Raw genomic sequence first — 70,559 nt, 5'->3', positions numbered from 1 at the left:
TGGCCTCTCACTGAGGAAGTCCAGCAGCCAGTTACACAGCGAGGTGTTGAGCCCCAGCTGGTCAAGTTTGCAGATTAGTTGTTGTGGGATGATTGTGTTGAATGCTGAGCTAAAGTCGAGTTGGCATGTCCGCCACTATAACCTCCCAGGTCAGCAGACCTTTGAGAAACTGCTCGAGCTTGCTGGCCCAAGAGCAATTGGAGTCCTGTGACCCTCCTGGCATCTGGAGAGCCGTAACATGTTGTTGTCCTCTATTGAGCTTGTTTATGGCTGGAATGTTCTGTCAGGGCTGGTAGCACAGGTAGCCAGGTGCAGGAGCTCATGCGCAGAGGAATTGACAGGACTCGGTGTGGATAACAAAAGGTGCTCTTTATTGAGGCAAAAATTCTGAATAAGATCAAAAAGGGGAAAGGCAGAGAATTGGGCGTCAGGGCAGGCAGGCAGGGTCGAAACAGGCAGGATCAGGAATGCGCACTAGTAACACGAACAACAAGACTACGGGGGAAAGACAACAATCCAGCAAGAGACAAGGGAAAGAGTGGCACAATATATAGGGGGGGAAACAGGTGTACAACATGAGATTATTTACTGTTTTACTTGAATGAGAAAAACACCGCGAATCCCGAGTATCCAGGCGCAGCCAAAAGTAATCGATCCCAGATAGCTGATCAGGCAACTCAGAAGATGACTGATAAAACAATTACCAATCAACCCTCAACACAAATAGATCAAATAAAACATGGACAAATCACTATTCAAAATATTAACAGATTATCAACAATAACATTTGCACTTGTCACATGTGCACTTACTATAGGTCTATGTCTCTTTTCCGGTGAGTTATTTTGCCCTATGTTCCTGTCTGAGTGATCGTAAACGGTTCTCTCCTTTGGAACAATCCCAAGTGATGTTTTACAGGTGAAACTATAAACCTAGTACTGTGATTGTTTTACTGCAAACATGAAAAAACATCTTCCCAATTAAACACAAGCATAATTAATGAAAATATATTGAGATTACAATGCTGAATATTCTCTATCAATTTAGGTACATGCTATGATTCAGATTCTAAAACATTGTGGGTGGACTTTGGTTGTCCTTCTTGTCAATGATAATGACTGAACTCCATGTTGCTCGTTCCTTCCATTTTTATATATGAAGACAACATTTGGGTTAGCTGTAGCTCAGTGGTCGTCCTGTAAACACAAGGTGCCCGGTTCGATACACACTCTCCCTATAATTATATGTCGAAGTGTCTTTGAGCAAGACACTGCTTCACTGCAGCCCACTGCTTCACTTCAGCCCACTGCTCCTTAATAACTAAAGATGGGTCAAATGCAGAGAAGAATTTTCCATGGGGATCAATAAAGGATATATTATTATTATTAAAATCTTTTGAAATTTTCAATCCTACTTGTTCTTATTCATTTTGGTTATTTTTCTCCAACAATAAAAATAACAGCATCAAATGGTTAATATAATATATAAAAATCTGTTCAGCTACCCCTGTCAGTGTGCAGCTAAAGCCTGGCCAGAAAGAAGTGGTAACCTCAGTGCTTTTTTGACTGCATCCCTTGTTCTATAGACAAAATCAGCAGTGGTTGGTATTCATTTTAAAATATTTGAGGTTACCTTTTAATTGTTTATCTTCTTTTTTTCCGGATTATATGGAGTGCACAAGTTGTCCAGAGGTCTTGTTGTCCAATGTGCAGTGTGACCACTGTGTTCCTAGGAAAACAAAGTTTCTCTCCTAGCATTCGCCTCTGGATATCTGCCTGACAACAACCTAATTGTTGGGAACATTTATCTGTACTGGTAACCTGGAAAAGGGTTGGGGTTAGCGTACTACCCATCATCGCAGTACACCCATGGTACGCGGCAACAATTCAGAAATTATTTTCTAGCTATTGCTCTCACTTCAATCCTGTTTTTGTGTTCATTGCTGTTTATCGGCCGTCCCAGTCCGTGGACATGCCAACTGAGACATGCAGCATTTGGGATCAGCTTTGTGTCTCATGTATTCTGGTAAAACACATTGTAGTTCTGTATGTGTTCAAGGCCTCCTAGCCAGGAGGAGGAACCAGTCTGAAGTGGTTTGGTGCTGTGCAGCAAAGAGGATCAGTTCTAGTTCTGACTTCTATTCAGGCAGCAATCAGCACTGCTTGGATTGTCTCTGGCTCACCAGCTTTCCATAAAAACACTCAATACCACAACATATTGACTTATTGGCTATCCTCAGCTTTGCGTTAGCATTTCTGGCAAGGAATTTTCCAGATAACTTTAATGAGGACAAACTCATCACCTTTAGCATGCTGATCTTCTGTGCTGTGTGGATTGAACGCTGCACTATTCAAATCGAGCTGGGTTACTGTAATCTATTTTACAACACCTGGAACTTTATGTTTAGACCTTTAAGTTCAGTTATTGTAAGTAAAGATTCCCTACAAATCCAAACATACAATCAAATCAAATTCAAGATGAGGTCCAATAGTACAAATTAATGAAGAAATGAAAAATAAAAGCAATAAACAGACATAAATCACACAACCGATGTTATCATAATATTCCATGTCTGTAGAGATAATTTGATACAAGTTTGGCCTCCCTCCCACATGACTGCCTGTGCCCTGATGGGTGGTGTCAAACGATGACCAAAACTACGAAAGTGGATGACACAGACTTGCATATAAAAATGAATACTAATTCATGTAGCTCAGGAAGTGAGAAGGGCAAATATGGGGGCATTTCTCGTCATGTTTCTGTTGTATGCCTACCTGATCTTGATTTTGTTCTCTTCCTCCTTTTTGGTATTAGAGTCTTCCTCTATTTTCTCATCTTGTAAATTAAGGAGAAAGTTTTATCTTAATGGCATGCACAAGCCTGGTGATGTGGTTTTGGGTGGGCTGTTTGAGGTCCACTACACCTCAGTCTTCCCTAAACTGTCGTTCACCTCGGAGCCAAATCAGCTCAGCTGCCAAGGGTAAGTTTAACATTCGTGTAGCAACATGTGACAACATGTGTTGATGACTATAAATAACTATTTTCTTTTTAGTTGTTAACCATGACATGTTATGTATTAGCTTTGACACTGCAGGGTTCAGGCATGCCATGACCATGGCCTTTGCCATTGACGAGATCAATACAAAAAACAATCTGCTACCTAATGTGACTCTGGGATACAGTCTTTATGACAACTGTGCTACACTTGTAATTGGATTCAGTGCTGCATTGTTGCTGGCCAGTGGTCAAGAGGAGCAGTTTCTGCTTCAGAAGGAATGTTTGGGGACCACCCCAGTGTTGGGGATTGTTGGTGATTCCTTCTCAACATTTTCTATCGCCACTGCTGATGTGTTGGGTTTATTCAATCTACCCATTGTAAGTTCACCTTCTTCAGTCTTGCTGTCGCCGAGCTTTCGATGTGCCATATTTGTATGTATTTCAGAATTGTTCAATGATAGAACAGAATATATAGATTAATTCTAAGCTCCAGCTTTACCAACACTCCTATATTTAGTAGGAAAGGGATATTCTACATTTAGATTTGAAAAAAGGGGCAATTGTTAAATAAATGAAATTGTTTGAATTTGTCTGATAATTAACATGAGAAGTAAAACCTGAATGTACACTCTGTTTCTTTATAGGTGAGTTACTATGCCACATGCTCCTGCCTGAGTGATAGGCAGAGGTATCCATCCTTCTTCAGAACAATCCCAAGTGATGCTTTCCAGGTGAAACTCATGTCTAGAAATAACCAATGCAAAATATGTCAGATGTAGTATCATGAAGATCAAATGCACATGTTATCTTGTAAATTAAAGTACTGTATTTATGTGTCCATCGTTAAGAAAAGTATATAGATTGAGGAAAAAGAGTAGGATTATATTAACTAACTGTAATTGTATTGTGCGACATGAGTTGCTTTGTTTCCTCTGAATGATAATTCAAAACTCTGCACTAATACCCCTGCTTTCTATTCTATAAGGTGCGTGCTATGATTGAGATTCTTAAACGCTTTGGCTGGACTTGGGCTGGTCTGCTGGTCAGTGATGATGACTATGGACTCCATGTTTCACAAACTTTTCAATCAGACTTGGCTCAGTCTGGTGGAGGTTGTCTAGCTTACTCAGAGATTTTACCCTGGGGTGAAAATCCTGCTGAACTAAAGAGGATTGTGGAAATAATGAAGAGATCAACAGCTCGTGTGGTCATTGTGTTTGCGCATCAGATCCACATGATTCAACTCATGGAAGAGGTATCTTATCTTTTCAACTTGGTCTCACTCCCAACTCATCAAATACTGCCACCTGGTCAGGGGGCCTCTACACCTGATACTGGTGCATGGAGGGAACTTTTAGCATCTGTACTCAATGAACCAAGCTTTCAACTAAATACAATGTAAACATATCTGCTGCAATATTAGACACTTAAAGCAACTGATGTAGTAGAAAGTGAGTAATAGTCGACTGGGTCAAAGAAATACAGAATATATACCCAGAAGACCACTGACTATGTGAAACCAAATGTCAACGTTGATTTGCGTTCACACCAAAAGTGTTGCAAACTTTCGTAAAAGCTTTTGGTTCATACAAAGTATTATTGTTTCATGTCAGTCCTTTGACTCATTAGTCACTTGTTTGTCAGGTGAGTCACGAGTCATGTGAGTCGCTAGTCAAGTAACTCCTCGGGTCCTCGCTAGTCACATGAGTTGTTAATGACTTGGTAGTCAGGTGAGTTGTTAGTCAGTCAAGTCAGTCAAGTTAATGTTAATCACAAACTTTTCCTAACCTAACTGAGTGGTTTTGTTGCCTAAACCTAACTTCCAGTGAAGAGAGAAGTTTGTTTTGAAAAGAGCCTCTGCATGTTACCAGTGGAAACTGACACTTTGTCCCTGACAAAACGACAGCATAGGGGTACCGAGAGTGTCATAGTTTGAAGCTTTGGGCCAATGACCAAGTATTTGATGAGGAGGGGGTGAGAACATGTTGATCTCTTTTCTAATTCAGTGCTACAAAGTAGATTCTATTTGTTTGTATTAAAATAAATCAATTTGATTCAATGAAATACACAGGTGGTGAGGGAGAATGTGACAGGCCTTCAGTGGATTGCCAGTGAAGCCTGGTCAGTAGCTGCTGTGCTCCAGACCTCCCGCCTTATGCCATACTTGAGTGGCACACTTGGTATTGCCATCCGCCGAGGAGAAATACTAGGGCTCAGGGATTTTCTTTTGAGAATACGTCCTGACCTACATATAAATAGTACTAGTAATACATATGGACATAGCATGGTAAGATTGTAACTTTACAATCTGATCTTTATTTACAATAATAATATTGTCATTTCTGTTAAGACTTTGTTAAAAATACATTTCAGGTCATGCAGTTTTGGGAATACACATTTGATTGTAGATTTGCACCACCTCCAGCAGGTTGGGTGGAAGCTGGGGGAGAAATATGCACTGGACAGGAAGATCTAGAGAGTGTGGGAACTGAGTTGTTGGATGTTTCTGATCTCAGGCCTGAGTACAATATTTACAAGGCGGTGTATGCTCTGGCACATGCCCTTGATGACATGCTGCAGTGCGAGCCAGGAAGAGGGCCTTTCAGCGGACACAGCTGTGCCACTTTGCAAATACTGGAGCCATGGCAGGTGTGATATCAGTTTACACTCACACTGTTTAGTTTTTGAAAACCGATGCTGTATTTGTAGGTGTATTTGTAATATATTCTGTGGAAAGAAGACATTACCTACGATTTCCATTAGGATGCCAGTTGGACCCTCCTGATTGTCTTTGAGTAGAATAATTAAATAAGTTGCAAGACAAGATCAAATGTCCTTTCTTGATCAAAAAGCTTATATTGCACTATTTTTTAAAGCTTTTGTGACTAATTCCATATTCTATCACACAGAACATTTGAATATTTACAATTAACCACAATTGATTTGAATTTGAGTCAACCCTTTTTCTATTTGAATTACCTCATGTATAGCTGCTGCATTACTTGCAAAAGGTTAACTTCACCACATCATTTGGTGATGAAGTTTCCTTTGATGAAAATGGTGATGCCTTACCAATATATGATGTCATGAACTGGCTGTTGCTCCCTGATGGAAGAACTAAAGTTCAGACTGTGGGGCTTGTTAAGCAGTTGGGCTCCAAAGGTGAAGAACTCACACTTGATGAAGAGAAAATCTTCTGGAACTTTGACAACAAACAGGTTACACGTTTATATATATATTTTTATTATAGTACTGTATGACATAATAACTAAATCAAACAGTTTAGAATAACTGTGATACAACTCATATACATTTCTTCAGTCACCCCTGTCAGTGTGCAGTGAGAGCTGCCCCCCAGGTACCCGCATGGCCAGAAGAAAGGGACAGCCTGTTTGCTGTTTCGACTGTGTACCATGCTCTGAGGGAAAGTTCAGCAATGACACAGGCAGGTATCATTATAAACCCATATGTTAAATTATTGCGTTTACAGGTTGGAGAAAGCAATGTCCTTGATGCTCTGTTCTCGTGTTTTCATATAGACTCCATGGAGTGCACCAGTTGTCCAGAGGACTTCTGGTCCAATGTCCAGCGTGACCACTGCATTCCTAAGAAAACAGAGTTTCTCTCCTACCATGAGCCTCTGGGTATCTGCCTGACAACAACATCATTGTTGGGAACATTTATCTGTGCTGTTGTCCTGGGAATTTTCACCTATCATCGCAGTACACCCATGGTACGCGCTAACAATTCAGAACTAAGTTTCTTGCTCTTGCTGTCACTTAAATCCTGTTTTCTGTGTTCACTGCTGTTTATCGGCCGTCCCAGTCTGTGGACATGCCAACTGAGACATGCAGCATTTGGGATCAGCTTTGTGCTTTGTGTCTCATGTATTCTGGTAAAAACCATAGTGGTTCTGGCTGTGTTCAATGCCTCCAAGCCAGGAGGAGGAACCAGTCTGAAGTGGTTTGGTGCTGTGCAGCAAAGAGGAACAGTTCTGGTTCTGACTTCTATTCAGGCAGCAATCTGCACTGCTTGGATTGTTTCTGCCTCACCAGCTCCCTATAAAAACACTCAATACCACAACGACAAGATAGTTTATGAGTGTGTTGTTGGGTCCACTGTTGGTTTTGCAGTGTTACTAGGCTATGTTGGTTTACTGGCTATCCTCAGCTTCCTGTTAGCATTTCTAGCAAGGAATCTTCCAGACAACTTCAATGAGGCCAAACTCATCACATTCAGCATGCTGATCTTCTGTGCTGTGTGGGTGGCATTTGTCCCTGCTTATGTCAACTCTCCAGGAAAATATGCAGATGCTGTGGAAGTATTTGCCATTCTGGCCTCCAGTTTTGGTCTCTTGTTGTCATTGTTTGGTCCCAAATGTTACATAATCCTGCTGAGACCAGAGAGGAACACAAAGAAAGCCATAATGGGCCGCACCAAGACATAAAGCAGCACTTATAACAGGCCTGCTGTTGTTTCACATTCCTTTAAGATGTATCTGCTCACAATTGATCTACATAAAACAAAGGCTGTAATTAAAAGTAGCCGTTGTTTTAGCATTATACATGTATTCATCCTACATGGAAGGTAAAAGCAGTAGGAAATGGAAAGGAATAAAGCTATCCATGAAGAACTGAGTAAATGATTGTCTATTTTCTGGTTATTTAGGCTTTCTTGGGATTTAATACAAACAATAATTTAACTGTGGATCATTATACTATTGTCATGTTGACATAATATATGACATACTTTCATTCCAAATGGCATGGCACCAGTATTTCACTTCCTTATCTCTTACCTTATCTTATTTTACTCTTTCTGAGATAGGAGATAATCCCTAATTGCAAGCTCCGAAGCCCATCATGTATCAACGCCTCAAACTCTCGTCCAGGCTTGTACATGACTATGAAGAACCCACACTAAGACTGAATCCACCAGGGAAAGTGCTGCCACATCCTACATATAAAACAAAATAATAGTGTTGGGATGCCCAACTTCCTGCCACGCAAATTCAATTTACAGAAATGCCTCTAACAAGGTCCCATAACGTGACCGTACTCATGGTGGAATGTGTTTGCATGGCTCATGGAGGATGTAAATCATAGCCATCAAAAGCCAACACAATAGCAGTTACCGGTAGTTCTTAAAACACCTTGCAGGATTTGCCTAAAATGCTGCACTATTTAAATACAGCACCCTGACTCACTGTAATTTATATTACAGCACCTGGAACTTTATGTTTAGACCTTTTTGTTCAATTAATGCAAGTCAAAATTCCCTGCACATCAAAACTTTAAACGAAGATATTGTTAAAAAATAAATTTAAGATAAGTTCCAAGAGCACAAAATAGTTAAAAAAACGAAAGCGATGAACAGAAATGAATCACATAAAGTATATTATGATGATATTCCATGTCTGTAGAAATAATTTTATACAAGTTTGTCCTGCCTCCCACATGACTCCCTGTGGCCTGATGGATGGTGTGAAACGATGAAACCAAAACCACCGAAGGGGACGACATAGACCTGCATATAAAAGTAAATAATTATTCATGAAGCTCAGAAAGTGAGAAGGGCAAGTATGGGGAAATTTCTAGTCACAATTCTGTTGTTGTATGTCTATGTAAACATAGCTTAGACATAGAGTCCATTGGACCTGGCTGGGTCTGATGCCATGGCCCTGCTGATGCTCCGCCCCCTCCTCCTCTCTACCTCCATCTGCCTGATGGATCATGGAGGTCTGGATCGGGGTCCATGCCTACCACCAACTATTTATACACTCTGTCATACTCACTGAATGTGTTGTAACTCGGTAATTAATCCTTCTGTACACATGACATATATTGCATCTGTCCATCCTGGACAGGGATCCTCCTCTGTTGCTCTCCTGTAGGTGTCTTCCCTTTTTTCGCTGTGAAAGGGTTTTTCCTATTTCTTGGGAATTTTTCCTGATCCGATGTGAGAGCCTGGGACAGGGATGTCGTATGTGTACAGATTGTATAGCCCATTCAGGCAAATTTGTAATTTGTGATCATGGGCTATACAAAATAAACTTAATTGAATTGAATGATTAAGTCTCAGTGTCTTTGGCGCTTGGACTCTACGGGGAGATTAGTAATTGAGGGCCGACTGCCCCGATCAGCAACGAGATAGATGCCCGTCCTTTTTTACACACGGATAACGTCACCTGACTCCATTCAGAATCCGCAATTTAAATTGGACCTGGCTGGAATGAGGGAGTACAAGCATCTCCTCCCTGGCCATGTCAAACAGAAACACACAACGTTTATATCTGATTCTTCAGAGATAATATAAAAATTCTGACAATTGTGTGTGTGTGTTGTTTCTCCTGGGCCTCTCACTACACGTGAGCTCTCCCGCTCCTAGATAACCCTAAATAAATCACCTGTCTGACCCAAAACTGAACTCAGTTCTTTGTTCTTATAATAATGAGCTTCCTGCAGGCCAAAAGCAGATGAGAGCTTAGTTAAAAGAAAACAAATAAAGAATATAAGAACACATACAAATATAATAAACACATTCAATTGTGAAATAGATGAAATTGTTTGCATGTGTCTGATAATTAACATGAGAAGTAAAACCTGAATGTACACTCTGTTTCTGTATAGGTGAGTTACTATGCCACATGCTCCTGCCTGAGTGATAGGCAAAGGTATCCATCCTTCTTCAGAACAATCCCAAGTGATGCTTTCCAGGTGAAACTCATGTCTAGAAATATCCAATGCAAAATATATTTCCGATGTAGTGTAATGAAGATCAAATACACATTTTGTCTTGTAAATTAAAGTAATGTATTTTTTTGTCCATCGTTGAGGAAACTGTGGATTTAGGAAAAATGAGTATAATTATATCAAGTAACTGTTATTGTATTGTGCGACATGAATTGCTTCATTTCCTCTGAATGATAATTCAAAACTTTGCACTCATACCTGCTCTAGTCTATAAGGTGCTATGATTAAGATTCTTAAACACTTTGGCTGGACTTGTGCTGGTCTGCTGTCCAGTGATGACTATGGACTCCATGTTTCCCAAACCTTCCAATTATACTTGGCTTAGTCGGGTGAAGGTCGTCTAGCTTACTCAGAGATTTTACTCTCGGGTGAAAACCCTGCTGAACTAAAGGGGATTGTCGAACCAATGAAGAGATCAACAGCTCGTCTGGTCATTGTGTTTGCGCACTGGTTCTCACTCCAAACTTGTCAAATACTGCCACCTGGTCAGGGGCCCTCGACACCTGATACTGGTGCATGGAGGCAACCTTTGGCATCTATATGCAATTGTGACAGGATTCATGCTGTCACCCGTAGGTTTCCCCCCCAAAAGCACCAAAAGGATTAGCCAACTTCAATGAGGCCACACTCATCACTTTCAGCATGCTGATCTTCTGTGCTGTGTGGGTGGCATTTGTCCCTGCTTATGTCAACTCTCCAGGAAGATATGCAGTAGCTGTGGAAGTATTTGCCATTCTGGTCTCTCATGTTACATAATCCTGCTGAAACCAGAGAGGAACACAAAATAAGCCATAATAAGGGTGAGGTGAATGTAATAAATAATCCTATGCACTCTGTATTTATTCAACAAACACAATAGAAGCAATACATACACATGTTATTATCTTGTATTATTAATCTTATTTTTGGTCTAGTCTAACTAAAACCCTCCTCGCATTCTAATAAGTAAAAATGGATTCAAACAAAGACTACCAAATATCCAATCAGAATGGCCAATGGGTAAATGGATATTTGCGTGTATAGATGCAGCTGGGTCAAATGTATTACTCTAAAAAGGAACATAATCCTGGATCAATTACATTACCACCTTAATTGTATGCTGAATTGCCCATGTGGAAAACTAGACAAAAACTGAAAACATTTGAAACTGGATTTTTGAGAACAACGCCGCTATCAGTTCTGGAAATGATGACTATACAATAGCCAAATATGAATCAGAAGCAAAATGTTGTTTTTGTATTCACTGTTCTAGTTAAAGCCAGAATGGTAAATAAGATCTGACTTTAAAGTGCCAACATTTTAATTACACATGCTAGCTGTATAGTTTTCATCAGTAGTTTATGCCAGAGGCTATCAAAGTTTGCTTATTGCTGGTCTTTCAATATAAATCAAAACATATTTTCTCCTTTATTTTTTTGAAAAAGAGTGAACATAGTCTTCTTTTTAGTTTTTGGGAAATTCCACTTTTCTTACTTTTTTGTCAAACAAAAGCAACGTTTTAATAGATGCTATTTTATAATACAATTTAGTTAACAGGGAATGGAGCTAGGTTAGGTCATCCTTCTTGGAAAAGTAGGCATGCTTTCATAAGTAATCACCCTTCCAGTGGTCCTGCCTGTAATCATAGAAATACAAATTTGACAGACTGATGTCAAAATATATCTTTCCCACATTTTTCTGCAGAATTGGTTATATTTATGACATGCCAAGTTAGTATTGATGCCAGATAGATACCGTAACCCTCCTTTAAACTGACACAGTCCAAGGGAGGATGTAGTATTTCACGAACTTACTTGGTATGCTGTCACCATCTAGTGGACATATACGTCCACATACATGGGATATACCCAGTGCTGATTTGAGCATTTGGTGTATTTAATTTGGTTTGCTTGTCACACACAAATGTGGAATTATACTCCCTGTAAAGTAGCTCTTTCCACACTGTAAATGATATGATATGATATATACCTTTATGTTCTATGTTATGTTTATAAATGTATTAAACTGTGAACCTTGTATTTTACAACAATGCAAATGTTTTACTGAAAGGTGAAAGAGTCTCTTTAGTATCTGCAACCCGATATATCTGTCAAAGTCAATTGAAATTCAAATACAAAATATATTGTGGCTATCGTGCAAATTTCAATAAATTTGATAAATGGCTCATTTAAGAATATTACTCCAATGGTGTGCAAATTAGGCCCTGCCCTTACTTTTGCGTATGCTTGATGGGTGGCGCGTAGGATTAAACAATACTGAAAGTGAATAAAAGGGCTTGTGATGGATCATTAAAGTGGTAAACAGGAGGACAATCATGAGGGCATTCATGGATATCAACCTGCTGTTGTTCGTGCAATTCCTGTTGTTGTATTCCTACTTTTCTTGTTCTATGCCTTCTAATCTCGATTCCACTTCCTGCCGGTTAAAGGGACAGTTTCATTTAAATGGGATGCACAAGGCCGGAGATGTGGTTTTAGGTGGTCTATTTGAGATCAACTTCTTTTCTGTATTTCCTGACCTGTCTTTTACCTCAGAGCCCCAACAGCCTACCTGCCACAGGTAAGTCTGTCAGGGAAACATTGAAAAGAAAGTGGTGGAGGTCAATCATAATGGTGCATGTTTTATAATACGATTTTACAAAAATTAAAAAGCCATTGTTTATTCATGCCATTTTGGATACATCACTTTTTTGCATAGCCTTTTTAGTTTTGTAATGGTATGTTGTGTTTTTCAATTGTGGTATGTTTGTGTTAGTTTTGATGTTCTAGGATTCAGGCAGGCCCAGACCATGGCCTTTGCTATTGATGAGATCAACAGAAACACCAACCTGATCCCTAATGTGACTTTGGGATACAGTCTTTATGATAACTGCGTCAAACTAGGAATTGGATTCCGTGCAGCATTGTTATTAGTCAGTGGGCGAGAAGAGCAGTTCATATTAAACGATACCTGCGTAGGAACCACTCCGGTCATAGGAATCGTGGGTGATTCTTCCTCTACTCGTTCTATTGCCATCTCCACAGTCCTTGGTTTGTACAGAGTACCTATGGTAAGTTTTCCACTGTAATTTTTAGGGATCATTTTGATTTAGTTTCAAATTTAATGTCAATCGTAAACATGGACTAAACCACCGAAGTCGAAAGGGCCGGTGAAGGCGTTGAATGTTTTTAGGCTGCACAATCTGTCTTTCACAGGTGAGTTATTTTGCCACATGTTCATGCCTGAGTGACCGGGAAAAGTTTCCATCCTTCTTTAGGACGATCCCAAGTGACGCTTTCCAGGTGAATAAAAAAATAATTTGCCCTAAAACATTCCCCAGAAATAACATCCCTGTACTGCAATGAAAAACATATTTCTTTTGTCTCACATTCCTTGTGCCATTGAAGCTGTTTTGTCTGAGCTAACAATGCTGAAATGCAATAACAGAACATGGTCCATTGAGGAACCTGTCTATCAGGTTCCCCACTGAAGATTATTCCAGCCTATGCACTAATCCCTCCACTCTATATTTACTCAGGTGCGTGCTATGATTCAGATTCTCAGGCACTTTGGATGGACTTGGACAGGTCTGCTGGTCAGTGATGATGATTATGGACTTCATGCTGCCCGTTCCTTTCAATCTGACTTGGCTCTGTCTGGTGGAGGGTGTCTGGCCTACCTCGAGGTTTTGCCCTGGGGCAATGACCCAGCAGAACTAAGGAGAATTGTGGATGTGATGAGGACATCTACAGCTCGTGTGGTCATTGTGTTTGGACATGAGAGTACCATGATGAACCTCATGGAAGAGGTTGGGCCAGTAGTTTAATCATAAGTTAATATAATTATATTAATGTTTTATTTATCAAACAGAGAGATTTTAGTTCTATAAAAAAAAAAAATTTGAATTGAATAAATCACACATCTTATTGTCCAAGGTGTTGTTAGCACGGTATTAGACTGACATTACTAACTGAGACAAATTACATTGACCTTTAGTTATAATGACATGTAACACTCATAATTATGTGTATAACAGTATGAATTTACACATTTTTATATAATGCAATGCACAGGTAGTGAGGCAAAATGTGACAGGCCTGCAGTGGATGGCCAGCGAAGCCTGGATTGCAGCTACTGTGCTTCAGACCCCCCGACTCATGCCGTACATAGGTGGCACTCTGGGCATTGCCATCCGCCGAGGAGAAATACCAGGTTTCAAGGACTTCCTGTTAAAAATACGACCTGACGTACAACACAACAACAGCTATGGAAATAGCATGGTAAGTTTAACCTTGCAATCTGGTATTTGTAATACTAATACATACTATTGTCATCATTTATGACACTCTGTTTTGAATACATTTCAGGTAAATCAGTTCTGGGAATACACATTTAAGTGCAGATTTGCACCACCTCATGAAGGTTGGGTGGAAGCTGGGGGATCACTATGCACTGGACAGGAAGATCTAGAGATTGCGGAGACGGAGTTCTTGGACATTTCAAACCTTAGGCCAGAGTACAACGTGTACAAGGCTGTGTATGCCCTGGCGTACGCTCTTGATAACATGCTGCAGTGTGAGGCAGGGAGAGGCCCTTTCAGGGAGCACAGCTGTGGAACTTTGCAAAGACTTGAGCCATGGCAGGTAGGATATCAGTTTACACTCCATCTGTTTGTGTGACTAAATCCTGTGCTTCAGCAGTTATTGTGGAGTAGCGTAAGTGTATATAATTAAATACAAAGTTATGATTTTACTAATCCTAAAGCAAATAGATGAAAGGATTTCCCCTAATGCTGGGTAACAGCTCTGGATAGCAAAATCAAGTCAGAGGCAACAACTCTTGTCACTAGGTATATAGTATTATCATGTGAACTCTCTTTAAAGTAAATGTTATGTTGGAATTGTTAAGTGTAAGCACTGATCTGTTCACCATGGCTATTTTTGTATCTGTCCTTTAATATTTTCCTCTCTCTTATTTTGATACTGATAGCTTGTGCATTATTTGGAAATGGTTAATTTCACCACACCATTTGGTGATCAAGTATCATTTGATGTGAATGGTGATGCAATACCAATTTATGATGTCATGAACTGGCTGTCGCTCCCTGACGGAAGAACTAAAATTCAGAATGTGGGTCAGGTTAAAGAGTCAGCCAAAGGTGAAGAACTGACACTTGATGAAGACCAAATCTTCTGGAACTTTGAATCCAAAGAGGTTATGCCTGATTATTTAGACAACTATTTTTTTATCTGATGGATGACTCATTATAGCAGTGTAAATTAGTGTAGAGTAATATATTTATTTTTCTACATATAGCCACCCAGGTCAGTGTGCAGTGAGAGCTGTCCTCCAGGAACCCGAATGGCCAGAAAGAAGGGGGAATCTGAGTGCTGTTTTGACTGCATCCCTTGTTCTGAAGGAAAGATCAGCAATAAGACAGGTTGGTATTCAGTTTTAAACATTGCAATTTGGAGATATGATTTAAGCATGTATCTGTAAAAGTTCCCTGTCTTCTTAGACTCCCTGGAGTGCAGCAGTTGTCCAGAGGATTTCTGGTCCAGCCCTCAGCGTGACCACTGTGTTCCGAAGAAAACAGAGTTCCTTTCTTATCAAGAGCCTCTGGGTATCTGCTTGACAACCACCTCATTGCTTGGCACATTACTATGTACTGTAATCCTCGGGATCTATATCTATTATCACAGTACCCCTATAGTGCGTGCTAACAATTCAGAACTTAGTTTCCAGCTCTTGCTGTCACTTAAATCCTGTTTTCTGTGTTCACTGCTGTTTATCGGCCGTCCCAGTCTGTGGACATGCCAACTGAGACATGCAGCATTTGGGATCAGCTTTGTGCTTTGTGTCTCATGTATTCTGGTAAAAACCATAGTGGTTATGGCTGTGTTCAATGCCTCCAAGCCAGGAGGAGGAACCAGTCTGAAGTGGTTTGGTGCTGTGCAGCAAAGAGGAACAGTTCTGGTTCTGACTTCTATTCAGGCAGCAATCTGCACTGCTTGGATTGTTTCTGCCTCACCAGCTCCCTATAAAAACACTCAATACCACAACGACAAGATAGTTTATGAGTGTGTTGTTGGGTCCACGGTTGGTTTTGCAGTGTTACTAGGCTATATTGGCTTACTGGCTATCCTCAGCTTCCTGTTAGCATTTCTGGCAAGGAATCTTCCAGACAACTTCAATGAGGCCAAACTCATCACATTCAGCATGCTGATCTTCTGTGCTGTGTGGGTGGCCTTTATCCCTGCTTATGTCAACTCTCCAGGAAAATATGCAGATGCTGTGGAAGTATTTGCCATTCTGGCCTCCAGTTTTGGTCTCTTGTTGGCATTGTTTGGACCCAAATGTTACATAATCCTGCTGAGACCAGAGAGGAACACCAAGAAAGCAATAATGGGACGGGGGATCCAGTCATAAAACATGCATTATAGTTATAATTAATGCATTTTCTCTATACAATACAAAATACTTTTGGGAATTATTACCTTGAGCAGTTATTGTGAAAGCTGGGCAGATGACTTGGCTCATTGATGTAATAATTAATGTTTCCCACAGGATTTAGTGAGAATATGAGGAGGACCTCTGACCCTCTGGGGGGTCCAGGGGCATAAACAACAAATATGTTTGTCCTGTTTAAAGATAAATGCATCAATCTGGTGCACTTTAAAAACAAAATTAGGAGGCGAGATCTAAGAAGAATGCTCTTGTAAACAACGTGGTGCCTTTGTTCTAGCAGAGGTGAAATGTAACTAAGTGCATTTTCTGTAGGCTACTCTAGTACTGAAGAGTACCACTTTCCACTTAAGGTTACTTCATACTAGTCCAATACATCTTAAACATAATTTGTATCCAAAATTTAGTAATTTAAAGCCTAATTAGGAGGGCTGTTAATTGATTTTTTAAAAATTACTAATTAATCGCACATTTTGAAATTCATTAATCGCGATTAATCGCGATTAAAAGTTTTTTTTCTTCTTTTTAAAGACAAAACTTCACACAGAGCTGTGTTTTCAAAGAGGCTCCTACCTATAAAGTGCCAGTGAGGTATTTAATATTGTGGATGATAAATTGTTTCTTCAGTGAAACACCCAGATTAGTAAAAAAAAAGAAGTATATTGAGACCCCATTGGTCCTGTCATCTTTAACACTGAACAGCAACAGAACCAGTGGCCTTGGTAAACTGACTGACATTCAAATATGGCACGTTAACCCTCTGGAGGCTGGGGGCATGTTCTCCATTTTACAAAAAAAATTAAATTCACCTTTTAAAGGCGTTTGCATATGACACACCCCCACGTGTTATACATCAAACATTCCAGAACAATCTCAGCTCTCTAGAATGAGGCACAATTGTCCTCACGCCGTGTTCCCTGGCTTCTGACTGACAGGTTGCTAATGAGCTTCACCTGTGTGGTGGGGAGGTCCTTGTGGTTTACCGAGTGTTCATTGGTTGTTTTTTTCGCAAAATGTTGACAGACAAACGGATTGACAAATCACAGTGAAGGTTTCGTGTGACGAGATCTTTCCGCGCCGCGTCACCCGACACGTCGACCCTCCGTTCCTCTGTGTATCGGGGGAGACGGGAGGAAGGAGCGGAGGAGGAAACCCGACTGATTCATCCACGAGTTTAAACTGATTTCTGCTCCTTATTTTCGCGAAGAAATAATTGTTTTAAAAACGCAAACAGTGTCAAACAGTGTCAAACCGCACTGCCGCGGTTTGAAATTCAGGGGAGTGAAAAAACTTCAACGAGCACCGGAAGTAAACAAAGTTGCGTTAATTGCGTTAAAATATTTTAGTGCGTTAACGCGGCCAAATTAATCGCATAGATTAACGCGTTAACGCTGACAGCCCTACTAATTAGTAAGTATAATAAAGTAGTTGTACACCAATAATTAAAAGCCAATGATAAAGGCCTACTGTAAATGTATGTTGGTTCCTTGAGTACAGTATATCATGATGTTAATACTTTTGTACTTTTACTGTATTTTTACACTTTGCTGTAATTACTAATTTAATCGTAACATTTTGTACATATGAATAGTGATGGCATAAATAATGTCACTTAGTTATGTAAAAATATGTCACAATAACCATGTTTCTAGACAGGTCTGATGGGTTGCCGACATCGCTTTAGGCTTTGCACTAAAGAAAACAATTAAATCACAGCGTAGTTCACAGAAACATCTGCAAGTTCAGGGACATCACAACCACTGCCGAATTAGAAGGTGACGTGGAAACAACAACACTGCTTCCCTGTTGTCACATATGGCAACATGTCACCTTCCCTGTGAGTTACATAAACAACTTTATTGACAAAAAAAATATTGTTACAGTTTGCAGTAGATTTAGAGACTGAAAAATATATATATATATAAATATATATCGATCAGCAAACTGCTTGGTGATTAAGTTTGTCTGGTATACCTTAAATTCATTATTTACATTGTTTAACCTGTTTTAGGTTTCTGCTCGAAGTAACATACCCAGACTAAAAAGGGTGTAGCTCTGCAACCACAAAAGCTATTTGAATAATATTGGTGTTAAAATAATGGCAACACATGTGAGCTTTTGTTCAGATATGTAAATATTAGTATATATGTTCCTGGTTAAGAGTAAATAAAGATGAAACACAGCAACAACAAAAAAGTTTCAGGTTCGCCTAGAAAAAAAGCACTTTCAGGATAAATAACTTTTGAAAGGATGCACAGCAAAGGCCTAAAATCATCCACATCATAGCACAACTTTTTTTTCAAAAAAAATGTAGGCAAGGTCTCTAAATTGTGCATTTGGGCACATTCGAGCACCATCTGTGGCATATGACTTTTCTCATGTACCAAATCAAATATTGCACTTGTATATTACTTATGGTGTTCAATACATCCAAATACATCAGTCTGTGGCTTTACAACAGTAAATTAAAGATAAAAGAACGATAAAACAAAGTGGTGCTGTGCACATGTGTCATTTGCGTAAAGCCGTTTTTTTTATCTGTCACTCATGAGCTGTTGCACACGCAGATATCTCCGCTTGGGGAAGGGCGTGTTTCAAAAAACTACACGTCTTTGGAATCCTTAGAGCCAATAGAATCGATTGGTACCAAGAAAGACAAGATTGACAGCATTGTGAGCCAATAGGATACAGAAAGGCATCGCCATTTTTGAAATGTGAAATCAGATTTGCTGAAATTGAACTTCCTGTCAGCTGACTATAATGTATTCTCCAAAGGCCCACCTTGTTTTTAAAGGGACATACACATATACGGAACATATGTCAGCTTGAATCTATGGGCGAAAATCGTTTGTTCTTCTTCTAAACAACAAAAGTAAGTTGCATTTGCCGGCTGTAAAGCTATGAAGCGTTTAATGTGGCTGTGTTCTTTGGGTCATATCTCCGTGTTGCTTTGGTGCAGAAGGACTCTATAAAGATATTTAGAATCTGTGTGAAGTCCTCTTGCTTTCTAACATCTCATATTTTACGATAGCAGGGAGATATGTGTCGCTAGTGTTGAAAACGTTCTGAGTGGGCTGACTCCTGACAAAATTATGATTAGGATATTTTAATAATTATTTTAGTTTGTGTTTTAGGTGTGCTGAAATGGCTTCCTGATACTTGTAGCCCAAGTTGTGTTCTTTATTTTGATGTGCAAGATCAATATATTTGCTCACGTTTATTATAATGTTTTAGACAGTTGAACCACAATGTCCAAAAAATGCCCCAAATGGGGCTCTTGGTGCTTAAATGTGTGTTACATTAAAAACAATATACATCATGCTACCATGCAGCATCTATTTTTAAAGAAGAACCTGCTAATGTAAATAAACCGTTTAAATCCAAACTTGCATCAAATATCCAACATCTAAAGTTAAATAAAATCTTGGAAATGGAGTGTTGTGACTTATATATGTCTACATTTAAAAAACTCAGCAAACTCATTATCTCATGTATTTCAAAATATCAAAAGAAACAGTAATCCTTTATTATCTGGTATAAAGGAATTGCAGGCAACTTATATAAATTATTTATTTTGGTGGGAATTATACATGACAAAATACAAGATCAATGATGACTGAAATATGTTCACATTGTAGATAGATAGATAGATAGATAGACAGATAGATAATATATTAACTTCTAAATATTCAAAGCCTCTAACTTCCAGAGTCAGTGTCTTCTTCAGGAATGACTGACACTGTTGCAGGGTTAGAAGGTTATGCATACACATAGTATATACTTGCTGCTCAATTTAACTTAAACTTTGCTGTCTCTACATGCATAGAAAATAAGCAATGTTAATGCAAAAACTGCATTTGTATCTCTCAAGAGTACCACTGCTGCTAATATTATGCAAGAACAAGTTAAGTGGCTGGTGGTGGCAGGCATATATTCTTATACCAGAATTTGAATTCAGAATTGTGTTTTGGGACAGGGATGTCTATATGTACAGATTGTAAAGCACTCTGAGACTAATTTGTAATTTGTAAAATTGGGCTATACAAATAAACTGAATTGAAAATAAACTGAATTGAATAATAATTTAATAAAATGTCTTGTTATCAAACGTATTGCTTTATTGTGTTTCTCTGCACCATGTCAGCTGGCAAATCATTTAAATTCAAAACAGATTAAATAGGTATTGCCACATTGTAAAATATATTGAAATACATAGTGACTGCTATAACAACTTATGCTTATAGGCTACTATTCTTAACGTTACCTCGGTTCTTTGATAACAGAGTGAGGTGTTTCACGATGGGAATCGCCTTGGCGTGACCAACTAAGGAAGCTCCAATGACAGTGGTGCAAGTGACTTTTTTTCGTTCCGATGTGCGCGCACACGCCGGCATCGGAGCTCTGTGGCGCGCGAGACGGAGAGCGGAGAAGAGTTAACGCGACATGTAGAGACAGAAATGACATGCTGCTGGTTAGAGACGATCAATAACAGATCGGTCAGTACGCAAAGGCGCGAAGTAACACAAGTGGCATTACGCATTGTTGATTATTTTCGCCCAATGCGTACCTGCGTACCAGTTATGTGCACCCCTGGGCATAGACCAGCTCGCTGCAGCACAAATATCCTGCACTTGAACACCCTTGAACAGGGCCTATGAAATGGCCATACTCCTTGTGGAATGATCCCTCAAACCCTCGGAGGGCTGCAGAAAAAGGTCCCGGTGTATGGGGAGAGTCCAGCGAGCGCCTCACGGTAGCGCAAGTGCGCATCCGTTGCGGCCCCCCGTTTAGATGACGAAATGTTGCAGGTTGCTGCCCCCTGTTCTAGGTCATCAGCATCAGAGATCTCATACTCAGAATCAGGATCAAGAATTGCTCCATCTTCCTCATCTTGTTCTTCATGTAGCATCTCTATGACCTTTTAAGATGTAAATTTGGAGTGACTGTGACAAGCCATACTAAAACACTGTGGATTAAGAAACTATCAGTTGATCAAGTATCCAGTATACTGTTCTATTTCAAGTTTTATTTTGTTGACCTAGCTGACATTAGCTATCTATATTAGAATGGCATGTAGACCTAGTTATCGTTAGCTAGAATTGACCTAAATAACATAAACTAACATTAGTTTGTGAGAATAGAATATGTTAATAGATAGCTAATAATATTGGACCTATTTCTCTTTCCCACCAGTAATGGATGTCAAGGTGAAGTAATGTTCAAATAGTTTGTGCAGTTATCTTTTCAAAATATATTAAATATATTCTTAGGTAAAACAATTCTGAAATAAGACCTGCCTGAATGTGCAAAAGCAGCCCGTTCTGTAGTTCTGACAAGTGACAAACAATTACAAACCAAATCATATCAAATTCACACTTGCATGCATGAGTCATTTCTGAATGGTGAAGTTAATTTATTGCAAAGATTTTTACAATTAAAAATCTGTCAGGTCAAATTTGACCCATAGGAGCCTGCTTCTATTCTGTAATTGGTCTTTTAATAGAGACTACAATAAAGACAACAACTGACACATTACTCTTTATTTTTTATGTCAATGGTTTATTATCTTCGCTCATTATATATATATATATATATATACATATATATATACATATATATACACATATATATATACATATATACATATATATATATATATGTCATTCAGGCAATGTAGAGATGTACTAGACAATAAAGCAACAATAGTTGTATGATATTTCATATTTTTGGAAAATAAAAATGTTATCGTTTCATGACACTAAACTTAAGGAATGAGGAATGCATGTAAATTGAAAATTTTATAAAATGTGTGCATTGTTCATTTATTCCTGTCAACGACCCATCATGTGTTTCTTAGTGTTTTTCTCAGGGCGACAGAGAATGATGAAACATTTGGGGGCAAAAATACAGAGCAGTAAACCATAGCTAGAGGCCAGGATTGCAAAAATCTCTACAACAACAACATACTTCCCAGGAGAGCTAACATAAGCAGGAACAAAAGCTATCCAAACTGCACAGAATATCAGCATGCTGAAAGTGATCAGTTTGGCCTCGTTGAAGTTGTCAGGGAGTTTCCGAGCAAGAAAGGCCAGGAAGAGACTGGTGCAGGCCAGCAGACCAATGTAGCCCAGAACCAGAGAGAAGCCCACCACAGAGGCCATGGCACACTCCAAGGTGACCTTTGACCCTTGGAAACCCAAATCACGTTGAGGCACAGGGGGGCTGAGGGACAGCCATGTCGCACAGATGATAATCTGTATTCAAATAAAATTTAATAACATTGATGTAAAATATCGTAGACCAAAGTCTATTGGTATATGTATATACATTAAAGAAAAGTAGTACCTGTACACAAGTAAGAAAGCAAACACTTCCTCTCTGTTGGCCTTGACCAAACCACCTAATCAAGGCTTCAGCACCTGGACGAGCTGAGCGGAAAGCTGCCAGAACAACTATAGTTTTGACTTGGAGGCAGGAAACACAAAATACAAAACTGATCCCAAAAGCTGCCTGTTGGAATCGACAAGCCCAGACTGATGGACGACCAATGAACACCAGTGAGCACAGGAAGCACAGCTTCAGGGACAGGAGAAGCAGGAAGCTCAGTTCTGAATTGTTGGCCCGCACCTACAAGTAAAGAAATAACATGAAAAGTAAGCCAACCACAAGCCAAAAAGGGGATGATTAAAGTGAACCTAATGTTTTGTTATCAAACGTACCTTGAACAATGGCATGTAAGGGTATTAGATGAAACAAATCGATGAGCACAGTGACCTTTTGTTGAAAATATACATTATAGTATTGTTTACTTTATTCAATGAGCTCACCATAGGTGTTTGACGGTAGTAAAGAAACACCACAAACACAGCTGTTGTCACCGCAGCACCAGATACAGCTGCTGTAGTCAGGGTGATGCCCAAGGTTTCATTAAAGGAAAGGAAGTCCAGCTGACGAGGGATGCAGGCAGTTTGCTCAGCATTGGACCAAAACTCATCTGGACAACGTTCACAGTGAAGAGAATCTGGGGGAGGAAAACAGAGGAGTTAGGAAAGTAAAACACAAAAAGAAAATGGAGGGTTTCTAATGGAGTAATTTCCTCACCAGTTACATTGCTGATCTCCCCTTCAGCACATTGGATACAGTCAAAGCAGCAGAGAGGTTCTCCTTTCCTGTTGGCCTTTCGGGTACCTGGCGGACATCTCTCACTGCACACTGAAGTTGGCACCTAAACAACAAGTAAAACCATATTCTCAAGACATAATGCCTTGGAAATCCCATTTTGGTACCAGCCTCAATCAATATTGTTCTTTGTAAACTACCTGATTCGATCCTGTACTCCACTGAATAGCCGATTCATTAAGGTGGATGTCAAAGCCGTCCACACGACCAATCAAAACCATTTTGAGTGACCCCTGGGGGGTGTATTGCCAATTGACAAGGTCGTACTTTGCTGGAATGTCTGCACCTTGGAAATGAAACATTTCACCCTGTGGTGTGGTGAAATTCACGTTGTTCAGGTGCTGCAACAGCTGAAAGTATAAAGATATTATAAATACTGAAATTGACGCACTGACAGAGCATGTGCAAAATAATGTCTCTGACAAACCTTTTCTGAGGATTAGTATTATCATAATTTGATATGCATTTTGTTTAAAGAAAAGTGTACATTTCCACGCTCAGGCAAATGCTGATTATTATGCTTACCTCTATGGGTTTGATATCCTTTGGAGAGGAACAGCTGGAGCTATTGTTTCCGGGTGAGCTTTCTCTACCAGGGCAGGACAAGAGGCTGTGAAGGGCATGGGCTGCAGCATAAACAGCAATGTAAACATTATATGTCACCCTAAGCTTGGAGGTATCAGTGAAGTGATTATTCACTCCCTCTAGGGACTCGGTCCCACTGCACAGTGGCAGAGAACCTTTGTGAGTCAATCCATTTGCATGAGGTGATGTAGAAATATTTAATGGGGTTCCAGATTTGAAAGATGGAGAGGAATGTGTAAAGAGAGGTGAGGCCTCAGAACTGCACCCAAATTCTGCCTCCCAGAATTCTCTTAAGAACTCATCTTCAGGACGATAGATTGGGTGCAACCATTTGATATAATTTTCAAAGCCAGGCATGATTGAACTTCTAATGGCAACACCAAAAACCCCTTTTGCTACTTTAGTTGAGACAACATTTCGGAGAAGATCACCACTGGTGCTCCAAGCCTCACTGGCCAGATATTGTCTGTCAGTCACCTAGTGAACGCAAGAAGATAATATCAAAAGATCAAAATGCACTCTAAAAGATAAAATTAAGATTCATTTTTTTAAACTGTATCCTTGTCATATAAAATGTCTCTATTGCATTTAATATATTCAAAACACAATTGTATTCCAATTACTCACATTTATTTTGGCTAGTTGCAGGAACAGTTCCCTCACATCTGTGTACCAGCTAAAGATCAGAATCACTTTTGCAGTCGAAGCCTGAATTGTGAGGGCTGCTCGTCTGGCGTCACTCACAATGTTTTGCCTTTCGAGAGTCTCTACAAATGCCAGACACACGCCGGCCCCCTGAGTCTCCTCCTGAAAAACCTGACATGTACAGTTAAAAGGAGCAAAAGATTAGATTTAAAGAAATCATTAAAGTGTTGTACAATGTTTTGCATAAATGCCTTCTACAACATATGGAAACACCTTCATGGCCACATGACCATAATCGTTGTTTGCTACAACTGCTCCGATCCAGCTCCAATTAAAGCGTATGGAAAGCTGGGCAAAAGCTCGGGCTTGGTAAATATCACTGGGTATGGTCCTGAAGAAGTTTGGAAATTGACGCCTGTCACTTAGACATGGACAGCTTGCCAGGTAGCTGATCTGAAATATCAAAAGAAAATGTTCCATACAAAATATTGGAAACAGGAGTGTTCAGAGTGATTTCCAAAATTAGGTCCTCTCCCAGAAAGAAAAAGTCTAAGTCCTAAGAGTGATGTAGAGTAAAATATGGCACCAGGTCCCTAAAATAAGAAAACAAATTTACAGTACAGTGTTAATTCTATATTCAAAACAAAACTCACTAAAGGTACAGAGAGTGGTCCCAGGGTTCTGGAGAGTATCTGTACTGTTCCAGATGAAGCACCTCCAATAATCACCGGAACACGATAAGCACCTAACGGCAGCAACAAAGGGTGAGGGTTTGTTCCATGTTTACAGAACCAAAATGCATCATTTAAATAATGTTATGGACAAAGTATAGATACAAAATGGGCTACCTTTCCATTCTGAGATTCCTTTTTCAGCAGAATCTTGAGAGTCTGTTGAACTACACATGGCGTTGTCTCCTCCAACCAGTGACAGTGCTGTCTGGAGAGCCCATGGTGGTCGGCCACAGCTATCTAAGATATGGTACCCCAGCTTCACACCTGGTAGCAGCATTGTACTGTGATTGATTTCCTCTACCGCAAACATCATAGCATGTATGTACTGTAATGGAACATTTTCTAAACTGAGACAACAGAAGAGAAGAAATTAGAGAAAATTAATCAAAAGGTTGAAGCCACCAGTACTTATCTGGATTTTTTTTGTCAAGTAAATAGTGCAGAACAGAATTTTACCCTGTGCAAGGTTTGTAATGTGGCAGCTGAGTGAAGTCGTTGTCTATAGCTGGAGGTTGATAATGAAGAGGAAAGAGCCCACCAATAACGACATCTCCATCCTGGAGCAGACCTTGGCTGTCAGGCGTACCCCACCGGGAACAAGACACTGTCTCAACGCACTGAAGTCCCACCCTGAGCCCCAGCTGTCTGCCCACAAGCCCGACAAGTAGCAGGGATGGAGCTGAAGAGGGCCACATAGTGAAAAGACAGGAAAACCAACACATGGATGCAGGCATTCTAGACACTTAGAATATGTACAAAGTACTCAGTTAGCTTTCTCCGAGGCATTACATTCAACATCTATAAACAGTTGTACAATAAAAAAGTAAAATCCCTCGCAATGCAGTTGGAAAAATCTATATTTCTAGAGTTCAACCTTGAGCAAAACAACCCTTTAAAGTTCAGTTACGTTGCCAACTGCCAGTGTCCAAACTGTGACATACCCCCCTCGTCTACCGAACAGTTGAACCTTTGATGTGAGTACTTATAATAGATGGAACGCCTTTTCATCAAGTAAACAGGATGGCACACAATCCCAAATGACTCCTCTCCAGAGTGACAGTAAGACAACAACAGCATGATTGCAAATTATTAGTGTGTGTGTAGGCAGTGGAAGTGCAAAAATGTGTGTGTACATGCAAGCCAATGTATTTGTCTTTCCTTTATGAAATGTAGTTCTTCAATACTTTATTTTATATGCAGGTTTTTTTAAATATTTGGTTTAATGAGTCGGCCTGCTGTACAACAGTTCCTGCTGACTTTAGCTTTATTGGTGAGACAAGCATGATGAGACAAACATGTAGCACAAATGCACATTTCAACCAAAAGTTGATAAAGGTCATACAAATAAGCCTTTTTTGAAGGGGCATCTGTAAGGCTGACATAACTGTCACATCTATGTTATACCTCATGAATATAAATAACTGTCATCATTAATGACATTCAGTAAAGAAAATACTCCTTCATGCATGGTTGCAACTACTAGTAAGATCTCTGTCATGACATCATGACATTAGCTGATGGTAAAAGGACTTAGTGTTCAACAAATTCTAAATTTCAGACCATATCCTCAAGAACACGCCAAGCCCCATCACTGAATTAAATGTATATATATATACATATATATCTATATATATGTATAGATATAGATATAGATATGTATATATATATAGAGAGAGAGAAAGATATGTATATATATAGAAAGAGAGAGACAGAGAGAAAGAGAGAGAGATTTGTGTGTGTTATATATATATATATATATATATATATATATATATGTATTTACATATATATATATAATATTGAATTGAAAGCATGAATGCGATTTAGTAATAATTTGACTGTTGGTCATTCTTCAGATCTGGATCAAAAAGGTATGCCAAAGATCCAGATTTTTTTATTATAACATGACACATGACATGTATTGCTTCTGTCCATCCGCGGATCCTCCTGTTTTGCCCTCCGGAAGGTTTCTTCTCTTTTTCCCTGTGAAAGGTTTTTTTCTATTTCTTGGGAGTTGTTCTTGATCCGATGTGAGGTCCCGAGACAGGGATGTCGTATGGGTACAGACTGTAAAGCCTTCTGAGGCAAATTTCTTATTTGTGGTTTTGGGATGTTGTTTTGATTCCAATCCACTGCTGACTGACTGAAGTGCCAATCTATCGACAAGTGGGTGCACTGGCCTTGGAAACGGCTGTATGTCTTGGTGTATATTTGGATGGCTTTTCTCCAATCAACCTTGACCAATTGTCTTCAACAGTTTCTACCTTTAAACCGTCTACCTGTCTCTTGGACCCCATCCCGACAAGACTACTTAAAGACGTTTTGCCTTTAATTGGCAGCTCTCTATTAGATATTTTCAATGTGTCTTTGCTAACAAACCATGTACCACATTCCTTCAAAGTAGCTGTAATTAAACCTCTCCTGAAGAAGCCCACTCTGGATCCAGAGGTGTTGGCTAACTACAGACCGATCTCTAACCTCCCCTTCCTCTCTAACATCCTTGAGAAAGTAGTCGCAAACCAGTTGTGTGACTTTCTACATCATGATAGTTTATTTGAGGAGTTTCAGTCAGGATTTAAATAACACCACGGCACCGAGACAGCACTGATGAAAATTACAAATGACCTCTTAATGGCAGCAGATAAAGGACTGATCTCTGTACTGGTCGTGTTAGACCTTCGTGCTGCATTCGACACCATTGACCATGACATCCTACTACAGAGACTAGATCAGTCGATTGGCATTTCAGGCACCGCACTAAGTTGGTTTAAATCCTATTTATCAGATCGATCTCAATTTATATTTGTAAACGATGAAGCCTCGATAACCACCAACGTTAGTCACAGAGTTCTACAAGGTTATGTGCTTGGACCAGTTTTATTAACCTTATATATGCTTCCTGTGGGCAATATTATCAGGAAACACTCCATAAACTTGCATTGTTCTGCAGATGATACCTAATTATACATATCGATCAAACCAGAGGAGACCAACCAGTTCAGTAAAATTCAAGTATGTCTCAAAGACATAAAAACATGGATGACCTGCAACTTCTTGATTTTAAACTCAGACAAAACTGAAGTTATTTTACTCAGCCCTGAGCACCTCAGAGATCAATTATCTAGTGTTGTGGTTTCAACACCACTGTAAAGAATCTCTGCATGATCTTTTATCTTTTTTCTGCATTTTTTCATCTACATAACATTTCAAAAATCAGTCACATCAGCAGAAAAACTAGTTCATACATTTGTTACTTCTAGACTGGATTACTGCAAGTCCTTATTATCAGGCTGCTCTAATAAGTCTCTTAGGTCCCTCAATTCAATTCAATTCAGTTTATTTGTATAGCCCAATTTCACAAATTACAAATTTGTCTCGGAGTGCTTTAATAATCTACACATAGACATCCTGCCCCAAAACCTCACATCGGACCAGGAAAAACTCCCAAATAACCCTTCAGGGGAAAAAGGGAAAAAACCTGGAGGAGAGCAACAGAGGAGGATCCCTCCCCTAGGATGGACAGATGCAATAGATGTAATGTGTACAGAAGGACAGATTTAGAGTTAAAATACATTCAATGAATATGACAGAGTGTATGAATAGTTCATAGTAGGCATATTCCACGATGGAGACCTCCCACGATCCATCAGGCAGATGGCGGTGGGGAGGAGGAGTGCGGAGTCTCAACAGGACAGTGGCGTAGTCATGAGCAGGAATTCCACGACCAGACGATCCATCAGGCAGATAGGATCTATGCCGTCTCATAGGGTCCGATGACCCCATGAGACGTAAAGTCAAAGGACTTCGGGGAGAAAGCAGTAACGTGTGATTGAGAGATGAAAATTCATCCTTAAGGAGAGAAAAAGAGGAGATGTACTCAGTGCATCCCAAAACGTCCCCGGCAGCTATAAGCCTATAGCAGCATATCAAGGGCTGGACCAACCTGCAAACCTGATTCAGCCCTAACTATAACTCTGTCAAAGAGGAAGGTCTTAAGTCTACTCTTAAACGAGGTGACTGTGTCTGCCTCCCGGACTGAAATTGGAAGCTGGTTCCATAAAGAGGAGCTTGATAACTTAAAGGCTCTGGCTCCATTCTACTTTTTAAGACTCTAGGAACTACAAGTAGTCCCGCATTTAGTGAGCGTAGCTCTCTAGTGGGGGCAATATGGTACGACAAGCTCCTTAAGATATGAGCATCACCAATCAAGGCTTTGTAGGTTAAGAGAAGAATTTAAAAGTGATTCTTGATTTTACTGGGAGCCAGTGCAGAGCAGCTAGTGCAGGAGTGATGTGATCTCTTTTCTTAGTTTTAGTGAGAACACGAGCTGCAGCATTCTGGATCAACTGGAGGACCCAGAGATTTATTAGAGCAGCCTGCTAATAAGGAGTTGCAGTAATCCAGTCTCAACGAACCAACGTGAACCAATTTTTCTGCATCTTTTGAGACAAGATGTGCCTGATTTTGAAATATTAGATGAAGAATGCAGTCCTTGAGATTTGCTTTACGTGGAGTTAAAGGAGTTCAAAGTCAACGCCAAGATTCTTTAGAGTTCTTACAGTGGTGTTGGATGCCAGGGCAATGCCGTCTACAGAATCCACATCACCAGATAATTGATCTCTGAGGTGCTCAGGGCGATTAAAATTACTTGTCTGAGTTTAACATCAAGAAGTTGCAGGTCATCCATGTTTTATGTCTTTAAGACATGCTTGAATTTTACAGAGTTGGTTGCTCTCTCTGGTTTTATCGCTAGATATAGCTGAGTGTCATCTGCAGAACAATGAAAGTTTATGGAGTGTTTCTGATCATATTGCCCAAAGGAGCAGCATGTATAAGGTAAATAAAATTGGTCCAAGCACAGACCCTTGTGGAACTCCGTGATTAACGTTGGTGGTTATCGACGCGTCATCGTTTACAAATACAAACTGAGATCGATCTGATAAATAGGATTTAAACCAAATTAGTGCCGTGCCTGAAATGCCAATCGACTGCTCCAGTCTCTGTAACAGGATGTCATGGTCAATGGTGTCGAATGCAGCACTAAGGTCTAACAAGACCAGGACAGAGAGTCCTTTATCTGCTGCCATTAAGAGGTCATTTGTAATTTTCACCAGTCTCGGTTGTGGTTTTCTGTTTTCTAATCCTGATTGAAATTTCTCAAATAAACTATTATGATGTAGAAAGTCGCAAACTGATTTTGCTTTCTCAAGGATCTTCTGAGGAAGGGAGGTAAGAGATCGGTCTGTAGTTAGCCAATACCTCTGGATCCAGAGTGGGCTTCTTCAGGAGAGGTTTAATAACAGCCACCTTGAAGGAGTGTGGTACGTGGCCTGTTAGCAGAGACACATTGATAATATCTAATAGAGAGCCGCCAATTAAAGGCAAACGTCTTTAAGCAGCCTCTCGGGATGGGGTCCAAGAGAGAGGTAGGCGATTTGTTCAAGTAGAAACCGTTGAAAATAATTGGTCACGGTTGATAGGAGAAAATCCTCCAAATATACCAGGGCATACAGGTTTCAAGGCCATTCCACTTGAGAACAGATTGGCACTGGTTATGGGCAAGAGATTATTAATCTTGTCCCTAATAGTTAAAATCTTTTCATTAAAGAAGTTCATAAAGTCATTACCACTAAGGTTTATAGGAATGCTCGGCTCCACAGAGCTGTGACTCTCTGTCAGCCTGGCTACAGTGCTGAAGAGAAACCTGGGGTTGTTTTTATTTTTTCTATTATTGATGAGTAATAGGCTGCTCTGGCGGAGGGCCTTCTTATATGTTTAAGACTATCTCGCCAAACTAGCGGGATTCTTCGAGATTAGTTGAGCCATATGCGTTCAAGCTTTCGTGACGTTTGCTTCAGTTTGCGGTCTGAGGGTTATACCAGGAGCAAACCTCCTCTCACTGTCTTCTTCTTCAGAGGGCTATCGAGTCCAGTGTCATTCTCAGAGAGCCTATGGCACTGTCAACAAGATGATCAATCTGGGACGGACTAAAGTTAGACCAGGAGTCCTCTGTTATATTGAGACGTGGTATCGAATCAAATACAGAAGGAATCGCTTTAAATTTAGCTACAGCACTATCAGTTAGACATCTAGTGTAGAAACTTTTGAAACTAACGGAGTACACTCCGTAGTATAAATTCAAAAGTTATGAGGTTGTGGTCTGACAGAAGAGGATTCTGTGGGAAGACGTTCAATGCTCAATATCAAAGCCATAAGTAAGAACAAGATCAAGCGTGTGGCCAAAGCTGTGAGTGGGTTTCTGTACTCTGACAGAAGCCAATCGAGTCCAACAAGGAGATGAATGCAGCACTAAGGCAATCATTATCAACATCCACATGGATATTAAAATCTCCAACAATAATAACTTTATCGGTTTTAAGAACCAAACTTGATATAAATTCTTGAATTCAGATATAAACTCTGAATATGGACCTGGTGGCGGTACAGAATCACAAATCGAATTGGCTGTAGTGTTTTCCAGGTTGGATGAAAGACTAAGAACAAGGCTTTCAAATGAGGTGTGTAGTAATTTGGTTGAGGATTAATTAATAGGCTCGATTCAAAGATGGCTGCTACTCCACCTCCTCGACCGTGCCTCGAGGAATGTGAGTATTAATATGACTTGGAGGAGTCGATTCATTCAGGCAGACATATTCTTCATGGCTCAGCCAGGTTTCAGTTAGGCAACATAAATCAATGTGATTATCTGATATTAAATCATTCAGTAACACAGCTTTAGATGACAGAGATCGATTTTTTAGGAGACCACATTTAATAGACCTATTTTGTTGCACTGCTGAAATAATTGTGTTAACTTGTATAAGGTTATTGTGTACGACTCCTCTTCTGCTTACTTTTGATTTATTTAATTGAAGTGGCCGTGGGACAGACACAGTCTCTCTAAAAAGTCAAGGGTGGGTAATTAACTGCCGAAATGGAAGAGCAGAGAAGGGTGTTAAACTACAACTCTGCTCCCGGTTCCTGATCTGAACCCTGGGTTGTCATAGATTAAGTCCGGTGATCAACTTGGTCATATTCGCAGAAATGAGACAGCGTCGTCCCAACGTGGGATGAATGCCGTCTCCTCATCAGATCAGGTTTTCCCCAGAAAGTCTTCCAGTTGTCTACGTAGCCCACATTATTCGCTGGGCACCACCTCGACAGCCAGCGGTTGATCCAGAATGCTGAAGCTCGTGTACTCACTAAAACCAAGAAACGAGATCACATTACTCCTGTATTAGCTGCTCTGCACTGGCTCCCTGTAAAATCAAGAATTACAATTAAAATTCTTCTCCTCACCTGCAAAGGCTTGATCGGTGATGCACCATTATATCTTAAGAAGCTTGTAGTACCATATTGCCCCACTAGAGAGCTGAGCTTACTAAATGTGGGGCTAGTCCGGGAAGCAGACACAGTCACCTCATTTAAGAGTAGACTGAAGACTTTCCTCTTTGACGGTCTTATAGTTAGGGCTGAATCAGGTTTCTCCTGGTCCAGCCTATAGAGATGCTGCTATAGGCTTATAGGCTGCTGGGGGACGTTTTAGGATACACTGAGCACCTCTCTCCTCTTCTTTCTATGTAAGAATTTTCATCTCTCCATCACACATTACTTACTCGACTTCCTCCCCGGAGTCTTTGTGACTTCCCGTCTCATAGAGTCCATTGGACCAGGCTGTATTTGATGCCGCCTGCCTGGTGGGCCGGCCTCGTGAAAAAAATGTTTTTACAATTCTTGGAAGTTTTTCCTGATACGATGTGAGATCCTGGGACAGGGATGTCGTATATGTACAGATTGTAAAGCCCTCTGAGGCAAATTTGTAATTTGTGATATTGGGCTATATAAAATAAACTGAATTGAATTGACGGTATGGTTTAACCACTAAGTCTTTAAAACCAGCTGTCGCTCTGGGTATTTTCTAAAATGTCATAAGAACTCCAAAATGAAATGATGGAATGATAAAGTTGGAATGTGTCGTGTTGTGACCACCATTGTATTACTCTTCTGACAATATTCACATGGACTCTCTCCTGTGATTCACATCTGATCTATTCAAAAATGGCAATTAATTATTGTGAAGTGTAATCTGATGTAACTCCTTCTCACTTTTTTTCTGCTCAAAATAAACATGCATGGCACAACATGTGATGCAAATAGTTGCATAACTACAAAAAAAACCTGAAACACAATCTTAAAAAGTATTTATTTCTGTTTATTAATGTTGACATTTTTTCTCACGCAGTACAAGGCGAGTACATTATTAATAGTTGTTATTATTAAAGTATTAAAAAAGGCCTATGTTTTAATTTGGGATTACATAAACAAAACATACAACATGTCGTTGCATTATCTGAACTGCTTCTCCTTTATAGGGTCGCGGGGACGCTGGAGCCGATCCCAGCAGATTTGGGGCGAAGGTAGGATTCACCTGCACAAGTCACGAGTCTATCAAAGGGCACATATAGAGACAGACAACCATTCACGTTCACATTCACACCTACGGGCAATTTAGTGTCCAATTAACCTGAGCTGCATGTCTTTGGACTGTGAGAGGAAGCCGGAGAACCCGGAGGGAACTCACGCTAACATTTGGAGAACAGAGAAACTCCACACAGAAGGACTGCCCAGACCAGGAATCAAACCTATATATATATATATATTTAGTAGACAGCAAAAAGTGGGAAAAAACTGAATCGTTTTAGAATACGTCACATTTTAAGAAAATCTGAAAAAACACTACAATGTTTTTTAGTAGGCCTACTATATACATTAAATAAAAGCAAGGACATATGTTGTTATTTTTTCTGCTACCTCGCCATTAGTTGTTTCTTCGTGTTTTTCTCCGGCCTCAAAAGAATAATGAAACACTTTGGAGCGAAGATACAGAGTAGTAAACCATAGCTGGAGGCGAGAATTGCAAAAATCTCTACAACAACAGCATACTTCCCAGGAGAGCTAACATAAGCAGGAATGAAAGCTATCCAAACAGCACAGAATATCAGCATGCTGAAAGTGATCAGTTTGGCCTCGTTGAAGTTGTCAGGGAGTTTCCGAGCAAGAAAGGCCAGGAAGAGACTGGTGCAGGCCAGCAGACCAATGTAGCCCAGAACCAGAGAGAAGCCCACCACAGAGGCCATGGCACACTCCAAGGTGACCTTTGACCCTTGGAAACCCAAATCACGTTGAGGCACAGGGGGGCTGAGGGACAGCCATGTAGCACAGATGATAATCTGTATTCAAATAAAATGTAATAACATTGATGTAAAATATCGTAGACCAAAGTCTATTGGTATATGTATATACATTAAAGAAAAGTAGTACCTGTACACAAGTAAGAAAGCAAACACTTCCTCTCTGTTGGCCTTGACCAAACCACCTAATCAAGGCTTCAGCACCTGGACGAGCTGAGCGGAAAGCTGCCAGAACAACTATAGTTTTGACTTGGAGGCAGGAAACACAAAGTACAAAACTGATCCCAAAAGCTGCCTGTTGGAATCGACAAGCCCAGACTGATGGACGACCAATGAACACCAGTGAGCACAGGAAGCACAGCTTCAGGGACAGGAGAAGCAGGAAGCTCAGTTCTGAATTGTTGGCTCGCACCTACAATTAAAAAAATAACATGAAAAGTAGGCCAACCACATTAACCACAAGCCAAAAAGGGCATGTTTAAAGTGAACCTAATGTTTTGTTATCAAACGTACCTTGAACAATGGCATGTAAGGGTATTAGATGAAACAAATCGATCAGCACAGTGACATTTCGTTGAAAATGTACATTATGGTATTGTTTACTTTATTCAATGAGCTCACCATAGGTGTTTGACGGTAACGGAGAAACACCACAAACACAGCTGTTGTCACCGCAACACCAGATACAGCTGCTGTAGTCAGGGTGATGCCCAAGGTTTCATTAAAGGAAAGGAAGTCCAGCTGACGAGGGATGCAGGCAGTTTGCTCAGCATTGGACCAAAACTCATCTGGACAACGTTCACAGTGAAGAGAATCTGGGGGAGGAAAACAGAGGAGTTAGGAAAGTAAAACACAAAAAGAAAATGGAGGGTTTCTAATGGAGTAATTTCCTCACCAGTTACATTGCTGATCTCCCCTTCAGCACATTGGATACAGTCAAAGCAGCAGAGAGGTTCTCCTTTCCTGTTGGCCTTTCGGGTACCTGGCGGACATCTCTCACTGCACACTGAAGTTGGCACCTAAACAACAAGTAAAACCATATTCTCAAGACATAATGCCTTGGAAATCCCATTTTGGTACCGGCCTCAATCAATATTGTTCTTTTTAAACTACCTGATTGGATCCTGTACTCCACTGAATAGCCGATTCATTAAGGTGGATGTCAAAGCCGTCTACACGACCAATCAAAACCAGTTTGAGTGACCCCTGGGGGGTGTATTGCCAATTGACAAGGTCGTACTTTGCTGGAATGTCTGCACCTTGGAAATAAAACATTTCACCCTGCGGTGTGGTGAAATTCACGTTGTTCAGGTGCTGCAACAGCTGAAAGTATAAAGATATAATCAATACTTAAATTGACGCACTGACAGAGCATGTGCAAAATAATGTCTCTGACAAACCTTTTCTGAGGATTAGTATGATCATAATTTGATATGCATTTTGTTTAAAGCAAAGTGTACATTTCCACGCTCAGGCAAATGCTGATTATTATGCTTACCTCTATGGGTTTGATATCCTTTGGAGAGGAACAGCTGGAGCTGTTGTTTCCGGGTGAGCTTTCTCTACCAGGGCAGGACAAGAGGCTGTGAAGGGCGTGGGCTGCAGCATAAACAGCAATGTAAACATTATATGTCACCCTAAGACTGGAGGTATCAGTGAAGTGATTATTCACTCCCTCTAGGGACTCGGTCCCACTGCACAGTGGCAGAGAACCTTTGTGAGTCAATCCATTTGCAGGAGGTGATGTAGAAATATTTAATGGGGTTCCAGATTTGAAAGATGGAGAGGAATGTGTAAAGAGAGGTGAGGCCTCAGAACTGCACCCAAATTCTGCCTCCCAGAATTCTCTTAAGAACTCATCTTCAGGACGATAGATTGGGTGCAACCATTTGATATAATTTTCAAAGCCAGGCATGATTGAACTTTTAATGCCAACACCAAAAACCCCTTTTGCTACTTTAGTTGAGACAACATTTCGGAGAAGATCACCACTGGTGCTCCAAGCCTCACTGGCCAGATATTGTCTGTCAGTCACCTAGTGAACGCAAGAAGATAATATCAAAAGATCAAAATGCACTCTAAAAGATAAAATTAAGATTCATTTTTTTAAACTGTATCCTTGTCATATAAAATGTCTCTATTGCATTTACTGTATTCAAAACACAATTGTATTCCAATTACTCACATTTATCTTGGCTAGTTGCAGGAACAGTTCCCTCACTTCTGTGTACCAGCTAAAGATCAGAATCACTTTTGCAGTCGAAGCCTGAATTGTGAGGGCTGCTCGTCTGGCGTCACTCACAATGTTTTCCCTTTGGAGAGTCTCTACAAATGCCAGACACACGCCGGCCCCCTGAGTCTCCTCCTGAAAAACCTGACATATACAGTTAAAAGGAGCAAAAAGATTAGATTTAAAGAAAGCATTGAAGTGTTGTACAATGTTTTGCATAAATGCCTTCTACAACATATGGAAACACCTTCATGGCCACATGACCATAATCGTTGTTTGCTACAACTGCTCCGATCCAGGTCCAGTTGAAACGTATGGAAAGCTGGGCAAAAGCTCGGGCTTGGTAAATATCACTGGGTATGGTCCTGAAGAAGTTTGGATACTGGAGTCTGTCACTCAGACAGGGACAGCTAGCTGTGTAGCTCATCTGAAATATCAAAAGAAAATGTTCCATACAAAATATTAGAAACAGGAGTGTTCAGAGTGATTTCCAAAATTAGGTCCTCTCCCAGAAAGAAAAAGTCTTAGTCCTAAGAGTGATGTAAAATATGGCACCAGGTCCCTAAAATAAGAAAACAAATTTACAGTACAGTGTTAATTCTATATTCAAAACAAAACTCACTAAAGGTACAGAGAGTGGTCCCAAGGTTCTGGAGAGTATCTGTCCTGTTCCAGATGAAGAAGCCCCAATAATCACCGGAACACGATAAGCACCTAACGGCAGCAACAAAGGGTGAGGGTTTGTTCCATGTTTACAGAACCAAAATGCATCATTTAAATAATGTAATGGACAAAGTATAGATACAAAATAGGCTACCTTTCCTTTCTAAGATTCCTTCTTCAACAGAATCTTGAGAGTCTGTTGAACTACACATGGCGTTGTCTCCTCCAACCAGTGACAGTGCTGTCTGGAGAGCCCATGGAGGTAGGCCACAGCTATCTAAGATATGGTACCCCAGCTTCACACCTGGTAGCAGCATTGTACTGTGATTGATTTCCTCTACCGCAAACATCATACCATGAATGTACTGTAATGCAACATTTTCGAAACTGAGACAACAGAAGAAAAGAAATTAGAGAAAATCAATCAAAAGGTTGAAGCCACCAGTACTTATCTGGATTTTTTTTGTCAAGTAAATAGTGCAGAACAGAATTTTACCCTGTGCAAGGTTTGTAATGTGGCAGCTGAGTGAAGTCGTTGTCTATAGCTGGAGGTTGATAATGAAGAGGAAAGAGCCCACCTGTCGCGACATCTCATCCTGGAGCAGACCTTGGCTGTCATCGTACCCCACGGGAACAAGACACTGTCTCCAGCACTGAAGTCCCACCTGAGCCCAGCTGTCTGCCCACAAGCCCGACAAGTAGCAGGGATGGAGCTGAAGAGGGCCACATAGTGAAGAGACAGGAAAACCAACACATGGATGCAGGCATTCTAGACACTTAGAATATGTACAAGTACTCAGTTAGCTTTCTCCGAGGCATTACATTCAACATCTATAAACAGTTGTGCAATAAAAAAGTAAAATCCCTCGCAATGCAGTTGGAAAAATCTATATTTCTAGAGTTCAACCTTGAGCAAAACAACCCTTTAAAGTTCAGTTACGTTGCCAACTGCCAGTGTCCAAACTGTGACATACCCCCCTCGTCTACCGAACAGTTGAACCTTTGATGTGAGTACTTATAATAGATGGAACGCCTTTTCATCAAGTAAACAGGATGGCACACAATCCCAAATGACTCCTCTCAAGAGTGAGAGTAAGACAACAACAGCATGATTGCAAATTATTAGTGTGTGTGTAGGCAGTGGAAGTGCAAAAATGTGTGTGTACATGCAAGCCAATGTATTTGTCTTTCCTTTATTAAATGTAGTTCTTCAATACTTTATTTATATGCAGGTTTTTAAAAATATCTGGTTTAATGAGTTGGCCTGGTGTACAACAGTTCCTGCTGACTTTAGCTTTATTGGTGAGACAAGCATGATGAGACAAACATGGAGCACAAATGCACATTTCAAGCAAAAGTTGATAAAGGTCATATAGATAAGCCTTTTTTGAAGGGGCATCTGTAAGGCTGCCATAACTGTCACATCTATGTTATACCTCATGAATATAAATAACTGTCATCATTAATGACATTCAGTAAAGAAAATACTTCTTCATGCATGGTTGCAGCTACTAGTAAGATCTCTGTCATGACATCATGACATTAGCTGATGGTAAAAGGACTTAGTGTTCAACAAATTCTAAATTTCAGACCATATCCTCAAGAACACGCCAAGCCCCATAACTGAATTAAATGTATATATATATATATTTATATGTATATATATATATAGAGAGAGAGAGAGATAGATATGTATATATAGAGAGAGAGAGAGACAGAGAGCGAGAGAAAGAGAGAGAGATTTGTGTGTGTTATATATATATATGTATATACATACATACAGGACTGTCTCAGAAAATTAGAATATTGTGATGAAGTTCTTTATTTTCTGTAATGCAATTAAAAAAACAAAAATGTCATGCATTCTGGATTCATTACAAATCAACTGAAATATTGCAAGCCTTTTATTCTGATTTATTGCTGATTATGGCTTACAGCTTAAGAAAACTCAAATATCCTATCTCTAAATATTAGAATATCATAAAAAAGTATTAAACAAATCACTTGAATTGTCTAATTAACTCGAAACACCTGCAAGGGTTTCCTGAGCCTTGACAAACACTCAGCTGTTATAAATCTTTTTTTTTACTTGGTCTGAGGAAATATTAAAATTTTATGAGATAGGATTTTAGAGTTTTCTTAAGCTGTAAGCCATAATCAGCAATATTAAAAGAATAAAAGGCTTGCAATATTTCAGTTGATTTGTAATGAATCCAGAATGCATGACATTTTTGTTTTTTTAATTGCATTACAGAAAATAAAGAACTTTATCACAATATTCTAATTTTCTGAGACAGTCCTGTATATATATAATATTGAATTGAAAGCATTAATGCGATTTAGTAATAATTTGACCGTTGGTCATTCTTCAGATCTGGATCAAAAAGGTCTGCCAAAGATCCAGATATTTTTATTATAACATGACACATGACATGTATTGCTTCTGTCCATCCGGCGATCCTCCTGTGTTGCCCTCTGGAAGGTTTCTTCCCTTTTTCCCTGTGAAAGGTTTTTTTCTATTTCTTGGGAGTTGTTCTTGATCCGATGTGAGGTCCCGAGACAGGGATGTCGTATGTGTACAGACTATAAAGCCTTCTGAGGCAAATTTCTTATTTGTGGTTTTGGGATGTTGTTTTGATTCCAATCCACTGCTGACTGACTGAAGTGCCAATCTATCCACAAGTGGGTGGACTGGCCTTGGAAACGGCTGTATGTCTTGGTGTATATTTGGATGGCTTTTCTCCAATCAACCTTGACCAATTGTCTTCAACAGTTTCTACCTTTAACCCGTCTACCTGTCTCTTGGACCCCATCCCGACAAGACTACTTAAAGACGTTTTGCCTTTAATTGGCAGCTCTCTATTAGATATTTTCAATGTGTCTCTGATAACAAACCACGTACCACATTCCTTCAAAGTAGCTTGAATTAAACCTCTCCTGAAGAAGCCCACTCTGGATCCAGAGGTGTTGGCTAACTACAGACCGTGTCATGCGCAGTCCAGGTTGTCGCAACGAGAGAGGACCCAAACGCCGACATTATTGCACAAAAACAATCTTTACTCCAAGAAACCAGAACAGGACGACAAAACACACGGACCAAACAGTACGAAGCCACACTGGGAATGAGACGAACAGGGTTTACATACACAGGCAAGGTGAGAGGATTGGACAACGGTGAACGAGACACAGGTGGACACAATGAGGGCGGGGCCAGCAATCACAGAAGGAAACAATCAGGGCCAGGGCAGACAATCACAGGGAGACAGACGACACAAGGACTTCCAAACAAGACACAAAACTAACACAAACTCCAGATCATGACAGACCGATCTCTAACCTCCCCTTCCTCTCTAACATCCTTGAGAAAGTAGTCGCAAACCAGTTGTGTGACTTTCTACATCATGATAGTTTATTTGAGGAGTTTCAGTCAGGATTTAGAAAACACCACGGCACCGAGACAGCACTGGTGAAAATTACAAATGACCTTCTAATGGCAGCAGATAATGGACTGATCTCTGTACTGGTCTTGTTAGACCTTAGTGCTGCATTCGACACTATTGACCATTGCATCCTACGACAGAGACTGGACCAGTCGATTGGCATTTCAGGCACCGCACTAAATTGGTTTAAATCCTATTTATCAGATCTATCTCAATTTATATTTGTAAACGATGAAGCCTCGATAACCACCAACGTTAGTCACAGAGTTCTACAAGGTTATGTGCTTGGACCAATTTTATTAACTGTCACACCGTGGTGAAGCTTGTCTTGTCTTGGGTTTTTGTCTCGTAACTTCCTGTTTTATTTTGAAGTCTAACTCTCCTCTCGTTTCAGGTCACTTGCCCTTCCTCATGTGTCACCGGTCTGATTGTCTCCCCTGATCCCTGATTGTTTCCACCGGTTCCCCGTTATTCGCCGCCTGAGCACTGCCTTCCCTCCTCCACCGCTGGAGAAGAGGAGCCCATGCAGATTGGCAGGATGCGGCTGACACCGGAGGAGCGACGACGACGCCAGCAGGAGGGCAGCTGCTTTTACTGCGGCAAGACTAACCACCTCGTCGCCGCCTGTCCGGCCAAAAGACCCCAGGAGGTGAGCCAAGCCACAGACCTCGCTCGGCACAGCCTGACGCCAGTTAAGGTAACGCACCATGCCACCACTATTGACTTTAAGGCACTCAAAGACTCCGGGGCCGATGTGAACCTAATTGACTGGGGTTTGGCGGAGACTTTGGGGTTAAAATCGGAACCCCTGGTCAGCCCCATCAAGGTCAGGACCCTCAACGGCAAAGAACTATTCAGGATCACTCACACTACAGAACCACTGGAACTGCAGATCCAGGAGCATAGGGAACTCCTGAACCTATATTTATTTGAAACGCCCTCTCAGACTCTAGTCCTGGGGAATTCTTGGTTATGTCAGCACAACCCCCACGTAAACTGGAAGACGGGGACAATCATGGGGTGGGGGGAGGATTGTGCGGACCACTGCAAACCTGTTTCTATCCAGGGGATTAACATGCCTTCCATTAATCACCTTTCCGTCACCTCTGCCACAGACTCTGAGACGTCCGACCTAAGCGCCATACCTCCCTGCTACCACCACCTCCGAGAGGTTTTTAACAAGACCAAGGCCATGTCACTTCCCCCACACCGGCCTTATGATTGTGCCATAGACCTGGTTTCGGGCTCCCCCATTCCCAAGGGCCGGTTGTACTCCAACTCCGGGCCGGAGAAGGCAGCCATGAAAGAGTACATAGAGTCATCGCTGAGGACGGGGCTTATTCGTCCTTCGTCATCAGCAGCGGGGGCCGGATTTTTTTTTGTAGGGAAGAAGGACGGCTCCCTTAGACCCTGCATCGATTACAGCCCCCTCAATGCCATCACCATTAAGAATCGTTACCCCCTACCTCTCATGACATCAGTTTTCGACCAACTGCAACAGGCTAAGGTATTTACCAAGTTAGATTTACGCAACGCTTATCATTTAGTCAGGATCAGAGAAGGAGATGAATGGAAGACAGGATTTAATACTCCTAGCGGCCACTACGAGTACTTAGTGATGCCTTTCGGACTCACCAATGCCCCAGCTGTATTCCAGGCTATGATCAATGATGTACTCCGGGATTTCTTATACCTGTTTGTGTACGTTTACCTGGATGACATTCTCATTTACTCACCAGATCTAGATACTCACAGAAAGCATGTGTCCCAGGTTCTCCAACGATTGTTAGAAAACAGACTCTATGTGAAGGCAGAAAAGAGTGAGTTTCATGCCGACACCATCTCCTTCCTGGGCTTCATTGTAGCTCCTGCAAGTGTGCAGATGGATCCGGCTAAAGTGCGCGCTGTGGCCGAATGGCCCACACCTGATAGCCGCAAAAAGGTCCAGCAGTTCCTCGGTTTTGCGAACTTTTATAGGCGGTTTATCAGAGGCTTCAGCGCAATAGCAGCTCCGCTCCATGCACTCACCTCCACGAAGGTGTGCTTCCTCTGGTCCCCGGAGGCGGAGGCAGCCTTTCAGCACCTCAAGACCCGCTTCACCACGGCTCCCATCCTCACGATGCCTGATCCCCAGCAGCAGTTTGTGGTCGAGGTGGACGCCTCCAACGAGGGGATTGGAGCGGTCCTGTCCCAGCGGTCTGAACAGGATGGTAAGATGCATCCCTGCGCCTTCTTGTCGCAGCGTCTGTCGCGGGCGGAGCGGAACTATGATGTCGGCAACCGGGAGCTGTTGGCGGTCAAGCTGGCCTTGGAAGAATGGAGGCACTGGCTTGAGGGAGCTGAACACCCGTTTATCGTCTGGACCGACCATAGGAACCTGGAATATATACGTAAAGCCAAGAGACTGAATTCTCGCCAGGCAAGGTGGGGGCTCTTTTTTAACCGCTTCTCTTTCGTCCTCTCGTACAGGCCGGGGTCCCAGAACGTCAAGCCCGATGCCTTGTCACGTCTCTACGACCCCGAGCCTGTTGCCAAGGAACCAGAGCCAATCCTTCCACAAACCTGTGTGGTTGGAGCTGTGACTTGGCAAATAGAGAAGCAGGTCAAGCAGGCAAACGGTGAGAGTCCGCCACCTAGTGGGTGCCCTGAGAATCGGTTGTTTGTCCCGGCTGAGCTGCGCCCACAGGTGATCCACTGGGCTCACACCTCGCTGCTTTCCTGTCATCCGGGGGTTCGGCGGACCATGTTTGCCATCTCTCGGAGGTTCTGGTGGCGGTCCATGGAACGGGAGGTCCAGGAGTACGTCGGGGCTTGTTCGGTCTGCGCCAGGAATAAGACATCCTCTGGGCCACGTATGGGACTTCTACAACCGCTCCCCATCCCCTCCACACCATGGGCTAACATCTCCATGGACTTTGTCACGGGCCTCCCGGTCTCCGAAGGTAACACCACGGTTCTTACCGTGGTGGACAGGTTTTCCAAAATGACGAGATTCATAGCCTTGCCCAAACTGCCGTCAGCCAAAGAGACGGCTGAGATTATGATTAACCATGTCTTCAGAGTCCACGGTTTCCCTAGGGACATCGTTTCCGACCGGGGGCCCCAGTTCGTGTCATGCTTCTGGAAGGAGTTTTGTCGGCTTATCGGAGCCACGGCGAGTCTCACGTCAGGCTATCACCCGGAGGCCAACGGCCAGGCCGAACGCCTCAACCAGCAGCTGGAGACCGGTCTCCGCTGTCTGGTGTCCCAGAACCCCTCAACCTGGAGCCGGCACCTGGTCTGGGTCGAGTATGCCCATAATACCCTGCCCACCTCGGCCACAGGTTTCTCACCCTTCAAATGTGTGTATGGTTACGAGCCTCCTGTCTTCGCGGACCAGGAACCGGAAGTGTCTGTGCCCTCCGCCCACGCCATGGTCCGCCGTTGCCGACGTATCTGGGCGGCCGCCCGGCAGCTCCTCATCCGCCAAGGAGACCGGGTCAAAAGGGCCGCCGACCGGAGAAGACTACCCGCCCCTGCGTACCAGCCGGGCCAGAGAGTGTGGCTCTCAGCCAAGAACCTCTCCCTCAAAGGCCTCTCGAAGAAACTGGCACCGCGCTTCGTGGGGCCATTCCCCATCACCAAGATTATCGGGCCTGCAGCGGTTCGCCTTCGTCTGCCTTTGTCTCCGTGTCCACCCGACATTCCATGTCAGTCAGGTCAAGCCAGTCAGGGAGAGCTCCATGGTCCCGCCCCTCCCGCCCCCTCCTCCTCCTGAAGTGATAGACGGGGGTCCTGTCTACAAGGTCAAGAAGTTATTAGCTGTGCGCAACCGTGGTCGGGGCAAGCAGTACCTGGTGGACTGGCAGGGGTACGGCCCGGAGGAGCGTCAATGGGTCCCATCCCGGTTTATACTGGATCGGTCCCTCATAGAAGACTTTGTGAAGGACCATCCTGAACTGCCTGGGCCGTCAGGAGTCGGCCCTTAGGGGGGGGGTACTGTCACACCGTGGTGAAGCTTGTCTTGTCTTGGGTTTTTGTCTCGTAACTTCCTGTTTTATTTTGAAGTCTAACTCTCCTCTCGTTTCAGGTCACTTGCCCTTCCTCATGTGTCACCGGTCTGATTGTCTCCCCTGATCCCTGATTGTTTCCACCTGTTCCCCATTACCCTCATGTGCTTATAGTCTGCGTCTTCCCTCTGTCCTGTGCCAAAGTGTATTTGTCTCATGGTCGTTCACCAAAGCCACGTTCATAGCCGCCGAGCCTTTTTGGAGACTGATTACCAACCTCGAAAGAGTGATTTTTGTTATAGTTTTCATAATCCAGTGTTTTGTTTCTTAGGACATTATTTAGCCTCCACCTCTTAGGAGAGTTTTTGTTTATTAAACTCTGCTCACTGACGCCTCAGCATTTTGAGTCCTGATCGGAATCTCGGCCTGACATTAACCTTATATATGCTTCCTGTGGGCAATATTATCAGGAAACACTCCATAAACTTGCATTGTTATGCAGATGATACCTAATTATATATATCGATCAAACCAGAGGAGACCAACCAGTTCAGTAAAATTCAAGTATGTCTCAAAGACATAAAAACATGGATGACCTGCAACTTCTTGATGTTAAACTCAGACAAAACTGAAGTTATTTTACTCGGCCCTGAGCACCTCAGAGATCAATTATCTAGTGTTGTGGATTCAACACCACTGTAAAGAATCTCTGTGTGATCTTTTATCTTTTATCTGCATTTTTTCATCTACATAACATTTCAAAAATCAGTCACATCAGCAGAAAAACTAGTTCATACGTTTGTTACTTCTAGACTGGATTACTGCAACCCAGTATTATCAGGCTGCTCTAATAAGTCTCTTAGGTCCCTCCAGTTGATCCAGAATGCTGAAGCTCGTGTACTCACTAAAACCAAGAAAAGAGATCACAGTACTCCTGTATTAACTGCTCTGCACTGGCTCCCTGTAAAATCAAGAATCACAATTAAAATTCTTCTCACCTGCAAAGGCTTGATCGGTGATGCACCATCATATCTTAAGAAGCTTGTAGTACCATATTGCCCCACTAGAGAGCTGAGCTCACTAAATGTGGGGCTAGTCCGGGAAGCAGACACAGTCACCTCATTTAAGAGTAGACTGAAGACTTTCCTCTTTGATGGTCTTATAGTTATAGGGCTGAATCAGGTTTCTCCTGGTCCAGCCTATAGAGATGCTGCTATAGGCTTATAGGCTGCTGGGGGACATTTAGGATACACTGAGCACCTCTCTCCTCTTCTTTCTCTACCGATGGAAGAATTTTCATCTCTCCATCACACATTACCAACTCTACTTCCTCCCCGGAGTCCTTGTGACTTCCCGTCTCATAGAGTCCATTGGACCAGGCTGTATTTGATGCCACCTGCCTGGTCGGCCGGCCTCGTGAAATTTTCTTTTTTACAATTCTTAGAAGTTTTTCCTGATACGATGTGAGAACCTGGGACAGGGATGTCGTATATGTACAGATTGTAAAGCCCTCTGAGGCAAATTTGTAATTTGTGATATTGGGCTATATAAAATAAACTGAATTGAATTGACGGTATGGTTTAACCACTAAGTCTTTAAAACCAGCTGTCGCTCTGGGTATTTTCTAAAATGTCATAAGAACTCCAAAATGAAATGATGGAATGATAAAGTTGGAATGTGTCATGTTGTGACCACCATTGTATTACTCTTCCGACAATATTCACATGGACTCTCTCCTGTGATTCACATCTGATCTATTCAAAAATGGCAATTCATTATTGTGAAGTGCAATCTGATGTAACTCCTTCTCACTTTTTTTCTGCTCAAAATAAACATGCACGGCACAACCTGTGATGCAAATAGTTGCATAACTCCAAAAAATCCTGAAACACAATCTTAAAAAGTATTTATTTCTGTTTATTAATGTTGACATTTTTTCTCACGCAGTACAAGGCTAGTACATTATTAATAGTTGTTATTATTAAAGTATTAAAAAAGGCCTATGTTTTAATTTGGGATTACATAAACAAAACATACAACATTTCGTTGCATTATCTGAACTGCTTCTTCTTTTTAGGGTCGCGGGGACGCTGGAGCCAATCCCAGCAGATTTGGGGCGAAGGTAGGATTCACCTGCACAGATCACGAGTCTATCAAAGGGCACATATAGAGACAGACAACCATTCACGTTCACATTCACACCTACGGGCAATTTAGTGTCCAATTAACCTGAGCTGCATGTCTTTGGACTGTGAGAGGAAGCCGGAGAACCCGGAGGGAACCCACGCTGACATTTGGAGAACAGAGAAACTCCACACAGAAGGACTGCCCAGACCAGGAATCAAACCCATATATATATTTGTTAGCCAGAAAAAAGTGGAAAAAAACTGAATCGTTTTAGGATATGTCACATTTTAGGAAAATCTGAAAAAACAATAAAATGTTTTTTAGTAGGCCTACTATATACATTAAATAAATGCAAGGACATACACTACCGTTCAAAAGTTTGGTGTCACTTAGAAATGTCTTTATTTTTTCAAAGAAAAGCACTGTTTTTTCAATAAAGATAACATTAATCAAAAATACGCACTATACATTGTTAATGTGGTAAATGACTATTCTAGGTGGAAACGTCTGGTTTCTAATGAAATATCTCCATAGGTGTATAGAGGCCCATTTCCATCAACTATCACTCCAGTGTTCTAATGGTACATTGTGTTTGCTAATCGCCTTAGAAGACTAATGTCTGATTAGAAAACCCTTGTGCAATTATGTTAGCACAGCTGAAAACAGTTATGCTGGTAATATAAGCGATACAACTGGCCTTCCTTTGATCTTGAAGTTTGAAGAACAAAATTAATACTTCAAATATTAATCATTATTTCTAACCTTGTCAATGTCTTGACTATATTTTCAATTCAAATTTCAATTCATTTGATAAATAAAAGTGAGTTTTCATGGAAGACACGAAATTGTCTGGATGACCCCAAACTTTTGAACGGTAGTGTATGTTGTTATTTTTTCTGCTACCTCGCCATCAGGTGTTTCTTAGTGTTTTTTTCCGGCCTCAAAAGAATAATGAAACACTTTGGAGCGAAGATACAGAGCAGTAAACCATAGCTGGAGGCCAGGATTGCAAAAATCTCTACAGCAACGGCATACTTCCCAGGAGAGCTAACATAAGCAGGAACAAAAGCTATCCAAACAGCACAGAATATCAGCATGCTGAAAGTGATCAGTTTGGCCTCGTTGAAGTTGTCAGGGAGTTTCCGAGCAAGAAAGGCCAGGAAGAGACTGGTGCAGGCCAGCAGACCAATGTAGCCCAGAACCAGAGAGAAGCCCACCACAGAGGCCATGGCACACTCCAAGGAGACCTTTAACCCTGGGATTTCCAAGTCAGCTTGAGGCACAGGAGGACTTAACAGTAGCCAAACAATACAGATGAAAACCTTGATGAAAAAAAAGTAAACATTGTACAATATCATGTTAATGGAAGCCACATATTGTTATAAGTATTAATTTTGTTATTAAAAAGCTTTACCGAATTTCTGACCTGTATAAAGGAAAAGAGGCAAACACTTCCTCTCTGTTGCTCTGGACCGAACCACTTCATCAAGGATCCAGCACCTGGACGAGCTGAGCGGAAAGCTGCCAGAACAACTATAGTTTTGACTTGGAGGCAGGAAACACAAAGTACAAAACTGATCCCAAAAGCTGCCTGTTGGAATTGACAAGACCAGACTGATGGACGACCAATGAACACCAGTGAGCACAGGAAGCACAGCTTCAGGGACAGGAGAAGCAGGAAGCTCAGTTCTGAATTGTTGGCTCGCACCTTAAAATATAATGTTGGATTAATTTAGTATTAAAAGGACAAGCACATTAACAACAGAAGATAGGTTTCAAACACTCATTCTCGTGTACGACTATAACGACACATTATTAGGTTAGTAAGCTGAAATTCTCAATATTCTCACCATAGGTGTTTGACGGTAGTAAAGAAACACCACAAACACAGCTGTTGTCACCGCAGCACCAGATACAGCTGCTGTAGTCAGGGTGATGCCCAAGGTTTCATTAAAGGAAAGGAAGTCCAGCTGACGAGGGATGCAGGCAGTTTGCTCAGCATTGGACCAAAACTCATCTGGACAACGTTCACAGTGAAGAGAATCTGGGGGAGGAAAACAGAGGAGTTAGGAAAGTAAAACACAAAAAGAAAATGGAGGGTTTCTAATGGAGTAATCTCCTCACCAGTTACATTGCTGATCTCCCCTTCAGCACATTGGATACAGTCAAAGCAGCAGAGAGGTTCTCCTTTCCTGTTGGCCTTTCGGGTACCTAGCCGACAGCTCTCACTGCACACTGAAGTTGGCACCTAAACATCAAGTAAAACCATATTCTCAAGACATAATGCCTTGGAAATCCCATTTTGGTACCGGCCTCAATCAATATTGTTCTTTTTAAACTACCTGATTGGATCCTGTACTCCACTGAATAGCCGATTCATTAAGGTGGATGTCAAAGCCGTCCACACGACCAATCAAAACCAGTTTGAGTGACCCCTGAGGGGTGTATTGCCAATTGACAAGGTCGTACTTTGCTGGAGTGTCTGCACCTTGGAAATAAAACATTTCACCCTGCGGTGTGGTGAAATTCACGTTGCTCAGGTGCTGCAACAGCTGAAAGTAACGCAGTTGTAATAAATATTTGTTTCTAAAAAAAGATTAAGCAGCTGCATTGTCACATACAAAAATGCAGTGGTACTTTTAATGTTGAGACCCATATTGAAATGGACATAATTGTGTTTACCTCTATGGGTTTGATATCTTTTGTAGAGGCACAGCTGGAGCTGTTGTTTCCGGGTGAGCTTTCTCTACCAGGGCAGGACAAGAGGCTGTGAAGGGCGTGGGCTGCAGCATAAACAGCAATGTAAACATTATATGTCACCCTAAGCTGGGAGATATCAGTGAAGTGATTATTCACTCCCTCTAGGGACTCGGTCCCACTGCACAGTGGCAGAAAATCCTTTTGAAGCAACTTGTCTTCTTGAGTTGGCTGTGAAGATGTGTAGGTTAAAAGTGGTGTGGCCCCACGACTACAACCAAACATCTTTTCCCAGAATTTTCTTAAGAACTTATCTTCAGGACGACGAGATGGGTTCAAACCTCTGAGATAATTCTCAAATCCAGGTATAGCTGAACTTCGAATAGCCACACCCAGAACACCCCTTGCCACTTTAGAAGTGACAGGATCTTGCAGTAGATCACCACTGGTGCTCCAAGCCTCACTGGCAAGAAACTGTCTGTCAGTCACCTTCAGAAAGCAACACAATCAAAGATAATTTAAAAAGGCTATTGTGTTTCTCAGATAACATTAGCTCAATTCAGGTTTATTTAACTTTACTCACATTTATCTTGGCTAGTTGCAGGAACAGTTCCCTCACATCTGTGTACCAGGTAAAGATCAGAATCACTTTTGCAGTCGAAGCCTGAATTGTGAGGGCTGCTCGTCTGGCGTCACTCACAATGTTTTCCCTTTGGAGAGTCTGTACAAATGCCAGACACACGCCGGCCCCCTGAGTCTCCTCCTGAAAAACCTGACATATATAGTTAAAAGGAGCAAAAAGATTAGATTTAAAGAAAACATTGTGCAATGTCTTGCTTTCTTCAACATATGGAAACACCTTCATGGCCACAAGACCATAATCGTTGTTTGCTACAACGGCTCCGATCCAGGTCCATTTGAAGCGTATGGAAAGCTGGGCAAAAGCTCGGGCTTGGTAAATATCACTGGGCATGGTCCTGAAGAAGTTTGGATACTGGAGTCTGTCACTCAGACAGGGACAGCTAGCTGTGTAGCTCATCTAAAGTAAATGACAACAACACATACATACAATGATAGATATTCTAAAATCACATAGTAATTCTTAAATTGCATGCACATGAATCGTGTTAGAATTTTCATTTTCACCTCGGGTTTCTAGGGACTAATCTTTTTTAAAGAAGAAGACTGTGCTTAATGCAGTTCACAGTAAATAAGTCCCTTTTTACTGTGAGGATAGCCAAATGATGGTGAGAAAACATTTCAAGTCAATACATTAAAACAAATAAATAAAAATGAACAACCCAAGAAGTTGTGTTAAATTATTTAGGATTCACACCCAACTCACTAAAGGAACACCGAGCGGCCCCAGGATTCTGGAGAGTATCTGAGCTGTTTTGGATGAGGAGCCACCGATAATCAAAGAAACAGTCTGCTGACCTAAAGAAATTATAAGATTTAATGAAATAAATTAATGTGTTAAGCTTTGGTTTCATTTCAGGCACAACATTGGTGTTTATGCTTTCATCATATTATTCACTTGTTAATATAGACATCAGTTCCATGGGAAGCATAATTAGGTACCTCTCTTTTTTCTGATGCCTTCTCCAGCAGAATAGTCTAGCAGAGTTGTTAAATTACAACTGGCACTGTCTCCTCCAACCAGTGACAGAGCTGCCAGCATAGCCCAAGTGGGAAGGCTACAGCTATCATGTATGTGGTAGCCAAGCTTCACACCAGGCAGCAAAGTTGCACTGTGATTGATTTCTTCCACCGCAAACACCAAAGCATATATGTATTGTAATGTAAGATTTTCCAAACTGAGACCACGGAAGAGAAGAAATGAGAGATATATTAATCAGAATGCTGAAGTGCCTGTGAAAATCTGTAATCATTTGTTAATATTATATGTAATTATTAAGTGCCATCATTCTATAAACTAGTATAACATGTCTTAACAAGAACATTAACATGTGAATGTGAACAAACCACAAGTAATTAACTGTTATAGAAAAGATACAGCCAAAAAGGCTTTTTGCGTTGGTCAAACATATGCATCTAGAGTTTTCACAGTAAACAGTACAGTTTTACCCTGTGCAAGATTTGTAGTATGTCAGCTGAGTGAAGTCGTTGTCTATAGCTGGAGGCTTGAAATAAAGACTGAAGAGCCCACCAATCATTACATCTCCCTCCTGAAACAGACCCTCATCGCTCGGTGATGCCCACTGGGAACACGTCGCTGTCTGAACCACCTGTAACCCCACCCGGAGCCCCAGCTGTCTGTCCACAAGGCCGACAAGGAACAGGGATAAGCATAGCCTAAGACTAAGGAAACTGGATAATAAAGACATGGACGGAATTGTTCTGGGCACTTTAAATATGTGCAATATAGTCAGTTAGATACTATAGGTTGTCATTGGCAAAACAGATAAATATGAGGTAAAATGAATAAACTGTCAACTTATCCTGAAATTAAAATGTGGTTAAATCGGCCTAACTGCATCCATAAGATATCCAGCTAAAAATCTAAAACGTTGAAATGAAAAAATCTAAGTTACTTCAGATACAACTCACAACTGACAAGATATATGACACACAGACACACACACACACCCTCCTACTCTGCACAACATAGATGTTGTTCTGGGTATTTATACGGGAACTACCAGAGTATTTACCTGGAGGGCAGTGGCCATAGATATCCCAACAGAGTTGCATTTTCATCTTTAACATTTAGTTGATGAATTAATCCACAGTGAGTTCAATTCAAAGCCTCACCTTTCACACCAGGGCGAACCATATGGTTGTTTAACAGTCCTATGATGAAGGAAAGTCAATATGTGGTGGATCCAAATATGGTATCTACACAGTAATATTGGCAGTGTCAATTTAACATTTAAAGAGTAGATTTTAACACTCAGTCAGTGAACATATGGTCCCTCATCTTTAGAGTGTTAAAGTAACACTGAACATAGTGTTAACATTTTAGAGTTACCACAACACTGGAAAGAGTTATTATTTTACTCTACACTACACTGAGAAGTGTTCATTTTGATTAACACTATTCAAACTGTTAAATATAAATAGCACTTGTAGTGTTATTTCTATACTTCTTAGTGTAGAAAAATAACTCTTACCAGAGTTGCGTTAACTCTGGGATGTTATCACTACGTTCAGTGTTACTTTACATTTCATTTAGCTGACGCTTTTATCCAAAGCGACTTACAATCATACACCACAGACACAGCTACAGGAAACAACTCAGGGTTAAGGGTCTTGCTCAAGGACACATCGACTAGGGCGGTGTTTGAGGCGCTAACCCCCTGATTGAAAGACGGACCCGCTAACCACTGACCCATAGTTTACTGGCTTAGTGTTAATATACTCTTTAATTTGACTGTAGCTTTGGACTCGGTCACGTTAGCCGTCTGCAATTCGGTATTTCAAGACATAAAAACAGCTCAAATGTAAGTTGAACACAGTAAAGAGCTATCCAAAAATGTTGCTTCTGCTGAAATATGAACATTTTATATAAAAAGTGATTTAGAGAATTTTGTTCTGAATTAAAACGCGCGCGATGAAACTCAATTTGAAAGGAGAAGGAGGGGGCGGAGCTTTACAGAGTAAAGGTGCGTTCACACCAAAAGATATTTTTCGCGTCGCCCAAAGCGCGTGAGTTTACTCGCTCGACCATTTGCTGTGTTCAAGCCATAAGCGTTGAGACACTCCGCGAGGGGCGGGACTTATCTCTGTGTCTCGTCTCCGTAAAGACCGTTATCATCTCCTTCATCCACCAGAATAACTAACCACTAGTTCTGCTTTATATTTGTTGTGGACGTCCCACACACTAACACCCTCGTATTTGGGTTCATGACATCACCCGTATAGGCTCACTCAGCTCGGTCACTTTCACCGATGAAGTTACTGTTACGTCTGGAAGACTTCCGCTTCCAGCGCTACGAGAGCGGAACACAAGAGCTGATTGGCCCAAATTGCGAGATTACCGCCTCAAAGTTGAAATATTTCAACTCCGGGCGAAAATTGCGCCGCTGAAAACGCGCCGTTGTAAATGCGTCGCCCACATCGCGTTGCCCCAAACGCGCCGCCCGGAAAAATATTGCGTCTATCGCAGCCACACGCGTCTGTACGTTGACTTTTCATGGGATTCGGTCACGCAAAAAAATTGTTTCGCTTTTGGTGTGAACGCACCTTAACAGTGAACGTTGTCATCACTGGGGGTTTTACTCTGGCTCTAGTTGTAATAACTCTGACAGAGTCAATTCATTTTAACACTGTTTATTTTACATAACACTGGGGGCTATTTACTCTTGCTATTGTTGTAATTACAATGAAAGAGTCAATATACTTTGACACAGATTTGTTAACACTGGGGAACTTACTGTGTAGTAACTTTAATAATAGTTAAAACTTCATTTTCCAGGTTCGTAAAAGCAACATCTATTTACAGACTCTGAAACCTCACTATGAACTATTGTTTTCGGGGCATTTTGTTTTTGTAGAAACTAGATACAATAGTGGGCAGCCATGTGTAGAGTTTGCATATCCTCCCCGTGCCAACATGCCACCGTTTTATTATTATTAGTGTCCTCGCTACGACTTCGTCGTAGAGGAACCTATTGTTTTTCAAAGGATTATTATTATCCTTTGTCGTGTTCAAACGTCACACCGTACGCCCCAGCAGACTGAAATTCCACATGCACAAGCAGACTGGCGAAAATGTTTAGATTATTGAGTTTTCATATTTGTTTATAAAAAATGTTTTCTCTAGCGCCCCCTATATTGTTTTATATCTACGATTTTTTTCGCCAATGGCGGATTGATTTGTAATTTGCCATACATGTCCGCTTGGACCTGCTCTACAACATTGCCAATATCACCCCTAAGCTCCGCCTGCTTATATTTTCCGCCATTTTGAATTTTGTAAAAAGATGTTTTTCTCACTTTTTTCCAAAACGCTTGGTCCGATTCATACGAAAATTTCTGAGGTTCATTATTGGATAACTTTCGAGGAAAATATTTCAGGAATTGTCGATATCTCATTGCGTTCAGAGGATATGGACCAATGAACATCCATGGGGTGTGGCCTAATATATAAAGACACCTAACTTCGAAATCACTTGGACTATCTTCACCAAATTGGTAGCTTATGTCCACAAGGGCACATTTAACCTACCGTAATTTTTTCATAATATTTGAACATTAGGGGGCGCTACAATCAATCCCTCAAAATATGCCTTTTTGGCCTTTTTCATGATTTTAGGGGTTGTCAAACAGTTAACTCCTCTTTGAAGGTTTTCAAAAATATTAAACTATGTGCGTTTGCCGGACCGGCAAAGAAACGCCATTCGCCATGAAAATGTACGTTGTTGTAACTCGGCCATACATTGTCTAATCTGCTCCATATTTCTCATACATCATGACATAATGACCCTGAACAGATCCATATGCTAATTTTGTATTATGGTATTAGCACCACCTAGTGGCAACAGGAAGTTAAAGTGTTTCTACTTTTATACCCTTCTCCTCACACATTATTCAGATCCCTCTCAAAATATAGCAGAATAGATGTAAGACCTTGATAATGCTTCCCTGTGAAGGTCGTAATGACATGTTGAAGCGTAGCGAGTCGTAGCATCAGCAAACTTTGATCCTTCGCCGTAAAGAAATAAACAATGTAACATGCTCGAAACGTGACTAAACTTGGCACACACATTTAAAGTCAAATATGTAGTCACCTGATATGATTTGAATGCTTCGGAATGAAAATATGGCTCGATAGCGCCCCCTAGAATAATTTTTTTTCCAAAAGACCACGTTTTTTGCCTCCAATGACTAATTGACTCGTAATTGAGCATACATCTCCGCTTGGACCTGCTCTACAAAAAATATTATTATGACCATAAGCTACGTCAACTTAGATTTTCCGCCATTTTGAATTTTGTAAAAAACTGTTTTTTTGCACTTTTCTTCAAAACGCTTGTTCCGCTTCATACGAAAATTTCTGAGGTCCATTATTAGTTCAATTTAAAGGAATTATTTTCACAGATTATTGATATATCATTGCGTTCAGAGGATATGGACCAATGAACATCCAAGAGGTGTGGTCTAAACTATAAAGACACCTAACTTCCAAATCACTTTGACTATCTTCTCCAAATTGGTAGCTATGTCCACAAGGACTCACTTAACCTACCTTAATTTTTTCATAATATTTGAACATTAGGGGGTGCTACAATCAATCCCTCCATATTTGCCTTTTTGGCCATTTTTCATGTTTTTAGGGCTTGTAAAACAGTTAACTCCTCCTAGAGCTTAACCCTTGTGTCGCCTTCGGGTCAATTTGACCCGATTCAATGTTTCACCCTCCTGTTACCTTTATATTTACTAACATATTTTACCCTTGAGGTCAATATGACCCCAGCTATTAAAATCTCCAGAAAATTATTAGAATTAATATTGTTTTCCAAGTTTAAGTGTGAGGTACTTTATGTTTGTTTGTTGACTCCCGAAAGAACACCGACATTAAACATTGAATCGGGTCAAAATGACCCGAAGGCAACACAAGGGTTAAACACGATTCATTCCAAACTTGGGCAGTTTGGTCTTGAGACCTTTGTCTTGAAAAATCTTTGAAGGATTTCAAAAATATTAAACTATGTGCGTTTGCCGGACCGGCAAAGAAACGCAATTCGCCATGAAAATGTACGTTGTTGTAACTCGGCCATACATTGTCTAATCTGCTCCATATTTCTCATACGTCATGACATAATGACCCTGAACAGATCCCTATGCTAATGTTGTATTATGGTCTTAGCGCCACTTCGTGGCAACAGGAATTTACAGTTTTTCTACTTTTATACCCTTCTCCTCACACATCATTCAGATCCCTATCAAAATATACCAGAATAGATGTAAGACCTTGATAATGTTTCCCTGTGAAGGTCGTAATGACATGTTGAAGTGTGGCGATTCATAGCATCAGCAAACTTTGATCCTTCGCCGTGAAGAAATAAACAATATAACATGCTCGAAACGTGACTCAACTTGGCACACACATTTAAAGTCAAATTCGTAGTTATCTGATATGATTTGAATGCTTCGGAATGACAATATGGCTCGATAGCGCCCCCGAGAATGTTTTTTTGTTCAAAAGCCCAAGTTGTTTGCCTCCAATGACTAATTGACTCGTAATTGAGCATACATCTCCGCTTGGACCTGCTCTACAAAAAATATTATTATGACCATAAACTATGTCAACTTAGATTTTCCGCCATTTTGAATTTTGTAAAAAACTGTTTTTTGCACTTTTCTTCAAAACGCTTGTTCCGCTTCATACCAAATATTCTGAGGTCCATTATTTGTTCAATTTAAAGGAATAATTTTCACAGATTGTTGATATCTCATTGCATTCAGAGGATATGGACCAATGAACATCCAAGGGGTGTGGCCTAATATAAAAAGATGCCTCACTTCCAAATCACTTTGACTTAATTCACCAAATTAATAGCCTATGTTCCCTTAACCTATCTTAATTTTTTCATAATATTTGAACATTAGGGGGCGCTACAATCAATCCCTCAAAATGTCTTTTTGGCCTTTTTTCGTGTTTTTCGGGGTTGTAAAACAGTTAACTCCTCCTAGAGCTTAAACCCGATTCATTCCAAACTTGGCCAGTATAGTCTTGAGACCTTTGTCTTGAGAAATCTTTGAAAGATTTTTAAAATATTAAAATGTGTGCGTTCTCCGGACCGGCAAAGAAACACCATTCGCCATTCAAATGTAAGTTAATGTAACTAGGCCATACATTATCCAATCTGCTCCATATTCCTCGTATGTCATAACATACTGACTTTGAAGACATCCATATGCTAATTTTGAATTCGAGTCATCGTGCCACTGAGTGCCCAAAGCAAATCAGCCTAAAAAGGATCACATTCACATGTAATTTACATGACAAGGTCTAGACTTCACGTAGATACACATGATGCATGTATATGTTCAAATTGTCAAAGCGCCCCCTACTGGCTACACAAGGACTCGCTCAAATCTGCTCCAAACTTCTCATGCTTCATAGAATTCACGGCCTGAGGATATCAACAAGCCTTTTTTCACTCAGAGTCAAAGCGCCACCCACTTGCAAAGTAAAATCAGTGTTGCGTGACAAACGGTAAAAGGCCCGAACGGCGGGCCTGCATTCTCGGCCGAGGGGGCCGGCGTCCGGCCAGCACCCCCGACGTGCGAAGCAGGAACGAGGACCCGTTCATCGCTGCTTGCAGCTTTAATTATTACTGGTTTTCTTTACTGTTTATTATTTATATCATTCTTTTTTTTTTGTGTGTCTCTTGTGTGCACTTTACCCCTTGCTGCTGTAACCCGGAAAATGTCCCCACTGCGGGACAAATAAAGGATTAGCCCCCTCAACATTTCAGAAATACAACGGCAGACATTTTGGACCCGCTGGTACATCTGACTTACATGTGTGGGGCCCTCGTTAACAATGAACATTGTAGCAGGTCTCACGCCGCTACCCGTGGGTTTCCCCCAAAAGCCCCAAGGATCAGCTAGGCACAAAGGTTCCGTTGGAGAACATATTTATTTATCTCACACGCACAACACAGAGCAGACCGCAAGACTGCGCCTCTGCTCACTTGCCTCCTCCACTCTCAACTGGGAGCTTTTATGAGGGCGGCCTTGGCTGCTGACTGATTGCCAATCACCAGCAGCCGAGGCCAAATTAGAGACAGCTGCCACACTCCCCACCACCCGATTTAGGCCGGGGCTCCATCCGGCCTAACCTACTCCCCCTTCCCCTCCCATGAGAGCTTGGGTGGAGGAGGGGGCTCTGGGGGACCGGGCTCGGGAGGAGGGGGCTCTGTGGGACCGGGCTCAGGACGTGGGGGGCTCTGTGGTCGACCGGGACGGGGAGCTGAAGCCCGCCGGGACGGGGAACGGGGAGCTGGGACCGGCCGGGATGGAGACGGAGCAGGGGTAGCTGGCTCCGCCGCCGGGGCCCGGGGTCGGCCTTCCACCGACGGGTCCCAGGGAACAGGGGTCGTCGGCAGCGCCGACGAGACGCGGGGAACCAGGGTCGGCAGCTCTGCCGGGTCCTGGGGCTCGGAGGTCGGCAACTCCGACGGGTCCTGGGGCTCGGAGGTCGGCAGCTCCGACGGGTCTTGGAACTCGGGGGTCGGCAGCTCCGACGGGTCCTGGGGCTCGGAGGTCGGCAGCTCCGACGGGTCCTGGGGCTCGGAGGTCGGCAGCTCCGACGGGTCCTGGACCTCGGGGTTCGGCAGCTCCGACGGGTCCTGGGGCTCGGAGGTCGGCAGCTCCGACGGGTACTGGGGCTCTGGGGTCGGCAGCTCCGACGGGTCCTGGACCTCGGGGTTCGGCAGCTCCGACGGGTCCTGGGGCTCGGAGGTCGGCAGCTCCGACGGGTACTGGGGCTCTGGGGTCGGCAGCTCTGACGGGTCCTGGACCTCGAGGTCTGCAGCTCCGACGGGTCCTGGGGCTCGGAGGTCGGCAGCTCCGACGGGTACTGGGGCTCTGGGGTCGGCAGCTCCGACGGGTCCTGGGGCTCGGAGGTCGGCAGCTCCGACGGGTCCTGGACCTCGGGGTTCGGCAGCTCCGACGGGTCCTGGACCTCGGGGTTCAGCCGCAGCGCCGGCGGGTCCAGGAGGGCCTTGAGGAACAGGCTGATCTCCTCTGCCTGTGCCAGCCGCATCTCCTCTATCCGGGCCAGCATCCGCCCCAAGCTGTCCAACAGCTCCTCTTCCGGATCTGGCTGCATCCCTTCCAGGCGCTTTATTCCAGTGGGCCCCACGTTGGGCTCCACTGTAGCAGCTTTATTGCCGCTACCCATGGGTTTCCCCCAAAAGCTCCAAGGATCAGCCAGGCACACAGTGGTTTCGTTGGACGACATATTTATTGGTATCACACCACACTTCAGCAGACCATAACACTGCGCCTCTGCTCACTTGCCTCTCTACCTCCAGCTCTTCTGCCCTTTTATATCAGCAGCATCGGCTGCTGACTGATTGCAATGTTGGTTCCGATGAGTAAAGCTCATGCAGGCACTTAGGTCAGCTCAGGGGTCCTTCAGGAAGAATGTGAGGGGAAATGTTATGATAGTTTTATTAGTAGTAGACTAAAACAGCCTGCAGCATGCATTCGCGTTTCTAATCTCCATGTATTTATGTGTTTTGGATTGGATTGGAATGGATTCAATTTATTGTCATTGCTTGAGTACAGGTACAGAGGCAATGAAATGGCAAGAAAGGATGAAAGATTACAGCATAACATGAGGGGAGAGAGCACATAAGCACATACATTTTAAACATGACTTGCAACATGGAGGAGGGGGGGGGGTAAGCCAAAGACTGGGTGATCTAAGCCCAGCCATTGGGGGGCAGAAGATAACCAGCACAGACAAGCAGCCAGCCGGTCCAGCAGCCATTACGGCGCCAGTCACAGACCCCGTCCTGTCACACTGGGGGTACGAAGCAGGCAAAGGCGTGGGATGGGGGTGAGGGTAGTGAATGCATATCAGTGTGTTGAAAGTTTGTGTATGAGTGGCCTGGTATGTCGTCCTCCCCCAGGCCACAACAGACAGAATTCTCAGTCCGCAAGATGGTCGTTGCCAGCGAGATAGCCTTGAAAGGTCCTGGGGAGACAACAACCACAGGTGTCTGTGGATAGGGGGAAGTAAAAGTGATGCAAGCGGTATAAAAGGAGTGACATGGATCATAACCGTCAGTTATACAAAGATGAATGTATGTCAGAGTTGCGCAAATGTAATGTTATGATGTGTCGAAGGGGACATAGTGCATCACCGAGCCATGCTCGTGAACGAGGAACAGCATCGGAACCACCTGTAACCTGTGAGAATGAAAGTTGTGTGAATTTGCAGAATGTCACCAGCGTGCATGAAGTAGTTAGAGTGGTAGCGTAAGCAGATATGTTCTATGTATATGTATAAGGGAAAAAACGTTATGCTAGTTTTATTAGTCGTAGAATAAAACATCATGCAGCATGCAGTTGCCTTGCTGATCTCGATGTATTTCTGTACTTTCAATAAAAAAAACCTTCTTAACAACCCATGTACGCCTGGAAGTCCCGTGTGTCCGAGTGTGCAACACATGGCTGATGGCAAAGAAAGCATAAGTACACCTTGTCTACCTCAGGACCTGTGACTGGGACCACTAGATGTAAAACCTTCCCATCTAGGAGGAGACCATGGCCTTGCCAGTTACCACCATATACTGTTCCAGTTAAAAAAACAAGGAAACCTACATCAGAAAAAACGAGGTATGAGCCCTCCTACATCCACTGATACAAGGCCATAGGAGAATCCCTATAGCAACATTGTATTCTAGTAATCTTGGCATCCATCACCCACTGCAACACATAATTAGTGGGGGACACTTGTGGTAGTGGTCCACAGCCAATCATCTCACAACCATACACTCATGCTAGTTAAACTTGCCAGCTATGGGCTTTGAATGGTTTACGCTGAAAACACACCAGGCACTGAGAAAGTGCGGCTCGCAGCAAGTATACAATTTTTCTATGCCGAGGAAGTAACTTCATGTGTTTCAGGTCTAATAATGTTCTTTGCAACTAAAATGTAACCAATACCACACACAAATTCATCAATAGATAATATTATAAAGGCAGTAAAGGACTCAACAGAAAAAAATAGAATGAAAAACAATGGTTGGATGATGAGAGTTTACAAAATAAAAATGGGTTGAGGAAGCAAGAGTGACTTTGCTCAGGCCCATCAAGCCTTCGACAGGTAATCTTGTCTCAGAGGACTAAGTTACATCACATTTTATTCATGAGGGTTAAGTGAGGATGAGACGCAGGTGTGCAATCACTCACCTCCATCATTCATCAACAATTACATCCTATTACACGAGAGAGGAGGCAGAGAGGGGAAACAAGAGGCTGTGTGCATGTTTGTTGTTTTGTATGGTGTTGCAGATCATAGCTAACACACTGCCATCATTTTTTTAAATTCTGCAATAGATAAATTATTCTATATTTCTGCATGTAATTCAACCTTTAGAATGGATGGAATTACAAGATCGCTCAAACATAGAGCTGTGGCATTCATAATGCTTGGTAATTTCCCATTGTGACTGATCTAGTATTATGGAAATCAAAACATATAAAAGGTTCAAAGAAGAGGAAGGAAGGTTGCAATAATGTTTATTATATTTTATTCAAGCTTTGACTTCCCCCTCTGCAATCTGATGGTATCGTCAAACATAATGTACTGTCGGGGGAAATTGGATTGATATGGGCTTTGGGGAAATGATAAAATACTACTTCTATCTAGCTTCCAATGGATAGAATGTTATGTGTAGTAATTACCTACTTTGCTCAAATATAAACTACCTTCCAGGATATCATGACGTAAATTATTCAACATGGGAGTGGATTATTTTTCTTTGTGGTCAGTGGATATGACTATTATATCCAGAGATTATGGTTTTATAGAATGCATGAGTATTTCATGGCATACATAAAATGAAAATGACACGTAGGTTTCATCTCTAAAAGAAAGACGGTAGCCCTTTTCATGCTCCCTCTGCACTGTCAATGGCAAAGTAAATCCATTTGGATCCCTGATGGATAAAGATGTGGAATGAGTGTTTGGCTTGTGAAAAGTGGATGCATTTTACTACATTGCACTCGTCCCATTAAACACGCATTAGTGGGAACTACCCCTATGACTTGAAAACTATTGGAAAAAATATTTTTTCAATCTATCTCTAAACGAAATTTGTCATATATACTACTAAAAACTCCAGTGATGAGGGGCATTTTGGTTTGGGCTTGGGAACAATCAGTATGTAGACTGGCGCTAGGAACGCTGCATAAGTGGAATTGCCGGATCAATAGTTTTTGGAGCCTGTTGAGATTTAAATTTTGGAATATCTCCAGCATATATTTGTACATGAATTATACTGAACATAGAAAAGTAGTATTATATCCATTTTAAATGGCTCCTACGGGGTGGTACTAGACAGTGACAAGAATACACAACAGGCATGCTGTTTAAGGGCCGAATGCCTGAGCTAAAGTGGCACATCAAGAACAATCTACAGAAGGGCATGCTACTGAAAACGCAGTAGGACACTGTCTGAACAAAGTCCAAGTGACTCCGGTCACTTATATATTAGCAAAGAGGATGAAACATGTACAATGTTTGTTGTCAGCTGTGGATTTGATGGGCAAAATGACAAAACCACTCAAGGAAGCAGTCTGTAGGATTTAGTGGCTATCGGTGAGGTTCCAAGTAACCAACTAACTTTAATCTCTGGTTAAATATTTATGAGCAGAACTTTTAGACACTTTAATACCCTTTTTACTAATGTATTTGGGAGGAAAATATACTGTTCAATATATGTGTTTCTTCTTTGAACATAAAATCACATTGTTTTATTGGGTCATGTTTCAATGTCCCTCAAAGTCCGACCTAATCACTTTCTCCACATTTTCTTTTTGTGACTTCATGGTGAACTATTATTGTATATAATAAAAAGGTGTTATTCTTAACAAACAGGCTCACTTTCCCTTAAAAATGTGTTTTCGGCTACTTTATTTTAACCATAGGACATTTACTGTGTATAGAGAAAATATCTCAATTAACAATAGAGAAAGAGAATGATGTTGCACAGCGAAGGAAAAGACCTTGTTAAGTGATGAGGAAAGGAGGAGAGCAAAATGTAATGGTATAATACTACCATCTAGTGGTAGTGATTTAGTACATACACTATACGCAAACAATATCATCACCATATGTATCCTTCTTTAAAGTGATAAAGGTATTAACTGCAGTTGGTATGCTTGGTAACAGAAAAGCAATTCACACACTAATATAATGTGTTATAAAGTTTACATATTTCTTCCACTAATTTTTTTTACAATACAAAAATGTGCCTAAATGAAAAGTGGTTAGTAATAAATCATCAGGTACATAAAATAGAATGAAATAGAATGTCTGTTTTCCCAAGGTTTAAAGAACATTTATGAACAATAACATTATTACAAAAAACTGAAAAATGGCTCTGTAGTTTTATAGTTTGTTATGTAATAAGCTGTCATTTGAAAGTGTCTGTCTGGAAACATTGCTGCCCCATCGTGACTTTGCCAGACCCCCAACCACTTCAATTACTGAAATCGAAATAGAGGAGTAGTTAGACACCCTCTCCCCATTTAAGAGTAGGTGTAAGACTTTCTTCTTTTATTACGCTTTACAGTAGTTTCTTTGTGGAGCCTGTTGTTATGCTGCCTCTTCTTTTCCATCTGTGTATGTCTCAATAATGCATGTTGCTAACTCAGCTTCTTCCCCGGAGTCTTCTCGCTTCGCAGGTTTCCATGAATGCAGCATGGTGGTACCTTACCTGCTGCCATGGCCCTACCTGACACCTACTGTTACTATTATTATTATTATCAGTAGTCATGCTTCTACTGTAATGCTGCTTCTATTTGTGTTATTACCCTTCTATTATATCCGCTGCTGCTGTTATTTTTGGTGGTAATACTCCATTATATTTCTGCTATTACTGCCAATATTGCTATTATTTGGTGTCATTACATGTATCATTTCCGTCACATGGACATCATATGACATCTATTGCACTTCTGAGAGAGATCCCAGAGGTCCATTACCTATTTTTCCCCGGAGAGTCTTTTGTTTGTGATTTTCAAATGAAAAGGTCCAAGGATAGGATAAATTGCACAGATTGAAAAGCCCCCTGAGGCATATATTGATTTTTATATTGGGATATATAAATACAATTTAATTTAACCCTTTTTTATAAAACATCCATACATGTTAAAAGCTACATCAATTATTGTAATGAGAGCTGCAATTATTAAATGACAGTGTTACTTATTTTGAATATATGAGAGAACATACAACATCGGCTCGCTGATAAAGTAATACACATTTATATTATTTACTGTACGTATAACGTCTTGAAAACAGTGCAGTATGGTACACAAGCTAAATAATCTTTCTTGAATAGATTTTATATTAATGTTATGTAGTAAAAACTTGTGGACAGTTCAGATTATTCGAAACACAGAAAAAGAGAACAACCAACCATATTAGGGCAACATTAATCAATAACATTCAGTGAGCATGTTTTAATTTAAAATAGTTTTTCTTTAATGGTTGATGATAAATGTTTACATTTAATTCAGTACGAACAATATTTAGTTACAAATGAAGGCCATAATTCCGTGTAGCTGCAAGAGGTTTCAATATTTTAAACATTAACCCTTGTGTTGCCTTTGTTCATTTTTCCGAATCAATCACCCTCCCCCCGCCGGATTAATTTGACCCCATTCAATGTTTAATGTCGTTCTTTTTCGGTAGTTAACACAACAACAAAAATGCCGCACACTTAAACTTGGAAAAGGTTTTAATTTGCTGCAAATTGAAACCAAAAGGTAAAATATGTTAGTAAATATAAAGGTAACAGGAGGGAAGCATTATTTAGATGAAAGGAATTGACACAATGCATAAACATGAACAATGACAGGGTACCGGCGCTACTGTCCACCAAAAAAAGAGAGTTATATACAGTATGTTCAAGTTAAAGACAAAAAAGCTACCTCGCCATCAGATGTTTCTTAGTGTTTTTCTCAGGCCGAAAGAGAATGATGAAACACTTGGGGGCAAAAATACAGAGCAGTAAACCATAACTAGAGGCCAGGATTGCAAAAATCTCTACAGCAACAACATACTTCCCAGGAGAGCTAACATAAGCAGGAACAAAAGCTATCCAAACAGCACAGAATATCAGCATGCTGAAAGTGATCAGTTTGGCCTCGTTGAAGTTGTCAGGGAGTTTCCGAGCAAGAAAGGCCAGGAAGAGACTGGTGCAGGCCAGCAGACCAATGTAGCCCAGAACCAGAGAGAAGCCCACCACAGAGGCCATGGCACACTCCAAGGTGACCTTTGACCCTTGGAAACCCAAATCACGTTGAGGCACAGGGGGGCTGAGGGACAGCCATGTAGCACAGATGATAATCTGGAGAAAAAGTAAACAGGTCAATGTTGTCATTTTTTCTATCAAGAAATGTCCTCATTATTAAATCAATAAAGCAATATTCACACCTGTATAGATGTAAAGAGACAGACGCTTCCTCTCTGTTGGCTTGGGCCAAACCACTTCATCAAGGATCCAGCACCTGGCCGAGCTGAGCGGAAAACAGCAAGAACTACTACGGTTTTGACCAGCAGGCAGGAAACACAAAGTACAAAACTGATCCCAAAAGCTGCCTGTTGGAATCGACAAGCCCAGACTGATGGACGACCAATGAACACCAGTGAGCACAGGAAGCACAGCTTCAGGGACAGGAGAAGCAGGAAGCTCAGTTCTGAATTGTTGGCTCGCACCTTGAGGGCAATCAGATTAACGGACAAAGATAAAAAAGAAATGTGAAAGAATAACGAATGTATACAACACACTGTGTTATATTACTCAGTATTCTCACCATAGGTGTTTGACGGTAGTAAAGAAACACCACAAACACAGCTGTTGTCACCGCAGCACCAGATACAGCTGCTGTAGTCAGGGTGATGCCCAAGGTTTCATTAAAGGAAAGGAAGTCCAGCTGACGAGGGATGCAGGCAGTTTGCTCAGCATTGGACCAAAACTCATCTGGACAACGTTCACAGTGAAGAAAATCTGAGGGAGGAAAACAGAGGAGTTAGGAAAGTAAAACACAAAAAGAAAATGGAGGGTTTCTAATGGAGTAGTTTCCTCACCAGTTACATTGCTGATCTCCCCTTCAGCACATTGGATACAGTCAAAGCAGCAGAGAGGTTCTCCTTTCCTGTTGGCCTTTCGGGTACCTGGCGGACATCTCTCACTGCACACTGAAGTTGGCACCTAAACAACAAGTAAAACCATATTCTCAAGACATAATGCCTTGGAAATCCCATTTTGGTACCGGCCTCAATCAATATTGTTCTTTTTAAACTACCTGATTGGATCCTGTACTCCACTGAATAGCCGATTCATTAAGGTGGATGTCAAAGCCGTCCACACGACCAATCAAAACCAGTTTGAGTGACCCCTGAGGGGTGTATTGCCAATTGACAAGGTCGTACTTTGCTGGAATGTCTGCACCTTCGAAATAAAACATTTCACCCTGCGGTGTGGTGAAATTCACGTTGTTCAGGTGCTGCAACAGCTGAAAGTAGCAATTGTTATTTAAAATTATATAGTCTGTTTACAAAAGATGCATTGATGTTATTAAGTGACCCTTGTAAGATGACTCAGGGACAATAGTGTTTACCTCTATGGGTTTGATGTCTTTTGTAGAGGCACAGCTGGAGCTGTTGTTTCCGGGTGAGCTTTCTCTACCAGGGCAGGACAAGAGGCTGTGAAGGGCGTGGGCTGCAGCATAAACAGCAAGGTAAACATTGTATGCCATCCTAAGTTGGGAGATATCAGTGAATTCATTCTTCACTCCCTCCAGGGACTCGGTCCCACTGCAGAGTGGCAGAGAACCTTTCTGAGAGGACGACCTCGCAGGAAAGAGGGTTGCTGCATGTGATTGTGTATCTCCAGGACTGCATCCAAACTCTTTTTCCCAGAATTCACGTAAGAATTCATCATCAGGACGACGCATTGGGTGCAAACCTCTGAGATACTTTTCAAATCCGGGTATTGTTGAACTTCGAATGGCCACACCCAGAACACCACTTGCCACTTTAGAGATGTCAAGATCTTGAAGAAGATGATCACTGGTGCTCCAGGCCTCACTGGCAAGAAACTGTCTATCAGTCACCTACAATAAGAAGACACTAATAAAGTTTGATAAGAAAAATAGAAGACATTTTGTTTTTTCGAACAATATGTCTTTGTTTATTGTCAAACCCTTTTGTCTACACAAATGTCCACGGCAGTCGCTCACATTTATCTTGGCCAGTTCCAGAAAAACATTCTTAACCTCTGTATACCAGCAAAAGATCAGAATCACCCTGGCAGTTGAAGCTTGAATTGTGAGGGCTACACGCCTGGCATCACTCACAATAGTTTCTTTCAGGAGAGTCTCTATAAATTCCAAACACACCCCTTTTCCCTGGGTCTCTTCCTGAAATGCCTGAAGACCAAAACAATAAAGATATTGTTGTTTACTATTTAAGAAAATCCATGACTTTTACTGTGAAATAACAAAGACATACACCTGTATTGCCAGACGACCATAATCCTTGTTTACAATCACAGCTCCTATCCATGTCCAGTGGAAGCGAATGGCCAATTGTGCCATGGCCCGGGCTTGGTAAATATCACTGGGGATTGTTCTGAAGACATTAGGAAAGTTAAGCCTGTCACTCAGACAAGGGCAGCTTGCCATGTGGCTGATCTGTAAGAAAGACGCAGAAATATTATTTTGACACTGCTTTTACAGGACTAACCCAATTGTATCATTAATTAAAATATTTTAAAATAATATCAGCTTTTTGTAGTGTAAAAATAAAGTGTTGTTTCCTTTAGTATTGAAACTCACAAGTGGCACAGAGAGAGGCCCGAGGACCCTGGACAGAACTATGGTTGTTGTTGACGAAGCAGTACCAATGAGCAAAGGAACAGGCTGACCCACTGCTTACAGCATCAAACATAGAATTCATGATGTTAACCTTTTTACACGATAATCATATACGTTGTTGTTTTTATGGATATGGTAAACGTTCACTACATACTTCATTGTATAAAATCCTACCTGCTGTCATTCCAGGTTGTCCATAAACTGCCGAATGCAGCGTTGAGGGTGTCAAGTTGCAGCTGTGTGTGTCTCCTCCGACCAGTGACAGTGCAACTTGCTGAGCCCAGTAGGAACTGCTACAGATATCAAGTATACGGTAGCCCAGCTTCACTCCAGGTAGCAGGATGCTGTTTTGATTGATTTCCTCCACCGCAAACATCATAGTATATGCATTTCTTAATGACCCTAGATCTAAACTGAGAGCACATGAGAAAATAAATTAAATAACCTACAATATCAGTGAAATATATATTCACCATGGATATATACATAACAATGGCAAATATATACATTTAATTTAGACCAACATAAACATATTATACAGATAAATATACAACATATATGTGTTGAAAATTGTATTCTATAATTCTATAGTATACACAATTGTGCTTATCTCAGATAAATGCAACTTTAAAATTGTTGTTATGAATGCACCATTTATAAAACACAATGCATATCATAAATATTATATAACATTTATAAACATATAAACATAATAATGCATTATACGTGTTTACCCTGTGCAAGGGTTATAGTGAGGCAGCTCGGTGAATTCCTGCTCGACAGCTGATATTTTGGAATAAAGACTAAAAATTCCACCAAAAATCACATCTCCATCCTGGGAGAGGCTCTTGTTGATCTGCACTCCCCACCGGGAGCACATCATCGCCTGAACCACCTCCAGCCCGGTCTGTCTGTCCATTACACTGAGAAACAGCAGAGCTGAGGGGGACCACGGGATGAAGAGCCAGGAGAACCAAGACATGGATGCAGCTGTTCAGAACATTTAATACATACAGATTATCGAATGTCAGAATATGCATTGATATGTTCACTCTGTGTAAAACACAAGTCACATCCACCCTATGTCATCAAACCTCACAAAGGAGTGAGTCAAATTCAGAAAAAGTGGTACCTCATAGACAACATTCAACAGCTCCTGTTACCAAAGATAAATCTCATTAAATGTCACATCTAAATCTAACATCAAAGCTTCATGTCAAAAACAGAGAACAAAATAAACAGAAATATGTCTTACGTGGTTAAAAAGTTCCTATCAAAAGGACAATAGCTAACTGAATATTACTTGAACATAACCAGCCCCCTACTCTGCTCAAGTTAAGTGTTGATGTGAATATATATAATCGGTGTAAAGCCTTTTGCAAGGAAGTAAAACTGATGACACAGAAGCCAAAATGACTCCCCTCTAGAGGGATGGTGGGAAAACAATTGAATGCTTACAAGTGATTAGCTTGTACATTGTGTGTGTGTGTGTGTATGATGTATCGTATGGTTCCTATAGATAGATAGATAGATATATACTTTATTAATCCCCAAGGGGAAATTTGTCGTCACAGTAGCAGCACCAATAAACTAAACACAGAAGAATAAAAAATAAAATATAAAAAACAGGGATGAAAGATATAGGAGTATACAAAGTAAAATAAAATATATATGTATAACATATATGCATACACAATACACAATACTAATGACAAATTAAATTAAATATAAAAATATTAAATATAGACAGTGTGCAAAATGCAAAGTGTGTGTATGTGTGTAGTGTAAATGAAATGTGTGTGTATGTGTGTAGTGTAAATAAATGAAATGTGTGTAGTTATTGCACTATGATCTGGCAAGAGGTGATCTGTTATAGAGCCTCATAGCCGTCGGCAGGAATGTTCTCCTGTATCTGTCCTTGTGGCAGCGGAGCGTGAGGAGACGTCTGGAGAAAGTCCTCCTCTGTCCCTGTAGGAGGTGGTGGAGAGGGTGGTCCGGGTTGTCCAATATGGACACAAGTTTCTTCAACGTCCTCCTCTCCATATAGAGAGAAGATGGCGCGGCTGAGAAGATGGCTTGTGGTGTCAGTCGCGCTCCGCGGTAGCTCCTTTAGTTTTGTGTTTATTTTAATATTTTCTTTGCCACAAACACATCGGCACTAACAACGACATAAACTTTGCGCAAAACAAGGGTTTTGTCCACTTTTTCCATCGATCCAGCGTAGAGCAGAGATTATGAGGCGAACCACAACAACAACAGTGGAGGGAGAAGACGAAAACATCGAGGACG

The 70,559-nt window shown here is 41.4% G+C and overlaps 6 protein-coding genes and 1 pseudogene across 6 annotated transcripts; 3 read left to right on the top strand and 4 right to left on the bottom strand.

Moving 5' to 3' along the window:
- Window positions 1–125: 125 nt before the first annotated feature.
- LOC130210817 (extracellular calcium-sensing receptor-like) lies at window positions 126–2,589 on the top strand (annotated as a pseudogene).
- A 266-nt stretch (window positions 2,590–2,855) lies between these two features.
- Window positions 2,856–7,444, top strand: LOC130211225 (extracellular calcium-sensing receptor-like). Its single transcript, XM_056441953.1, has 8 exons — window positions 2,856–2,980; window positions 3,081–3,375; window positions 3,642–3,728; window positions 3,983–4,252; window positions 5,371–5,646; window positions 5,988–6,215; window positions 6,319–6,442; window positions 6,537–7,444. The coding sequence occupies exons 1-8, from the start codon at window positions 2,871–2,873 to the stop codon at window positions 7,442–7,444; spliced, it is 2,298 nt and encodes a 765-aa protein (XP_056297928.1). The 5' UTR covers window positions 2,856–2,870.
- A 4,631-nt stretch (window positions 7,445–12,075) lies between these two features.
- LOC130211216 (extracellular calcium-sensing receptor-like) lies at window positions 12,076–16,157 on the top strand. Its single transcript, XM_056441944.1, has 9 exons — window positions 12,076–12,308; window positions 12,504–12,798; window positions 12,944–13,030; window positions 13,267–13,536; window positions 13,802–14,008; window positions 14,096–14,371; window positions 14,718–14,942; window positions 15,045–15,168; window positions 15,247–16,157. Exons 1-9 carry the CDS (start codon window positions 12,076–12,078, stop codon window positions 16,155–16,157), a joined length of 2,628 nt encoding a protein of 875 aa, XP_056297919.1.
- Window positions 16,158–22,024: 5,867 nt separating this feature from the next.
- LOC130210814 (extracellular calcium-sensing receptor) lies at window positions 22,025–26,031 on the bottom strand. Its single transcript, XM_056441306.1, has 12 exons — window positions 25,793–26,031; window positions 25,502–25,683; window positions 25,256–25,347; window positions 24,876–25,055; window positions 24,585–24,773; window positions 24,223–24,434; window positions 23,898–24,093; window positions 23,513–23,722; window positions 23,295–23,418; window positions 23,021–23,214; window positions 22,539–22,820; window positions 22,025–22,447 (listed from the first exon to the last, which is right to left on the bottom strand). The coding sequence occupies exons 1-12, from the start codon at window positions 26,029–26,031 to the stop codon at window positions 22,025–22,027; spliced, it is 2,523 nt and encodes an 840-aa protein (XP_056297281.1).
- Window positions 26,032–34,143: 8,112 nt separating this feature from the next.
- On the bottom strand, window positions 34,144–38,039 carry LOC130210813 (extracellular calcium-sensing receptor-like). The gene is made up of 12 exons (XM_056441305.1): window positions 37,999–38,039; window positions 37,626–37,807; window positions 37,380–37,471; window positions 37,005–37,184; window positions 36,713–36,901; window positions 36,351–36,562; window positions 36,026–36,221; window positions 35,641–35,850; window positions 35,423–35,546; window positions 35,149–35,342; window positions 34,658–34,939; window positions 34,144–34,566 (listed from the first exon to the last, which is right to left on the bottom strand). The coding sequence occupies exons 1-12, from the start codon at window positions 38,037–38,039 to the stop codon at window positions 34,144–34,146; spliced, it is 2,325 nt and encodes a 774-aa protein (XP_056297280.1).
- A 9,836-nt stretch (window positions 38,040–47,875) lies between these two features.
- LOC130210809 (extracellular calcium-sensing receptor-like) lies at window positions 47,876–59,610 on the bottom strand. The gene is made up of 12 exons (XM_056441300.1): window positions 59,321–59,610; window positions 51,315–51,490; window positions 51,019–51,110; window positions 50,533–50,712; window positions 50,257–50,445; window positions 49,952–50,162; window positions 49,659–49,855; window positions 49,319–49,528; window positions 49,101–49,224; window positions 48,827–49,020; window positions 48,403–48,684; window positions 47,876–48,298 (listed from the first exon to the last, which is right to left on the bottom strand). Exons 1-12 carry the CDS (start codon window positions 59,608–59,610, stop codon window positions 47,876–47,878), a joined length of 2,568 nt encoding a protein of 855 aa, XP_056297275.1.
- A 5,707-nt stretch (window positions 59,611–65,317) lies between these two features.
- Window positions 65,318–69,252, bottom strand: LOC130210808 (extracellular calcium-sensing receptor-like). Its single transcript, XM_056441298.1, has 11 exons — window positions 69,005–69,252; window positions 68,445–68,683; window positions 68,232–68,323; window positions 67,908–68,087; window positions 67,635–67,823; window positions 67,014–67,508; window positions 66,699–66,908; window positions 66,481–66,604; window positions 66,207–66,400; window positions 65,827–66,108; window positions 65,318–65,740 (listed from the first exon to the last, which is right to left on the bottom strand). Exons 1-11 carry the CDS (start codon window positions 69,250–69,252, stop codon window positions 65,318–65,320), a joined length of 2,676 nt encoding a protein of 891 aa, XP_056297273.1.
- Between the last annotated feature and the right edge of the window lie 1,307 nt (window positions 69,253–70,559).

This window comes from Pseudoliparis swirei, chromosome 20 (assembly GCF_029220125.1).
Source record: "Pseudoliparis swirei isolate HS2019 ecotype Mariana Trench chromosome 20, NWPU_hadal_v1, whole genome shotgun sequence".
Lineage (NCBI taxonomy): Eukaryota > Metazoa > Chordata > Actinopteri > Perciformes > Liparidae > Pseudoliparis > Pseudoliparis swirei.
This window is presented reverse-complemented; position numbering and strand designations above follow the sequence as displayed.

Excerpts from the sequence above, each read along its gene's own strand:
- LOC130211216 (XM_056441944.1), top strand. The coding sequence starts at position 12,076 with ATGGATATCAACCTGCTGTTGTTCGTGCAATTCCTGTTGTTGTATTCC. Across the intron at positions 14,372-14,717 it reads AAAGACTTGAGCCATGGCAG|CTTGTGCATTATTTGGAAAT; the intron begins GTAGGATATCAG and ends TGATACTGATAG. Across the intron at positions 15,169-15,246 it reads AAAGATCAGCAATAAGACAG|ACTCCCTGGAGTGCAGCAGT; the intron begins GTTGGTATTCAG and ends CTGTCTTCTTAG.
- LOC130211225 (XM_056441953.1), top strand. The coding sequence starts at position 2,871 with ATGCACAAGCCTGGTGATGTGGTTTTGGGTGGGCTGTTTGAGGTCCAC. Across the intron at positions 2,981-3,080 it reads AATCAGCTCAGCTGCCAAGG|CTTTGACACTGCAGGGTTCA; the intron begins GTAAGTTTAACA and ends GTTATGTATTAG. Across the intron at positions 3,376-3,641 it reads GTTTATTCAATCTACCCATT|GTGAGTTACTATGCCACATG; the intron begins GTAAGTTCACCT and ends GTTTCTTTATAG.
- LOC130210814 (XM_056441306.1), bottom strand. The coding sequence starts at position 26,031 with ATGTGGCCCTCTTCAGCTCCATCCCTGCTACTTGTCGGGCTTGTGGGC. Across the intron at positions 24,094-24,222 it reads TTCTGGGAGGCAGAATTTGG|TGGGACCGAGTCCCTAGAGG; the intron begins GTGCAGTTCTGA and ends GCCACTGTGCAG. Across the intron at positions 22,821-23,020 it reads ACTACCGTCAAACACCTATG|GTGCGGGCCAACAATTCAGA; the intron begins GTGAGCTCATTG and ends CTTTACTTGTAG.
- LOC130210809 (XM_056441300.1), bottom strand. The coding sequence starts at position 59,610 with ATGTCGTCCAACGAAACCACTGTGTGCCTGGCTGATCCTTGGAGCTTT. Across the intron at positions 51,111-51,314 it reads GGTTGGAGGAGACAGTGCCA|GTCAGCAGACTGTTTCTTTG; the intron begins GTTGTAATTTAA and ends TAATTTCTTTAG. Across the intron at positions 50,163-50,256 it reads TGCAACTAGCCAAGATAAAT|GTGACTGACAGACAGTTTCT; the intron begins GTGAGTAAAGTT and ends TGCTTTCTGAAG.
- LOC130210813 (XM_056441305.1), bottom strand. The coding sequence starts at position 38,039 with ATGACAGCCAAGGTCTGCTCCAGGATGAGATGTCGCGACAG. Across the intron at positions 34,940-35,148 it reads GTTACCGTCAAACACCTATG|GTGCGAGCCAACAATTCAGA; the intron begins GTGAGCTCATTG and ends TTTTAATTGTAG. Across the intron at positions 34,567-34,657 it reads GCTTTCTTACTTGTGTACAG|ATTATCATCTGTGCTACATG; the intron begins GTACTACTTTTC and ends ATTTGAATACAG.
- LOC130210808 (XM_056441298.1), bottom strand. The coding sequence starts at position 69,252 with ATGTCTTGGTTCTCCTGGCTCTTCATCCCGTGGTCCCCCTCAGCTCTG. Across the intron at positions 66,401-66,480 it reads GGAGATCAGCAATGTAACTG|ATTTTCTTCACTGTGAACGT; the intron begins GTGAGGAAACTA and ends TTCCTCCCTCAG. Across the intron at positions 65,741-65,826 it reads GTCTCTTTACATCTATACAG|ATTATCATCTGTGCTACATG; the intron begins GTGTGAATATTG and ends CTTTTTCTCCAG.